This window comes from Xenopus laevis, chromosome 1L (genome assembly GCF_017654675.1).
Source record: "Xenopus laevis strain J_2021 chromosome 1L, Xenopus_laevis_v10.1, whole genome shotgun sequence".
Taxonomy (NCBI): domain Eukaryota; kingdom Metazoa; phylum Chordata; class Amphibia; order Anura; family Pipidae; genus Xenopus; species Xenopus laevis.
In genome coordinates, this window is record NC_054371.1 from 140,436,184 (window position 1) to 140,508,272 (window position 72,089).

The 72,089-nt window shown below is 37.6% G+C and overlaps 1 protein-coding gene across 2 annotated transcripts; it reads left to right on the top strand.

Moving 5' to 3' along the window:
* The first annotated feature begins 1,291 nt into the window (after positions 1-1,291).
* Positions 1,292-50,652, top strand: mamdc2.L (MAM domain containing 2 L homeolog). 2 transcript variants are annotated; one of them, NM_001085598.1, is given in 16 exon segments: positions 1,386-1,455; positions 6,370-6,483; positions 28,480-28,748; positions 32,106-32,190; positions 33,093-33,230; positions 34,099-34,355; positions 35,294-35,387; positions 38,061-38,207; positions 38,726-38,991; positions 40,148-40,241; positions 41,846-41,900; positions 41,903-41,953; positions 41,955-41,998; positions 43,117-43,379; positions 48,539-48,623; positions 50,201-50,652. In NM_001085598.1, coding segments are annotated over 16 exon segments (2,064 nt in total). In that variant the 5' UTR covers positions 1,386-1,415; the 3' UTR covers positions 50,263-50,652.
* Positions 50,653-72,089: the final 21,437 nt, after the last annotated feature.

Here is a 72,089-nt window from a genome sequence, read left to right on the forward strand (position 1 = left end):
CATCCCTTTAACACAAAGTAATAGGCAAAATTAAGAGAGAAGCACTGAATTTTACAATGTAATGTTAGTTATCCTATTGCAAAATATTCAAGTGTGTACATTTGTAATAAAGTAACTTACATAATAAAAATTACAAAAATTACAAACATTGCATAGAGGCTCAACAAAAAAGGTACCATCTTATTTACAGAGGCCAATCAGACCCTAAAAATTTAGCATTTTCTCAAAATTATTACATAACCGCAAACACGATTCAAAAGTAAAACGTTTTTTTTTCCTTCTGGCATTCCCATTTATGTTTACAATAAAAAGCTGTGTACGTATTAGGGGCCCCATCGTGCAACAGACTGGAAACATAACATGCTCCTTCAGCAGAGGAATTTGCTTTACAGACAGGTAGCTTCAGGGGGAGAAAACAACACGTTAGCCGTGTCCTGACAATGTCGATCAGGTCAGGAGGAATGAAAAAAAAGCTTGATCTAGAGTAGATTATCTTAAAGGGGAGGTCCAGCCCCAAAAACTATTTTGTTGCATGGATTTCAAAGCCACTAAATTTAACATTATTTTTCATGTTATTATTTTACCTCTTTATATTCTTTGCACTACCTTGGAGCAGGCTTGACTTCTGCTACAGTGAAACCTCAATTTTACATCCCCTGATTTTAAGTTTTCCCTCATTTTACATTGTTTTGTGGTCCCACCTATATATTATGCATAATACCTTTCCCTGATTTTACATTTTCCTGGATTTTACATCATTTTTTTCTGGTCCCCTGGAAAACGTAAAATGGGGGTTCTACTGTTCAAGAGCTGGAACCGGACCCCAGAAAGGCATAAACAAATACCCCTTGTCAGTTAGAACTTCCTGGACAAACAACTTCAAAACATTAAAAGACAATATTTAATCAATGCGTATTGGAAAGTTGTTTCTCTGACAGTGCAAAACAATTTAAAGGGTAAATTCCCTTGGAAAAAAAACTTGGCAAATGTTTGCAAACAAATCTAGAAGGCAGATAGTAAAGTAGATAAATATTTACATTGCATTTATTACACCACTAAATATCAAGCACTAATAAGGGGAAATCTTTGAGAACCTGTGAGAAAGTGAAAGAGGCAGTTGTCAGGTTTGGGGCACAGCAGTGGGTATGTCTCATATGTGACATCTTTACAGATGAGAGTGCCAGGTTCCTGTATCCCTCTTACTTGCCTGGAAACAGAGGCAGCTGAGAACTCTCGTCTCTCCTCCCCTTGTGATCTGTCTGTGACCTGCAGCCATCCCTCTCTCTCCCCCCCGTCCGCCCCCACGACGGGGGACAGCTGTGCTCCATCCCCTATCCATCCAGGAGCACAGCCCGAAGGTTTTCAGTGCTGCCTGCCCGGTACTCCCAGTGGCAGCTCCTCACAGCAGCGCGGCCATGATGCTCTCTCACTGGGTCCTGTTGTTGTCTCTGGGAGGTAGGTACTACACGGCTTGGGTGGGGGTGTAGTTGGTAAAGTTGGCAATAGGTGGGCACCTCTCCAAGCCAACTTCAGGTGAGCCGTTTTCACGTAAAGTACAGAGTTTCACGGTGGACTGAACCAACTGACCGCTTATATGGGGGGGGGGGGGGCAGAAAAGTGCTGTTACCTTAACCAGAAAAGTTTTACCTCAGAAATACAATAGAAAATGAAGCAGAGTCAGTGGTGTTGCTGCACTGGGCAGCAGGCAGGGAAACCGTGCCCTTTTTAATCATAGTCTCTCTTGCAGTGTCGTTTTCATCAGTTAAAAGAAATCAGATTGTATCTAAAAGGAAGGAGTTTTAATTAACACATCTGCTGCCAGAATGCTGCAAAGATACATGAAATAATGTGTATAATTACAGTCCCCGCTATACACGCAGCCATTCATTTGATTCATCTTCTTTTGCAGAACTCCAACTATAGTCTCTCAGGCAGTGAAGTTTTCATCAGTTAAAAGAGATCAGATTGTACCTAAAAGGAAGGAGTTTTTATTAACACATCTGCTGCCAGAATGCTGCAAAGATACATGAAATAATGTGTATAATGACACTATCCCCACTATACACGCAGCCATTCATTTGATTCATCTTCTTTTGCAGAACTCCAAGTATTACATCTTCTGTTTTATTTTGGAAGGTGTTCATAGGTAACAGACAATAAAAAAGCCATTGAACACATGCCTATTGTTCTGGGATAAAGGAAGGACTGGCCAGAAAGGTTTCCCTTCTTAGTTCATGAGTTTGGAATTTCTGGAAATTGTGCATCAGACCGATATATGTATAAATCCTTCCCTCCGCTAAGGAGAGGTTAATCCTGCACTGCAGCAACAGCCTATTACTGGAGACAATTAAATGCTCTATGCTTTCTTTCCAATTGCATTTTATGTGGAAATAACTCTTGGGTTTTTATTCCTCTTTATTAGTCATTTGAGTAGAAATCCTGTTTTGGAAATATGGAACTGATTTTAAAAATTAAAAAAAAACAGGAATTCTGTATCAGATAAATGAGAGAGTGAGAGAAAATACATGGTATTCATATCATTTTTTAAATGTATTAAAATAAGGAAAGTGCCAGAGAGGTGTCCTGTCTATGATGTACCTGTGCTTTGCCCATGTAACAAGGGGGCAGTTTTGGTACAGTTCTGCAAGGCAAACAAGAACATCAAACCATAGACTCCCCATTCCAACTTGGCCCTGAGATATATCACTTTTATCTTATCCAACATCCAAGATTAGTGTGAGAAACAAGTCCAAGGTTTTCTGAGAGAAGAGCTTTATGTGGCATCTTCTGTGGTTTCTCTGGCAGCTTTGGTGGAAGCAACTGTATGTATCTTCCATTCTCCCTTAGACAGTAAGGTATAAATGCATCTCAGTGTGCACAGAGCATCCCATTTCTGAACATTTGTATTTTTGCATGCATGTGAATAGGAGAAGCTATCCTATTTCTTGCATGGCTGTGAGTAAGAGCAACATAATTACTTGGTTGGCTGACTTAAACCTGATATTGTTCATATGATGATATCAAATTATATTATTTTTGTGTTTCTATGTTTTCTAGGCTCATTGCAGCTGAGCAAAGCACTATGGCATCCCCACAGTGCAAAAGTAGTGAAGGAATGCTCTGTGCATTCAAATAACGTTGCCTTCATACTTGAAATACATGGCAGTTTTTGTGAGCCAACACATTTCAGTTTAGATTATAATCTATATCAGGGCTACCAGCAGCGCTTATGGTGTTGGTGAACTATAACTCCTACTGGCAACTTTCTACTGTTGGTGGGATCTGGAAGGCCCTGGAATGCAATGTGCAATTGGTTTTCATTTTTTATTATTTGTGGTTTTTGAGTTATTTAGCTTTTTATGCAGTGGCTCTCCGGTTTGCAATTTTAGAAATCTACTTGCTAGAGTTCAAATGACCCTAGCAACGATGCATTGATTTGAATCAGAGACTGGCATATGAATAGGAGAGGGCCTAGATAGAAGCATAAGTAATAAAAAGTAGCAAAAACAATACATGTAGCCTTACAGAGCATTTGTTTTTTAAATAGGGTCAGTGACCCCCATTTTAAACGTTGGAAAGAGTCAGAAGAAGAAGGCAAATTATTAAGAAACTATAAACAAAAATTAGTGAAGATTAATTGAAAATTTGCTGAGAACTGACCATTCTATAACATTTCAAAAGTTAACTTAAAGGTGAACCACCCCTTGAAGGCAAATTGGTCTCAAACATGGACCCCCGTGTTTTAGAGCAATTATCCCAAGATTTGGCCATATAACTTTGGCTATAATGGGAAAATATGATCACTGCTTATTCGAGTGTTTTTCCTATATTTTATCCCTGATCAAAAATGTCACCAATAAAATGTGTATGCCATTGCCATTGCCACCAGTAAATTGAAGTGTGAGTTTGTGTTTATGTGTACTATTTGACAAGGTATCTAAATGGTTAAATATTGCTTCTTTTCAGGGTTATTTATTTTTCAGTATTTTCTGTGCTTCATTTGCCAGTGGTTGTGCCTAAGCTGCCTATCAATGAATACGTTATAATGTGAGACTGAGAATAGACATACATTCTTGATCACTAAGAAATTACCAGGTTTTCAGCTGTGGAAACAGATGTGCAACCACCAGTAGTCAAAGGGGTCCTATGTTTATTAAATATACATAGTAGGGCTTATATATATATATATATATATATATATATATATATATATATATACACACACCTCTTGGTAAATTTGCCCTAGTGCAAACAGTTAGCAGAGATCAGTCTATTATAGGTCAACTCTTGAAAGTGAATCTCAGATTAGATACAATGGGTTACTTTATTGGTAAGAGTTGCCAACTACTCCTAATGAACATACATAGTTTGTATTAGTTTGTATTAGTTTCTTGTCATAGAAATATTGTATATCCAAGGCTAGCAAGTACCAGTTGACAGGCATAATAAATATTCTTTATACAAAGCCATGTCTGGTAAAACTTCCCAGTTGACTGACTGATGACTCAAGGTTCTGTACAACACCAAACTTCCACCTAGTCATATGATCTATGCAGTTTGGTAATCCATTTGTGACCATATTGCATTAACATCTTCCAATCTGCTTTATCTAGCTTGGCTTACTGCTATTTTAGCTGTGAAAAGCCAGAGTGGTGTGTTAGTTTGAAGGAGAGAATACTTTAGTCTTACTTTCCCTCACAGTGGCTAGACACCAAGCTCCCCTGACAGATGTGGGGTTTATATAGTGAATAAAGTACCCCCTCTTGTAAATTATAAGGATATTATAAGTTACCGAGGAGTTTCATGACCATATAAAAACACTGTTTTAAACACCGAAAAACTTCAAATTTTGAATTATTTTTTTGGGTACTTCGACCATCGAATAGGCTACTACGACCTTCGACTTCGATTCGAACGATTCAAACTAAAAATCTTTCGACTATTCGACCATTTGAAAGTCGAAATATTGTCTCTTTAAAAAAAACTTCAACTACATACTTCGCTAGTTTAAACCTACCGAGGTACAATGTTAGCCTATTGGGACCTTTCCCATTACTTTTCTAAGGTTTTTTTGATTGAAGGATTATCCTTCGATCGATGGATTAAAATCTTTCGAATCGTTCGATTCGAAGGATTTCATCATTCGATTGTAGGATTTGCGGTAAATCCTTCGACTTCGATATTCGAAGTCGAAGGATTTTACTTCGAGGGTCGAATTCGAGGGTTTATTAACCCTCGATATTTGACCCTTAGTAAATGTGCCCCTGAGTGTTTTTATACAGGTCATGGAAGTCCAAGGTAACTTCTAATATCCTCATATTTTGCAACTAGGGGTACTTTATTTATTATAATACACAAATTTCAGTGAGTCATGTGACAGAAATGACATCAGAACTCACAGTTTATAACTGATGACATCAGAACTCACCGTTTATAAGGATATAATTTACAAGATATTCATGGCGTTTGTGTATTATATAGTGAATAAAGTACCCCCTCTTGTTCCATGACCATATACATTTCATGGAACTACGAGGTGACTTGTAATATAATACACAAGTTTCAGCGAGTCATATGACATTACTAAGCTCTGATTATAACCAATGACATCACTAAGCACCATTTATGAGGATATAATTTACAGGATATTCATGGCTCTTGTGTATTATATAGTGAATAAAGTAGCCCCTTTTGTAAAATATAGGGATATTATAAGTTACCGAGGAGTTTCATGACCATATAAAAACACGAGGCCGAAGGCAGAGTGTTTTTATATAGGTCATGGAACTCCGAGGTAACTTATAATATCCTCATATTTTACAACTGGGGGTACTTTATTTATTATAATACACAAATTTCAATGAGTCATGTGACAGAAATGACATCAGAACTCACCGTTTATAACTGATGAGATCAGAACTCACCGTTTATAAGGATATAATTTACAGGATATTCATGGCTTTTGTGTATTATATACATTTATGTATATCTTCCTCTCTAAGGAAGAGCAGGATGTGATTCTGTACTGTAGTGTAATAAATCACTCCGCTGCGAATATAACCAACTCTCAGTAGAGCCTTTATATGTTAGTAGTACAATTTGTGTTACAGTGGATGGAACTGCTTTATGATCCTAATAGTTTAAAAATGCACATTACATGGCGGAATTGGAAATCTAAACATTGAGCTTAATAACTATGCGGTTCTGTTCTGGTATTAGAGGCCCACTGTGACAAACAGTGGGGGTAAGTAAACTTTTATAAGTTTTTTGGCATCCCTTTAGTTCACTTTACTTATTTTCCTTCATGCAAACTAAAATTTCCATTTAGGTTAGCAGCTGTAAGCATCTAAACTTTCTTTTTGTCGGCAGCTGTGTGGTTGGCTGAAGGGGGTGAGATTTCGCCTGGATCCTGCACCTTTGAGAACAGCACATGTGCCTACACCTCAGCCTTCCCGTTTCTCCAGTGGACAGTAAACATTGAAGGTGAGAGCTCGATGTCTGTTCTGCTTTACACTTGCCCTTGCAACAAAGTATAAACTTCATTATACAAGAGCCCTTAACAACAACAATGTTCCTGTTTAGAATCTTTCCTGTTTAGAATCGTTCAGTTAAACCAGACAATGTCTGCAGGGGGTTGCTGGTATTTGTGTTTCAATTATATTTGGAGGGCCATAGGTAACCAAGCTAAACAGTTGCTATTTGACATGGATAACTTGCTCTTTATTTCAGTGGCAACCTCTATGAATGTGACCTGTAACCTTGTATAGCAGTGTTTACCCTACAGGCTGTAAGTTTCACCTGAAGAATCAATTGAAAGTCTATACTACTTACATTGATACATTTTTGGATTTAACATTCTGTCCGTCTGATGTATGAGTTTTTGAAAGCCATCCTCAGATTACACTGATTCAAATTTCAGCAATGTCTTTTTTTATGTTTAATTAATTAAAGGAGGCTATAAACCCCAAAATCACATTTTGCCGAAAAATAATATTTAGCTTCCCAATATCTGTTATTTACACATTTTCAATTGCTTTAAAGTTACAGTATTTGTACATGTAACTACAGATGAAAGCACCATTTGTCAGTCTCTCCTTACTCTGGGTTCTGGCTCTTGAACAATGCTGTGCTTTCTCATGTACAAACTGGGTTCTTAAACATATGAGGGCTCACTCAGACATACAATTTAGATTGCACCAGCAGGTGCAATGTACAAAGGAGCCTTGCATTACGTATGCCAGTGCTGTGTTGTGCACCATACAGTGGATTTTAAATCTGGTGCAAGGTACACAGTGCAGCAAAGTGCCTGAATGAGCATTAAAGGGAATGCCAACCCCCCCAAAATTGTTTTCCCTAATAAAAGAAAACATAATGCTAAGCAACTTTGCAATAGACATTCATTACAATGTTTCTAGGAATTTTAAGTTATTTGTATATGTATTACTAGTGAAAGCAGTGTTTGTCTGTCCCTGTCTATTCTCTGTCCTGGTGGCTCAGACTGTTGATACAATGTAAGAAAAGGCAGCTGATTAACAGACCTGTCTTTGCTGGAGAACGAAGACTTATTTTTTTTAGCATTGTTTAAAATGTAACAAGCAGGAGTCAAGCAAATGTTGCTTTTAATATTAAAAAGCACTGACAATTTTGATTGCATGTATATTGGAAGTTGTTTAAAATTATGTTTTCTTTTATATTTTGGGGTTGACTTGCCCTTTAAGGGCCATGATTTCGCACCCCATAGTGTTCTTGCTCTCATGCCTGCAGCATAAATAAACGAGGCCCCTGTTTCTGATAATATACTGTACATTTATATCTTGCTATTTATTTATGAGGATACCAAGAACATTTTAGAATGATGCTGAGGATACAGCACTTAAAATCATATCAATCTACACTGCTCTGACTTCTACTAAATATGATTTTAAATGATTACTGCGAGTAATTCTATTTTTTTGAGATACTATCAACCAAAATGAATGGGATTAGAATGTACTGCCCACAATAAACTGAGACTTCTTTGCATGGTTAGTACATTTTCAAAGACCTGCTTAGAAGTTACAACAATCTGGCAGTCTCACAAGCGTTGGCTGTTGCAATGTGTATATTGAATGCTACTCTGTCTCAGTGTCTGCATTTTCTTGCAGGCAGCTGTTATTAGCCAATAACAACTGTAGTATAGACCTGCACTGATCATCTCTTTTTTATTTATCTTACCTGCTGCCTGTAAATGGCTGTCACTTGAAGGGGAAAATTATATATACCTGCTCTTTAATCGGTGATCCTATTCACAATGGATAAAAGCACACATTCACAGGTCTCATGCAGGTTACAAAACATTGAAATGAGGGTTGCTCTTGAATTATGCAGAGGTTAAAGCTCTTTAGCTCTGGTATGTACACTTTAAGGCCAAAAAGATCCCGATACCTACCTGTCCGACATTTCATTCTAAAACCAGCTGTATTCGTAGGAGATGGGTCCTCCCTTTGCTGTTATAACCTTTAACTACTTCTCTACAAACTGACTCTGTAAAGTCCTTGAATTATGCATAGGGTACTATCATGGTGTTGCCACAAAGTAGGACAGAATTGAATGCTTTCGTCCTCTGCAACTTTTAAAGGGGTTGTTCAACTTCCACTTTTTCAGTTGAGTCGTTTTCAGATTATTCTCCAGAAATAAAGACTTTTTTCAATTGCTTTCCATTTTTTATTTTTTCCCGTTTCTGCTGTTTTAGACTTGCAGCTCAGTAATTCAGGTTACAATTTTACAACATTAGTTGATTAATTTCTCAGAAGCATCTCTGCAGTATTAGCAACTATTGTATCAAAAGATGCCTTTAATGAAACTCTGGGATTCTGCTCAGCAGAGACAAAGATAACAAATGTATCAACTAAATGTATCAATTTAGAACAGTTTAGAGAGTCGGCGACCCCACCCCGGAGCTGCTTTAGAAAGGTGAAAAATTAGATTTATGCTTCAATATTAGAAGAACTGAAACCAACTGAATGGAAAAAAACGGAAGGAGAACAACCCTTTTAAGAATTGCTTTTCATAAACCAAGGGTCCTTGCCAAAACCAGTGTAACATCATCCCAGACCATTGCTCTTCTATTCAACTGTAAAATCAGCCGTATCCATTCAGGCAGATGACATTCTCCTGGCTTCTACCAAACCCAGGCTCATGTAGCAGATGTGAGCAAAATGACCACAAACCCAACATCTATTGTATGTATGTACTGTATGTATATATAAAAACAGGAAGTAGAATGGGACTTTTGTTTAGAGAAAGGAATAACAAAAACATGCATATTTAAAAAATGGTGAAAGGTGAAATTGGGGACATACTGCCCCTTTAATTAGTTAGGGTAGGTTGCTGTTCATTACACTTTTATAATCCCGCTGTTTCTGATCACAGGTTACAATTCATCACACATGAAAGGAGAAGCAAGGCGGTCATCATAAAACAGTAAACTATACTGTATAATATAACCCATAAATAATAGGAAAAAGTATCTTCAGCACAATACCTAAACCCTAATTGAACCGGTGTTGGGAGTATATTGCCCCTTTAAATAATCAAGTTATTCTTTAGTATCTCTCTCTCCACAACCTTTCACTCTTTATGTTGAGGGCTGGGTCAGATTTTGATTGACAGGTAGGTCTAATACATCTTTTGGGGCGGGCTCACTTTCTTAGCAGAATAACGCAAATAACCATATCTTAACCCGATATGCCCACTAACGGTTGGGCGATATCGGGTGAATCAGACTGTTCGGGCCTGCAGAACGCAGATTACAATGGATAACGGTTACTATTCCTGTACCGGTTATACCTTTATATCCCAATGTCATTACTTGGGTGGGACCACAACATTACGTAGGTGTAGCAGTGGTGTTTTGCTTACATTGGGGGCAGTCTTATGCTGTATATTTGTATTCAGCGTGTCTGCAAAAGTGATTGGAGCTTGCAGCATAGTAACTCGTCTGGGTTTTAGAGCAGCAAACCTGGGCAGGTGGTGTTGAACTGGACTGCTTAAGGGAAAACTGGTCAGGTGGCAACCTTAGTTCCCAAACAGGCCAATTAACGTTAAAATATAAGCAATTTCTAACATTTAGTTTTATTAAAAAAAAAAAAAGATTATGTGGAAGGAGGGGATGGCAAAAGAATAAATGTTAATTTGGGTAGCATAACCATTTTATGCCCATTAGGCCCAGGGAGAGTCCCAAGCTTGTATTTATTATTTGTAATGGTAATTAGGAGTGCTCTACCTTCATTAAACCTGTGTAGGTTTCACTGAACTGGAAGACCCTCGCCTGCTTTTTGGGTCAACTTAGCATCCAAAGTAAAAAATCTAGCAGCACACATGTGATTACTTTCACCAAACAGTTATATACAATACTATATGATGACTACAACCCCCATGATATTGTATATAACTGTTTGGTGAAAGTAATTACATTAGGCTTGATAAAGGGTCCAGTATAGCCCGAAACGTTGCTCCTTTTTTTGTTCATATATGGGCTAATAAAACACTACAGATTTTTGCCTCAATCAGAGTGTGCTGCTGGATTTCTTACTTTGTATTTATTTTTTGATGATTAAAAAAAAAAACAGTTTAGGGGTTCTTACCACTACCCCTAAATGGGTGACGTCGGAACACCCTAGATCTATTAGCACTATGCCCATCTATGATCCATCCCCCTCAACCCCTATGTGCTTGAAAGTGCCAAAGACTTGCCAGGAACTCCAAAGAAGCTACTGTAAAGCTCAGCAAAAAGCCAATGGAACCATAAACAGAAAAGCATAAGGTCACATTACTACGAAAATGCAAAAGCCCAAATTTTTCCATGAAACAGGAACTAAGTGTAATGATCACTAAATAGCTCCCAAAACAATTATTAATTGGTACTATGCAGCATTTTCTGTGTTAGTCTAACACAGACCAACTAGATTCTCTTTTATTATCTTTGTTTATTCTAAAACCAAAAAATATAGTGACGGTTTCTTTGTTTCTTTTTTGTAGCCATAAAATTGTCATGTGTTGCACTCACACTAACTGGCTGAATGCACTTTTAAGTCTTGTGTCTCTGCAGCAGCTTCTTGGATTTCATGTTATTCCATCAAGAGCACTGTCTTTGGAAAATATTTTCAAGAATTGCTTTATGGCATTAAAATGAAATAAAATTGACATATAGTAAAGCTTTGAGCATTCCCAAATACTGTAACATGCACAATGATAGTGAATTCTGTCATGGGCACCAGATCTTGCAAATCCTTAATCGGGCCAGTGGTCCCTGACAGATGGGCAATTTTTATATTTGTTTTAGAAACAGGTAATCTTCCTGGAATTTGGGGCCATAAAAAGATTGTATGATGGGGCCGAGTTATTTTTGGTCATTCTTTTGTTTACAAGCTGAATATTAAATATGAAATGTATTAATATACATAATAAATAGGTAGAGAATAAGCACAATACACAAATACATTTCGAACTGTTACCAACTTATACAGCAGATTTATCCTGTAAGGATGGTAAGGAACCGGTCTTTACTAAAAAAACATGCTCTTCGTGAGGTGATTTTTGTTTGTGTGAAGCATTGTTTGGGAATAGGTTTCCTGTGCTTTTGTTAATGCTCCTATCCTTGCTGCTGTCTATTCTGCTGCTGCCTTTGGGTTAAAGAAAGTACTTGTACATTACTGGGGATGCTGGCTGAAGCCAACCTGTGTTATTCTCCAGCACTTGCCTACAGGCCCGGACTGGCAATCTCTGGGTTCTGTATATATTACATATTTGGCTAACTAACTATATTAGAAACATTTTTTATTTTGCACAGCCTATCTATTCACACAATTTTTATTTTCACACTGAACAGTTCCTTTAAATCCCAGTCTGGACCTGCATGCTTATGATACTCGATAGGGCGCTGCAGTACTGGGAGGAAGTCAGACTGGCTGTTTAAAGGAAAACTATACCCCCAAAATGAATACTTAAGCAACAGATAGTTTATATCAAATTGAATGACATATTAAAGAATCTTACCAAAATGGAATATATATTTACATAAATATTGCCCTTTTACATCTCTTGCCTTGAACCACCATTTCGTGACTCTATCTGTGCTGCCTCAGAGATCACCTGACCAGAAATACTACAACACTAAGGGGCCGATTCACTAAGGGTCGAATTTCGAAGTAAAAAATACTTCGAAATTCGACCCTCGAATTGAAATCCTTCGACTTCGAATATCGAAGGCGAAGGATTTAGCGCTAAACGTTCGTTCGATCGATCGAAGGATTTTTCGTTCGATCGAACGATTAAATCCTTCGAATCGAACGATTCGAAGGATTTTAATCCAACGATCGAAGGAAAATCCTTCGATCAAAAAAAGTTTAGCAAGCCTATGGGGACCTTCCCCATAGGCTAACATTGACTTCGGTAGGTTTTATCTGCCGAAGTAGGGGGTCGAAGTTTTTTTTAAAGGGAAAGTACTTCGACTATCGAATGGTCGAATAGTCGAACGATTTTTACTTCGAATCATTCGATTTCGTTCGAATTCGAACAAATTTAACCAATTCGATGGTCGAAGTACCCAAAAAATACTTCGAAATTCGAATTTTTTTCATTCGAATCCTTCACTCGAAGTTAGTGAATCTGCCCCTAACTGTAACAGGAAGAAGTGAGGAAGCAAAAGGCAGAACTCTGTCTGTTAATTGGCTCATGTGACCTTACATGTGGTTTGTATGTGTGCACAGTGAATCGTACGATCTCAGGGGGCGGCCCTTATTTTTTAAAATGGCAATTTTCTATTTATGATTACCCAATGGCACATACTACTAAAAAAGTATATTATTATGATAATGGTTCATTTACATGAAGCAGGGTTTTACACATGAGCTGTTTTACTCAGTATCTTTTAATAGAGACCTACATTGTTTGGGGGGTATAGTTTTCCTTTAATGTAAATGGAATCTCTTAACATTTTTGTAAGTTATTTAGTTGACAAAGTCATGTGTTTTGTCTGACAAATTATCATTTCAGTTTAAGAGATCAAAATGTGATTAAATCTGATCACTAAATAAGATGTGGTCAGTCAAATGCCCTCTTTAGATGTTATAGTGGTCTTAAAGGAGAACTATAGCCTAAAAATGCCATATTTTATATATTGAACTTATTGCACCAGCCTAAAATTTCAGCTTCTCAATAGCAACAATAATCCAGGACTTCAAACTTGTCACTGAGGGTCGCTATTTTGGAAAGTGTCTGAGACACTCACATACTCAGTGGACTCTGAGCAGCTGTTGAGAAGCTAATCTTAGGGGTTGTCACAAATTATCCAGCAGAAAATGAGGTTGGTCTGTAATATAAGATGATGCTTCAGGGCTGATTATTACATTCTGATGCTAATTGCACTGGTTTCTGTGCTGCCATGTATTAATTATCTGTATTAATTATTAATCAACCTTGTATTGTGACATTTATATGATATATATATATATATATATATATATATATATATATATACTGTATAATGTGCAGCTGAACAATAATATGCAATTTGGCCTTTCATGTGAAAGTCATTTATGTTTTGGTGTGAATTTTGAGAGAATGTCCGGAGCAAATGCATCACCTTCTTATGAGAAATATCATGATTCTGTTTCAGTATATATATTCTAATGTAGTGACCACAATACCAAAGGCAAATTTGAAGATATACTGGCTCATTAATTGCTTTTGTACAGTATGCACAATTACTTAAAGTGGACCTGTCACCAAGACACAAAAATCTGTATAATAAAAGTCCTTTTCAAATTAAACATGAAATCCAATTTCTATTTTTTTATTAAAGCATTCATAGCTGCTGTAAGCTCATTTAAAAATCTCCGCTGTCAATCAAATATTGTCTGCCCCTCCTCTATGCCAATGGCATAGAGGCGGGGCAGACAATTACTTTCACTTTTCCATTTCCATTTCCATTTCCATTTAATTGTGTATCCAGGGCATGGAAATGGACATTGGGTCCCCCATTCTGGTGCACAAACAAGATTCTGAGATGATACAAGGCTTGCCTTAATAACAATGTGCACAAAATGGCTGCTGCCTGCTTGCTATAATTTTGAAATCCCAGACTGAAGGAAATAAGATTCAAATAATTTATATAGTGTAATTAAAGTTCATTTTGCTTGACTAATGTGATAAAATAGGATTTTGAATAATTTCTTTGGGTGACGGGTCCCCTTTAATACCTGTGTTACCAAGATCTCAAAGACAGCCTCTTTAAATATACTCACACTATTTCTATCTTGCATCTCCATATTGCTGAAACTTATCTTGGGATACAAAGAATCATGTTGCTCTGCTGAGCTGTTGGCCTAGGAGGGTAAATTTACTGGAGTAAAGAACCCACCATGGATACATAATATTACAGCAGTAATGGATTTTTTTATGAGCACAAGCCATTAATTTTACTGCTGTCCTGAGTACAGTAAAGACTTTTGAATGCATGGTAACATGCTAGCTCTTATTTTTTCCAGTAAATGCTGTTAATACTTACTGAAAATAGACTTGTGAGGTTACATAAGGTTACAAAATTAGCAAGTTTCCTTTGTAAAGCCAAATTGCAGAATAGAAGCATGGCTAAAGTTATGTTTAGCCATGCATATTTTGTAATCAGACAATAAGCCTTGAATAATAAGATGTTTAAACAATAACATGTAAAGAGGCAAACTATATATATATATATATACCTGTATTTCTTACCTTGGAATATCTCACCATATTGGGGGTTATTTATTAAGGATCGAGTTGTGTTTTTACAAAAATTCGCATTTTAAAGTTTATTGTTTTGGTCCTATTTTATGGTCAAAATTCACATTTTCATTTTAAAAACTATATTATTATACCCCAACCCTGGAAATAGCTTGAATTTGAAAATACACCATCTAAAACCTGTCGAGGTCATTTGAAGATGTTAATAGCCTTCATGACGTTCAAGTTTTTTTCGGAGGGTCTTGTTTTAGTTTTTTCCTGCCGAAAACTCAATCAATTCAAGTATTTGGGTTATTTACCCCAAACTCGCTGATTTAAGTTTTTGTCCATTCCAGTTTTTTTTAAATTAGAAACCATTCAAGTTGTGAGTTCATTCAAGGTATACAAAACTCTAAAATTTGACCTTTGATAAATAACCCCATACTGTACAGGTTAATGGATACCTTACCTGTAGTTAGTACTTTTAGAAAATGTGCTTTATAAACCCCCTTAGCTCTCTAGTTATTGATCAGTTTATAGAAGCTTTTCTGACCATTCACCTGGCCAGGAAACCTTAATTATGTAAGAGATGCAGCTCTCAATTAGAGACCAGACAATGTAGTGGCAAAAATGATTGTTATATACTGACAGTAGAAATTCACCTGCCTGAATGTCTGGGACTGTGGGTGAAAGCACAAGAGAAAGAAATCAGTGAAACAGGGCAAATGATGAACCTGCAGGAGAACACAGAAGGCTTCTGTCTTTTATGAAAACTTTCCAGTTCGTCAGAGAAGCAAATGTTTTGCTAGATGTTTTGCTCAGACTCAGAGACAAAATGGTAAATGCGCTGCTGAAAAAAGGCAGAGAAGCAGAACAAGGATCTAGTTTCATCTAGGTGCTCACCTTGTATTTTACATATACTTCAGCCTCTGCAGTATACTAGTATACAAGTCAGAAGTCATTTACAGTAGTACAACACATAAAAATTATAGTACATTTTTTTAATTTCATTGCATGAAATAAGAAATTCACCTTAAAAAAACTTTTGATGCAATGCATTTTACTTATTGGTGTAGGTTAAAATTTAAACTGCTATGTGGCAGTTCACTGACTTGTAACCACACAGTGGTGTAAAGACAGAGTGAAAGATGGATAGAGATTGAATAGAAGGTAAAAAAAAATAGTAGTCATTGTAAACTATGTAGCTTCAAGATTAGTATGCTTTCTGATTGCTAGTCATTGGAGCCTGCATCCAGACAGCAGTTTAAATTCTAGGCTGCATAGAGACAAAACATCATTTAAAAACCACAAAAATGCCATTTTTAAAAGTTAATCCTGCCGTTATGACTGAAACCACAAGCTATACAGAAAGATAGGCAGCTTTACTTGTAGAGAATGTGTTTTCTTTTTGCTTCAGGAGATCGTTGGACTAAATAAAAACTCATTATCAATTAACAATAAGAGTTTTAAGGCATGGAGGAAAGATGTATAACCATGCTACATTTAAATGTATTTAATTTGGGTTAGAAAAGGCAGCATCCCATTATTTAACCCATAAGTGTATATTGCAGCAGTACTGTGCAAAGTTTGGGTGGGGGGAACCCCTTACTACATTTTTGAACCTATGTAAAGATGGTAGCCAATCTTAGCTTCTGCTTTACACATTCTAAACTGTTAAGTTATTTACTAAAATCCGATTTTATCTAATTTTTTTTTATTTATCATTAAAATAAATTTGTAGTATTTTTTTGGACTTTACTTCCAAATTGCTTGATTTTTTCAGAGGACCACCCGAAAACCCTGAATTTTTCGGATTATCGGGCTAAATCCAGCGCAGACTGTGATATCTTCAAATTGCCATTGACTTTACCTGACCTCGATAGGTTTGAGATGCAGGCTTTTTGCAGCATCAGGGTATAATAAATATATATTTAATAGATATAATCTTGGAAAATTCAAGTTTTTTTTCCACAAAAACTTTACGTTTCTGCCCAAAAACCCTGAGCAGAAAAAAATGAACTTTAATAAATAACCCCCCTAAAGTAATTCCAGCATAAGCAAGTATTTTTATTTTAACAAATGGCGACAGTGGAGATTTGTTTTGACCTTCTTATGAATTGCACCGCATTGGCACACAGTAGGCTAGCAGTGTACCTGTGCATCTGTATGGGTGTTACTACATTTTCTGAGATTGCTTATATAAAGAACAGTATAATCAGATTGCAGATAGTAGGTTGCTAGGGCTAAACCAAGTGCTGTACTCTAAAAAAGCATGGATCAAATAGACCAGTAGAGGTGAAAGCCATTGAAATTTTGTCTGGTTACATGCTGCAGTCTAAAAATATGCCCATCAATGTAAAAGCTTTTATCTGTTATTTATTACAGAGTTGGAGTTTGTTCATGTGGTACATGTGGTTACCAAATGTACCCCAGATGATTTAATATACTCATCTTGTTTTCATTAATCAGGACTACAGTACACAGCTTTGGAAACAGAGATAGCAATACTGTATTGTGTGTCAGACTGTGACACACGACACTGAGAGAAAACATACGCAAACATGAATACACATTGTATTACTGTATATGTTTTTAGAAAAAGAAACTGTTAGCATCGTACCAGTATATATCATTGTGGAAATCATATACAAATAGCATTTACTGTATATGCACTTGATCATCTTAACAGCAGAGAGTCTGGACATAATGAGCATTGATCAGGTTTGTCACATGGAAAGTCAATAAAGGTGGGTTTTTAAAGACATTTGTAATAAAAGACACAAGGATTGCCTAGGTGGAATAACCCACATTGACCAAAAAGATTTATGCTTTCAGACAGGTGACCAAGAAATGCTTCCTGCTAACTGATTGCTGTAGCAAACTTTTGTATTTTATATTACATAATCTGGTGCAATTCCTGGTTTAATGAAAATGGCATGATTTTATGTTCCTGTGCACACATGGGCTTTTGGAACTGATGTATCCTTTCATGTGCATGTTGTGGGCAACAGTGTATTTATGAGAACTTTTTTCCTCCTAATAATTTGTTTCAGTTCAGGATACATAAAGTTCTTGAGACCAGGCATTCAGTGGTTATAAATCACAGTCACTGCTTGCCCTGCTGAGAAGCACTTCTGGCCAGTAAAATAGAGGAGAAATACAACCATCTTCTTCCTGCCAACATGTATTATATTACATGATTACTTTTAGAACTGAACAGGAAAAATCATATTTTAATTTGCTAAAAATACAGCATACTAAATGGCACCTTTAGTTTCTTTCACTGGCATACTGTTAAATGAAAAGAACGAGGAAGGGATTACAACATAAAACATAGGGCATAAAACAAAGGGCTTCATCATAAATGAGCTTGAGATAAAATCTTGTTACTGAAGTTTCAATTTGAACACTATAGGCAGGAATTCTGCAACATTTGAACTCCTTTGTCATTTATATGAATGTATGTAAACTGGATACAAAGTTATGATTTGACTAAGGCTACAAGGCCTAATGCTGGAGAGATAATGGAAGCTTTTCCCCAACATTGAAGGGATTGTTCACCTTTCAGTTAACTTTTATTATGATGTAGAGACTCATATTCTGAAACAATTTGCATTTGGTTTTTGTTTTTAATGTTTTTTGAGTTGTTTAGCTTTTTATTTAGCAGCTCTCCAGTTTCCAGTCTCTTATTTAAATCAGTGCATGGTTGCTAGGGCCATTTGATTTAAATGGGAGATTGGAATATGAATATGAGAGGGCTTGGATAGAAAGAAGAGTAATAAAAAGCAACAGTAACAATAAATATTTAGTCTTATAGAGCATTCGTTTTTTAGAAGTTGAAAGTCGGAAAAAGGTAGAAGATGGAGGCAAATAATTAAACAACTATAAAAAATAAATAATGGAGACTAATTGAAAATAGGTCTATATATATAAATGTATAGTGTTTTATCACATTACTACATGGGGTGGATATACTTCCTAGGAGGCAGTGATTATTAGAATGTAACTGCTAGGGATGCACCGAATCCAGGATTCGGTTCGGGATTCGGCCTTTTTCAGTAGGATTCGGATTCGGCCGAATCCTTCTGCTCTGCCGAACTGAATCTGCATATGTAAATTAGTGGCGGGGAGGGAAATTGCGTGACTTTTTGTCACAAAACAAGGAAGTAAAAGATGTTTCCCTTTCCCATCCCTAATTTGCATATGCAAATTAGGATTCAGAATCGGTTCGGTATTCGGCCAAATCTTTCGTGAAGGATTTGGGGGTTCGGCTGAATACAAAATAGTGGATTCAGTGCATCCCAAGTAATTCCAGATATCCTTTTGGAATTAAAATAATAGGCCACTCTGTCCTATGCATTTTGATAAATAGGCACTGGCTTATGGTCAGGCAGGCAGACTAAACTGCTTGTGTTTTTCTTGCAACAGATGATTGTTGACTGGAAAAATAACAGCCATACTGAAGGCGTAATCTTGGCAGAAGATGCCCATACAAAAGCAGTAATTAGCTAAACCGAAATGCCTGTGAATTAAATCAAATCTACTTTGCCCAGTTATGTTGGCTGAAGTGCCCAGATGGCAGAATACTGTATATGGTATGTGGCCTACAGCATTGAACTGACCCCTCCATGATCTTATTGGTGACCAAAGAGCCAAATGTTCATGTGGAATGTCACGTGTAGGTGAATGACAAAAGAAACTGACTTTTACGTTACTTGCATGAGCATAGTGCAAAGTATTCATGCGAATATGTCAAAACCATCAATTATTTAAGCTATTGCTTATTTCATGTATATTTCTTTGTTACTCGCTTCCTGGAAGAAGACAAATAAAGCTATGCAGGCCAAGTGCTTTTTAATGGTTCATGTAGCTATAAGGCATGTTTCAGTGTTTCAAAAACTGATTTCTGATAACTTTTGGGCATGTTTGTAAATAGTTTCAGACCATATTTACATTCATCAGGTGAGTTGTAAACATGCTTTAACTAGCAGCTATATTAGGACATGTAATAAACTGCCCATAAGGTTTCCAAACAAACAGGTAGATCAGGTCATCTGTACCCAGCTTTTAAGCATTGGGCTTAGGCAATCACTGTTTATTTCCATGGTAGCTAAAGCAAAATTTGACCCTACAACACTAAACAAGATACTTGAAATGTGCAAAGATTGAGAGTTTCTTGCATATGCAGCCCATTTTAATTCACCCATAGCATTTTGGCATTGGCTCTTTATTTCTTCTTTACAAGCCATTCGGTTGTGAATGTTTTTTTGCTGCATAATAAAATCTGAATTCAGTTTCAAGTCAGATAATCTCACTTTGCGCTGAATTATTCTCAAGTACTTTATATTGTAGAATTTGCCTTAGAGTCATTGAGAGCAAGATGAGCAGTCCAGATATTGATCCATATGTTTTAGGCCTTTTTCGCACTTGCATTTTTCATACAGCTCTTTGGGACTTTGCTTGGATCACAAAACTAGAACATGCATTCATTTATTAATGAGCTGTGCAACTGTATTCATTCTAACCTGAAAACTTTTAGTTTTCAGTTCTATAGGTTTACAGTTAGTAAGGAGTTTCTAACAGATGGCTAGAAACTTTACTTTTAGCTCTTCTGTCCAGAGCACAACCTTTCTAAACGTGATAAGCATTACCAAACTTTGGTTATACAATTATGAGAGCAGAGTCCTATTCCTTCCTAACTTTCCATGTAGGTCATGTTTGCTCAGTCACTTTCTGAAGAGCTGGGGGCACAATAATTCTGATGCCTGTAGATATTTTGATGTAATCCTGAGCTTTCTAGATATGTCTTTGAGAATATCTGTCAACGATTAAGTACTGCCTTCATTTTTATGCAATCTACTGTACTATACTATGTTAAACGATTGCTTCAAAAAATTTTCAACACTTTAGCTACCCATACATGTAAAGATCTGCTACTTGTTGAGTGCATTAGAGCAGAGGTTGTTCAATTTTTTCAGTTCAAGCCCTTCTTCTAGGTTCAAATTTTGATCAGGGTCATAACTAAGTTAGAGATACCAAACTACTGTATATTGGTGTCATACTATTCAGCCGTAGTTTCAGTTGTGTCTAAGGCACAAATAAGCTTCACCTCCTTCCATAACCTGACATTTAAGATTAGCTTTCATGTGTTTTTAGGAGTTGAAATATGAATTCTCCCTTATCTCACCTTAATGGGCTAAACTCCCCAGCCAAGGAAGGACTTCCCCTCAGTTTGGGTGCCTTAGTATTTGAGGTTCTGGCCTCATACATTTATGTATGTATCTATTTGTGAAATGGCTCAGTTAAGCTTTCTAATATCTTCTACATTTTACATTTTGTGAAATGCCAGCTATCTCAAAAAATATCAGCTGTAAATGTAAATAAGCCTTTCAAATATAGGGTGATTGCTCTCTCAAAACAAAAACAAACTTATCCTGTGTGTAGCTAGATCTATACTATGAAGGTGAAGACAGACAGGAGATTAGTCCCTCCGCAATTAATCTCCTCTAGGCGGGGCAACTAATCTTCCCAGAAAGTAATGGCGCTGTGAATGCTTCCCCTACAGCAATTTGCATGTTAGCCACTGGGGAAACATATGCACCCCATCTAGAGGAGATTAATCATAGTTGACCAATCTCCTAGTCTATTCTCACCCTAAACAAAATTGCTCTTTTCACAGAAAAGAATATTTACACATTTGACAATATTAAATATTAATAATATTTAATAAAAACCTAACTAAACAAATGTTGCCTACAATATACCATTAAGTTTATATTTAATCACGGGCATTATACATAATTTTATAGACACAATACATATCTTCAGTTATCCTTTAAAATATACTTTAATACATTTTGTATGGTAAGGGTTGAATTTAAATGTATAAATGTCTATAATTTATTTTATTATTATTATTATTATCTTTTATTTAGACAGCTCCTATGTGTGATGCATCACTATACAGAGATTGTCATTCACACTATGTAAAATATTTATGTATGTAAACTAATATAGAAAGATATAGGGATATATTTAGTTCAGGAGCATATGCTACCAAATCTATTTACATTGGGCTGAGGAATTTGTCTTTTTTTCTTGCAGACATTTGCTAGGGATTACAACTCAAAGCTCTTCATATAAATATGTATAAAATAAAAATATTACACTTGGCACAACATCTATCTTGACATAACATTTCCCTTACTCTTATGTTCATCTTTTTTTGAGCTATAAGATTAAGATACGTAATAAAACATTGATATTATGTCAATTCAGAATATTCAAGAAACATAACATGTGAGGGAGAAGTAAAATCAACTCCTGGAAAATCTTTATCAGGAGCTCTAGCTGGTGTGACCCACTCTTCTCAAAGCACAGTTTCCTTAGTTAGCCGATTGCAAGATTATGAAAAGGCATTTTCAGTGAATGCCTATACAATTTCAACGCTATTTTTAATATTTTTCTTTAAATTCTACTTTTATAGCATATATTATCTACCACTGTGTAATGCATATCAACATGGTTTCAGCTGAATAAATACTTAAAATCGTAAAATAATGGCATTTACTATCTTGAAGAATATGAAACACAAAGAAACTTATTTGGAAGTTAATAAATGATTTGATTATACATACAAATATACACCGTGGCATGTTAAATTCTTCTCTTTAGAGCTAGATTTACTAATAGAGCTATAATATAATATGGCAGCCACCTTATTCAGCAGCATCAGATCCAGTTTCTTGCTTCTGGACATTGATCACAGCCAGTAGAAGAAACATTAAAAGCAACTGGCCTTGTCTGCGAAGGTTTCATTTATCCAGGTAATGGTATATCTATAGTATTGTCAAACCAACTCGACTTGCTGAATTTTTTTTCTCTTGAAGATGTTTTGCTAGTCATCTGACTGGCTTTTTCAAATCAGTGATCCCTGTCAAGGAGCCAGAAACCTGATCTAGCATTGTCAAATACAACCACACTACAGAACTTTACAGTTACTGCACCAGTACAGGGGGCCTAGGGACTACTGATGGCAGGCACAGATACCATTTGTGTAGGGCACGGATGCCTAGCCTTTTGAACTTGCGAGCAACATTCAGAAGTAAAAGGAGTTAGGGAGCAACACTAGCATGAAAAATGTTCTTGGGGTGCCAAATAAGTGTTGTGATTGGCCATTTTGTAGCCCCTATGTGGATTGTCAACATTGAGGCTCTGTTTGGCAGTACACCTAGTTTTTATGCAGCCAAAACTTTCTTCTGAGCCTGGAAAAATAAGCTCCTGCTTTGAGGCCACTGGGAGCAACATCCAAGGGGTTGGAGAGCAACATGTTGCTCAAGAGCTACTGGTTGGGGACCACTGGTGTAGGGGCACCTTTAGTTTGAGATCAGTTGCAAATTAAGGGTGGGAGTTTGATGACCTTTGTGATGAACACTTCATTAAAACCTGTAGTGTGTGTGTCTGTATATGGATGGAGTAACATTGCTCCTTTTTTAAAGCAGAGATATTCTCTATTTGTAGTAATGGCACTATTAACTTTTGATTGAACATTCACTATTCATTTAATAGACTTTCTAATGCTAGTTTTACTTTTCAGTTGAACCATTCTGTGAACCTTTTTTACAGTCCTGTGTCATGGGTCTTGCCCTCATTGTCACAAGAGTGGACTTTGAGCTTGGATGAACTTGGATGCAGGTAGAGTCCCAAAAGACATTTTAACCTCCGGAGAATGTAACCCTCCACCAGGCCTGGACTGGGCGTCAAAATAGGACCTGCCATTCCAAGTACACAGAGGCCCAAACAGCCCCCTACCAGCCCAAAACAGCCTCCTACAAGCCCACTATATGGTAACTTTCTATGGAACTATACAGCAGCCCCTCTGGCATTTGCCAGAACCTACAGATTGCCAGTCCGGGCCTGCCCTCCACCCAGTTCAACGTCACCTCTTGAAATAGCGAGGATAGGATATACACACACACGTAGAAGTTATTATTTCTTTCAAATAGTAGCAGTTTTCTTTTAGAAAAGTAGATATATACACAGTATAAAGAATAACTGCCTATTGAAAATGCTCCAGTTGAAGCAATATATATGCCAGCTTCCCCCCATTGCTTTCTAATATGGAGTTACTGGTTCAGTTTGCAATTTTAGACTGGCCTAAGATGACAGTGTTCTTGGTTAAATCCTTTCTTATTACCTCCCATAAATCTCCTATTGCATTATAATCCACTGGAAAGAAATTTTGGTCAGGTGGTGCCCTAGACACTGGACCTCTGAACGTACCCCCTTTGATCAGCACATGTGTAGTGCACTTTGCAAATCCTCAATTGCAGAAGATATGGGTATCCCCTCTCCGACTCAGCTCTGCTTCTGGATTTAGCTTCAAGTGTCTGGCAGTGGCCTGGGGGAGTTTTTTTAAGTTTTTTCCCCCTTGTATTAACTTTAATGTTCAGCTAGACAACATCATCTATTACAGATCTTTGGCTTATCAAACACCAAGAGATGTGCGAATTTTCACCACCAGTTTGGCATTATACATTTTACAATGATATTTGTCTTATTTGACCCTGGGATTATCTGAAACAATATACTTTACATACTGCCCTAAAATAGTGACGAATGCTTGTCTTGTAAGGTTACCAGCCGAGAATGCTAGATGTACATAGACACCTTCAACAACTGCTTATATTACTGCAAATGGCAACAGTAGCTGCTTGGATCTGATATCACATGAATAACTCTTTCCATAAAATAATTTGAACCACATGGATTCTAACTTGCAATTTTACTTATCCGTATAATTTGTGGTAGCTGCCTTTCTGGTGATCCCTTTTGGATAACTACTATTGCAGTATCAGTATAGGAAACAGCTGCAACAGACTGAAAGCCCGCATGGGGAGGGACACATATCTATTTCTGGTATGTTACTTGAAAATTGGTATGTTACATCAAAATTGCTTTTCTGCTGACCAGAGGGGCAATACACAGTTGCCCAAAGTACTTAGACATACATTAGCCTATTACTGTAATGTACTTCTACAGAATAAAGAAAGTAAATTGTCACAGAGAGTGGAGATAAAGATAAGAGAATGTACAAGTAGCTTGCTGTGTGAAGTATTATGGACTTGCTCTGTAACTGTAGGAGTTGTTCGTAGTTTAGTGAGGATTAGATTGGGCTACCTTAAACTCCATTTCCAAAAACATTGATTGTCCTGGAGATACAGTAAATTATTTCTCAATTTAGATCAAATTTAAATTTTTAAATTTAAAGTCAAATTTAGAAAAAAGACTCCCATAAAGTAACTAATCTTTGCATATGAACTATATATACTGTATATAAAATACTAATTTACAGAGATAAATGACTGTTCTGTACTGAACCACTTTGCACCAACCATAGGAATGTATGTGGCAGATTTTGTTGCCACTTCTTGAACGATCTTATCGGGTAACCAATCAGTTTACCAAATGATCCATCCACAGTGATCAATATGCGAGGTGACTTTTGTTGTATCTTTGCCATGTTGGCAGCAACATCTAACTAACTAAAATGTTTAAACCCAGAAACGTAACTAAAGGGGGGCGGGCCCTAGCGCAGGACGCGCGCAAACTGCGGGGGGCCCTGAGGAGGTGCGGGCCCTGGCCCGCTCGCACCCCCTGCTCCCACGGTAGTTCCGCCACTGTTTAAACCTGTCTGAAAGACTGTTGGCAAGTTTGCAAGTTCTAGGGATGCACCGAACCTCTATTTGGGATTCGTCCGAATCCCCAAATCCTGCATATGCAAATTAGGGACGGAAAGGAAAAAGTGGGAAAAAAAAGTTTTACTTCCTTGTTTTCTGATGAAAACTCAACTGATTTCCCTTACCACCCCTAATTTACATATGCAAATTAGGATTTGTTTCAGCCAGGCACAAGGATTCAACCAAATTCAAATCCTACTAAAAAAAATCTTGGCCAAATCCTGAACTGAATCCTGGATTCTGTGCATCCATATTTGCAACCCATCAGTGTAGTGTTAAATAGATGATTTCATTGAATTGTCCTAAAATTGTTTGTTTCACACTACGAAATCTCATGTATGGCCACCTTTATACAGAGCAAATCAATCTTTCCCCAAAGCCTAAAGTATGTTACTTAATGATAAAACTGATAATATGTTGATGACATATAAATAGTATTATGGTTTTTCTCTTTTTTATGTTTGTTACATTTAATTTGATACCTTCAGAAGCACAGTCATTTTTCCTTATGGAACAAGCAAAACCACTTCAAGAACATTCTCTTCTCATTTTACCTTAACAGCTGAATGTAACTGTAATTGTGGGTAGGTGTTTGCCATGAATAGATATTTAAGCCATTTCTATTTCTGGATTTATGCCTGCCATTATGCCATTAATTAAAGGATAAGAATTCAAAATATATTTTAAGAGATATGAAACATGTCTTTAAGTATATTTTTTTACAGTACTGTGGTCTACAGCCATTTAAAGACTGCATAAAGTTTAAACAAGCTGTGTAATTGTATAGTTATTTATCCAAGCATCTATAATATTGTGGATGTTTAAATAAAGAACTATAAAATTACACACAATTTTATACATTTACACATATATTTACATGTACATTAACATTGTGAACTCTAAGTTTGAACGTAACATTTCCATGCCAATTTCAGACAAGTGAAATCAGACCAACAGTCTCATACCATTACATTTTTGAATTGCTTTTGTATTTTGTGCCTGGCTCCCAAAGGGATTCTCAGCAGTATTGCACGAATTGTTTGGACTGTGTCAGGGGAGGGTTAATAATGGATAATACATTGTACATAATAATACAATAATTTAGTATTAAAAGCAACAATCTATCTGACTTATATAAGACAAAAGGACAATGTAGTAACTGTTACAGTTACGGTGCAAGCAATGTAGTGCAAGCCAGTCAAGGTGTTCCACCCCTTCTTAGCAAATCTATTCTGTTAGGACCTTGCTTAGTGTATGGGAGCATAATTGTGCTGAAACAGGAAAGAGTTTTTAGATTTTTAAATAGCAGAGTTCGCCAACGCGCATTTCGCAAGTAACGAAACGCGCTTTGGCGAACTCTGGTATTTAAATATCTTTTTAAACAATTTTTTTAATATTGGCTTAAAGCTTTCTTTATTTAACTATTAGAATTGGTCAAGGGGGGAGGTTGTTTGGTGGAATTCGGCACTCAAACCCCACTCTGTTCTCTTCTCTTCCTATTGTATCCCGCACTGGGATTCTCAAGAGGGCCAGGATTTGGGGTTTTATGAGGTCTAGACAGTTCTCTCAACAGATAGGGCAAGTTTAAAAATCGAGACCACAGTCCTGGTTTTCCTGCCTTTCTTTGCTTTGTGTTGTCCCAGGGATAGTAATTGCAACAGGTAGAAAGTTTTGGGACAACTCCACCTTCTCGAATATAAATTTTCCTACTTTTATATCGGGTTTGAGTTGCTGGGCAATTGATTTATCCTCAATTACTGTAATTTGGTTCATGTATTAATTCCTCTTATTTTCTTCTAAGTCCTAAGTTGGACTAATGCACTTGCACTTTAGGTATTATAATTAATTTATTCTTAACACTTATGCACTTTAATTAGTGGATCAATTGCAATTAATTAATTGTTAATGAATGGTGGGTCTATAATAGATTTAAATTGATTCAGTTTGCCTTTTTTTTAAAAAATCAATGAATTAGCAATTTTAATTTAAAAGTCATAAACTCTGTAAGCAAATAATGAAATTTCAATGAATTGATATATCCACTATTATATTTATATTTCTTAAATCACGTAATCATATAGCTAAGGTGTATTTACGTTTAATTATTTTTATTAAGCAAGGGCAATTGATGAATTTGATTATTAGAAATGGACCATAGGATTATCGGATAGAAGAGGGGTTCTTTTCTTTTCTTCTCTGTTATTATTAAGCTGTACTGATTCAATCAGACCTCTCTGTCTACCGAAGTGATAAATCAGCATTAAGGGCATCTTCTCTTTCAATTAGGTTTGTGGCCTCTTGTCACCCATAAAACCCCATGCTCCCAATGACTTCATGAAATACAGTTGTGACTGTGTTCCATCTGAGTATGTCATGTCAAATGGAGTGTCTGGATAGTTTTACAAAATCTGTCCAGACATATTAGAACTTGTTTATTACCACAGTTAAAGTCCCACAAAAAGGGACTTAGCACACACTGATGGCATCTGAAAGCTGGCAGTAAGTCCCACAGTGGTCTGCATCAATAGGATTAACAGATTGCACCTAAAGAATCACTAGCATCTTTCATTTTCATGACAAGTGCTGGAAATTACACAATCCTAATTTTCAGTGCCTCTCCTGGCCTACATTGGCAATGTCAGAAAATGCTGCATTCCATGTAAAAGAAAAATAACAATTTGCATCCAAAATTGCACTACACACAAATGACCATTGTAGTCTATGCACATACTGCTTTATTGCTGCTCAGGTGTTTCACTGGAGTTAGAATATTATCATTGTTGCTTTGGTTCAATGCAGAGAGCTAAGCAAAGCTTTGTCTTTTTGTAAACCTCATAAAAATGGTACAGGGTTGCTGAATAATAAAGCTATAAAAATGTAATAATGTCTTTGGGCCTATCTGACAATAAAGGTGGCAGCATTGATGAATAATATATTCTCTAATATCTGAATTGTTTTCTAACAGTGATCTAGTCTAATGACGTGCATGTGATTTCAGGTCATTACGTTTCTGTGGACTCATCCAATGGATTACGGGGACAGAAAGCTGTGCTGATTAGTCCAGATCTTCATCTTGCTGAATGGAGTTGCCTCAGACTGGTATACCAAATTGCAGGCTCAGAATCCTCTCCAAGTCCCAGCAGCCTGAATGTATTTGTCAGGCCTGAGGGAGAGAGCTTTGATTACCTGTTATGGTCAGCAGAGGAACATTCAGACAGCTGGCTAATATCAAGCATAGATTTAAAGAACACAACAAAAAGGTTCAAGGTAGGCATGCAGAGCCAGTTCTTTAATGTTTGTGTTATTGACACTTGTTTTACATAAAATATCTATGTCTCTATGTATGTAGTTACTATGTATGCATCTGTATACCCTTTCTCAGTTAATAACAGATTTTCGTCCTTAGATTTCCATAGGTCTTGTGCAACTATATTATGACAATTAAAGTGGATCACTATGCCTAAAAAAAACTAAAGACTTTTTTCAACTTTTGTTCATTAGTGATTCTAATCACTTAAAAATTGCAATCAGCCATTGCGAGCATAATGTGTCAACATTTTGCTGGTTTAAATACGTTGTGTAATTAAGCCAGTGTATTTTCCCCATACAATTGTAATTAAGCCAGTGTATTTTCCCCATATAATTGTAAAGGGGAAAATAAGCTAGTGAATAAAAATCAAGAAGCAATAACATATATGGCATATTAGCATGGAATATAAGACATAAATAAGAGTGTTTGCTTTATCTTTAGTCACCAGCTTGGACCTGGGGAAATTACTTTTGCTGAAAAAATGCATTTGTACCCTTGTTAAACTGTATATTGGGCCAGATTCAATTTAGTGAGAAAAAGTTTTCTCATGGTTTATCACATGAAAGCTCATGAACGAGATTCAATTCCAAGAGATAAAACTTTTTTTTCTCCAGTTTTTTCCCATAGACTTCAACAAAATGTTCACATGATAAACCATATAATGCAGTGTTGCCCTGCACTAGTAAAACTGCTGTGTTTGCTACAAAAACACTACTACTGTTTATATAAATAAGCTGCTGTGTAGCAATGGGGCAGCTATTCAAAGGAGAAAAGGCTCAAGTTACACAGCAGATACAAGATAAACTCTGTAGAACATAATGTTATCTGTTACCCACTATTTAACCTGTGCTATAAAGACTTTTTTCAATTTCCGCCATTGCTACTCAGCAGCTTGTTTATATGAACTATAGTAGTGTTTCTGAAGCAAACAGATCCGTTTTACCAGTGCAGGGCAACAGTACATGACATTTGCATTATTTTAAAACACAGATTTTTGAATCTTGTCCATGTGTTTTCACATGAATTAAATCTGGCCCATGAGTAAAGTTTTATCTCATGGTTTATCACTAGAAAACTCATGGACAGGATTCAATTCAAGGAGAAAAAAACTTTTCTCCAGAATCAGTTCCATTTTTTTCCCATAGACGTCAATGGAATTTTCATGTGATAAACCTTTTTCTCACTGAATTAAATCTGGTCCATTGTATGAAAAACAAGAATGTGCCAGTGCATTATACTCTTAAATATAGAAGGGAAATTGTGAAAAAGTAGTGGTTTGGGTAGATTTATTGATATTTTCTTCAAAAAGCATAATAGTCCCACACATCTGTTTCATTTCCTGCTAACTCATTTCCCAGGCTGTGCAGGGGAGCCAGCAGCACTCAGCACACTGCACTGTACAATAAGAACCAATCAGAAGTTAGGATGACCTGATAGGGAATGGAAGCCTGTTTTGCTTGTGTGGCTTGAGGGCTGTGATTGGCTATCCCCCTCTTATATACTGTATCTATATAAATATTTATTTTAAGCCCAAAGTAAAACAAACACCTTTATAATACATTATTGCCTACAATATTGGGGGGGGGGGCACTTCATATACGTCTCCTTTAAATATTTTCAGTAGCATAATTATGCTTGTAAAAAGATTTTCACTTTTGACAAAAAATTGACATTTCACCATTTAGTGAAGGAGCTCATTGGTATAAATGTGGTTCCCAATTTTGTGTTATTTAAAACATTATTGATCAATGCCTCTGTACGCTTCCTCCTAGATATTATCCATTCATGGCCCATGGTCTGTCTTACTCACTTCCCTATGTACTGTCAATAAGTGGTTTAACATATTCTCTGACATTTGCAAATATCTCTTTAAATATTCTTCTGCCATAGACCCACTCAGTCTAGTATATTGTTATGGAAATTTTGTAGCACACGGCCCTATGTGGTAGTTTGTAATTAAATACGTTTTCCACTTGAAGCTGAAAAGACTCCACATTCATTTTATATCCAAAATTAGACTGTTGTGATATGCAATTACAAAATGTTTACATGACATCATTTGCTCAGATAAACTGCATGGGTGGCACTGGCAGGCATACAATAACCGTAACACAAAGAGTTATCCAGTCATTCTGAAATTTCCAGCCACCCACCAATAGTCAGCAGTAATCTGCAAAAATCCACTTCATATATCATTTTGGATATGCTTCTGTTATTGTTTTTTAAGTATGTGAAAAGGGAGTTATAACTGGGAATTCATGGGATGGTGGGAGTGTTATGGTCATCTCCCTTTAGTGTTAATTATAAAATGTCTTAGAATAAATAACAGATAATCAGTCATTGTAACTGAAGGCTTGGAATTAGTTTACAGTTAGTAGAGGGCTGATTTATAAACAGTGGAGATAAATTATTCAAGTGCAGTAAAAGCAACCAGTAAGCAATTTGCTTTGAAACAAGTTAGAAAATGAAAGAAAAGACCAGACTGGTTGCTATGTGCAACTGCAATTGTGCAAAGTAGCACTTATTAACAATGTTAGTAGATGTCGGTTCTTGTCATCAGTGTACCTTTTAATGTGCTCCTTACTTCTCTCCCTAGAATCTATTTATATAAAAACAATATAAGCTGACCCAGGACCCAAATTGGCTTTCAGTGCAGCTATTTCTTTACAGGCTTCTTGTTTGATACTAGCTTATAGGTTTTTCAGAACAGTACAGATTAGTATACACCATATGTGGTAGTGGTGGTAGGCACACTTCAGGAAACTTTGCAAAGCATATGTTTCCCCAGTGAGTATAAGGGTCAGGATACACAGGCAGATTCGGGGAGATTAGTCCCCCGGTGACAAATCTCCTCTTCTTCAGGGCCACTAATCTCCCCTAACTGCCTCCCCGCCTTCCCGCTGGCTAAAATGTAAATCTTCTGCGGGATAGCACTCGGAGCGATTCGTTTTCCGAAGTGAGGCAACTTCAGGTGACTTCGGAAAATGAATCGATCCGAGTGCCATCCTGCCAACGATTTACATTTTACCCGGTGGGAAAGCAGGGGAGGCAGTTCGGGCAGATTAGTCTCCCCGAAGAAGAGGAGATTTGTCGCTGGGCGACTAATCTCCCAGAATAAGCCTGTATGCCCTGACCCTTAGCATGTTAACTACTGGGAAACCAGAAACTGGTCAGTAATCATCAAGATATCTGTTGGGCAGGTGTGTAATTACTATTAAATAAGAACAATATAAGAAAGTGGGCCCAGAAGTTGTAAAATAGTTTTTACACTCCTATAAATGAATACATTTTTAACTGTTTCTATTTATTTGTAGATCATTCTGGAAGGTGTATTAGGAGAGAATACAATGAGCAGCATTGCTATCTTTGAAGTGAAAATGACTACTGGTTATTGCATTGGTATGTACTGTCTTAATTTGACAGTAACTTTTGACTGTTCATCAAGTTCAGCCCGTTACCATGTTACACGGGCCACAGCTGGTCAGAGGAAGACAGTCGGGGGGTTATTTATCAAAGGTCGGATTTTAGAGCTATGTAAGCTTTTTTAGACCTCGAATGGTTTCTAATTTAAGAAAAAACTTGAATGGAAAAAACTCAAATCAGCGAGTTCAGGGTTAACAACCCAAAAACTCGAATTGATCGAGTTTTCAGCGGAAAAAAACTTGAATCACTTGAATTGAACGAGTTTTTGATCGAAACTCACCGAAAAAACTCAAACATCATAAAGGCTATTAACATCTTGAAATTCAAGAGACCTCTGCCATTGACTTCTACATGACCTTGACAGGTTTTAGATGGTGTATTTTCGGATTCAAGCTATTTCCAGGGTCGGAGTATTAAAATATCTTGAAAAAATTTGCGTTAACCTGAAAACTAGAATATTTTTTGTGGAAAAAAAAACCCCTAGGTGTCAGAGAAAGACAGTAGGTGTCATACTCATGTAAAACTACACGTGTATCTAAATAAATTGCTTCCCATTTTTTTATGTTGTCGCTACTGCACCTACCTTTCTTCCTAGATTTTCCGACATCCATATCAGGATGTACATTTCTCAGTGTTTGAACCATCAAGTGAGACAACATTTTGTTTTCACTATCTAGAGTGTCCTTATATGAACTTGGTTTACCTCTAGCTCTGGATAAACTTAAAATAAAATGGAATACACAGACCCCAATGTGGTGTCTGCTCAGAAATCAGACATTTCTCCATAATCTGTACCAAATTTGAAAGATGGTGACGATAATCATTGCTGAATTCTTATTTATCTTGTTGAATGAAATTAACTCTTGAACTCTTTCTAGAGTGTGACTTTGAAGAAAACCATCTTTGTGGGTACATGAACAGTTGGAACCCAAATGTAAACTGGTTTGTTGGAGGAGGCAATGTCAAGAATTCTCATTCCATTTTGCCAAGAGACCACACATTAAACAATGAATTAGGTAGGTTGGCATACACAATGGGAGGCAAGGTGCAAAGTGCAAAAAACCTAGTCATGTTATTTGACTATAATGCATCTGAGTTTCACCTGGTGCTCAAATAGTATGTGCAACTCTTCAAAAAGTTATTCTTGCCTGTGTATGCACCTGCTGGTGCTGCATATAAGAGGGACAGCTCTGCAACGACGTGCATTGGGAATTTTGCACTCATTATTACACATAGCTCTTGTGACTGCCATTAGTAAATAAGCCCCATATGCTCAGATTAAGCTGGCCACAGACGCAAAGATCCGATCGTACTAATAAACGTACAATCGTACTTCCCTATCTCCCAACCTGCCACTATCCATTCCCATCAAATAAAGTAAAAAAGAATAGATCAGCCAATGTTCTGTCCCTTACAGCAATCGTACGAAAGTTATGTCCAACCAAAGCTAGTGACAGTCTCCCTCTAAAAATCGTACGATCGGCAATACATACAGAGATATTACCCTCAGCCGACAGAAATCTTTTTCCCTGTCCGATCGACCAAACGACCGGTCTCCGCCGGACGAAAAATGTCGGGACTCTCCACACACGGTCAGAAAATCGTACGAAACGAGGATTCGAGGATGGCCAGCTTTATTTATAAAAATAAACAGCACGATTCAGGACTTTTCAGTTCTGATAGCAAAATGCAATTGCAGTACGCAATTTTATAGATTTCCAAATTGTACCTTTTGTAATGCATAAAGTGGTAAAAGTAAAGTAAATCAAGTTTAATGGTTTTAAAAGTAAATTCTAAAACCCTTTCAGACTATACTGCTTTACAGCCACTGCTCAAACTTTTATAAATGTTTGTTTATCTTGTGTGTTTAACTTTTTTTTGTAGGGCACTACATGTATGTTGATTCTGTTTATGTCAAACATTTTCAAGAAGTAGCCCAGCTGGTCTCTCCGCTAATTATAACACCAATATCAGGCTGCCTTTCTTTTTATTATCAACTTCAGCGTGAGACTAGTAATATATTTCTGGTACATACCAGAGATCTGCATGGCTCATATGATGAAATCTGGAAAATGGGTGCCGTGAGACAAGGAGAATGGAATCTAGCAGAAGTTGATCTAAATGCACACGTCCCATTAGAGGTAAGGATGAGTCGATCATCTAAAAGTGGTGGTTCACCTTCAAGTTAACTTATGTTATAGAATGGGCAATTCTAAGGGGTATATTTATCAAAGAGTGAAGTAAATAGTGAAGTTCTGCCACTAGAGTGAAATTCCGCCACTCTCCATTTCTATGGGATTTTTAAAGGCGTATTTATCAAAGGGTGAACTTTCACCCATTGATAAATTGAGAGCTGCGGAATTTCACTCTAGTGACGGAACTTCACTCTTTGATAAATTTAGCCCTTAGTCAGACCGGCTTCCCTGTTAGATATCTGGTCGAAAGTCGGGCAGATCTCGATTACACAGGTTAAAAAATCCCGTCGGGATGTGCATTTATGTGGTCCCGCGATCTGACCACCCGTACCGGATGCATTATGATTGGATCATTGGGCCCTAGGGCCCACGATCGGATCAGCCTGATATTGCCCATGGCGATAGACGTAGAGCAGATCTCTATGTCTATGGCCACCTTAACTTTTGAAAAAACATTCCTTGGGCTTAAGGATTTCCTTATTTTCTAAACAACAAATGTCACACATTAGTACCGTCCAGCTTTCTCAACATAGTCAGCCACAAAATCAATATACAGGCATGGGACCTAAGGCTAAGAATGCTTAGCCTAAAGTGAACCCAGTACCATATATTATTCATCATTGCCTACAATATTAGGCGGGTCCACTTATCCTATATGTCTCCTTTAAATGAAAAGGTAAGCATGAGATATGGGGGGGCAGCACTGGGTATACCACCCCAGGAGACAGGGACAACAGAAGTACCCCTGAATCCTTGTGGCTTAGTGGACGAAAGAAATAAGGCCTATACTAATCTAATCTGTAATTGTATTGAGATTTTCAATCACAGAATTCAATGTAATATACATGTCCTGCCATCAGATAATTGTCCTAATTTATTTTTAGGTTATTTTTGAAGTTGCCTTTAATGGTATTCAAGCAGGATATGTCGCCTTGGATGATATATTATTTTCCCCAGTATCCTGCAGTGGACAGGAAGGTATTTAACAGTTCCTCTTTAATGTCTATAATCCATATATACAAAAATCAGATATTGTAGAGTAAAAACAGAAGATACAGTATATATATAAAACAATAGAAAAAAACACCAATGAAAATATATGTTTAAAAGACCTACAGTATGCACAAGATGTTATAATCATAAATATGGATGCAAACAGGATTCTATTATTTATTCTTTTTCAATCAATATTTTGCAATTAAATAGTTGTACATAATTGTACAGTCCTTATCTCTTAGTATATTTTTGGGCATAAATGTAGATTTTATTAATGATAATATTAATAATTACATTTGCCACAATTATTTTTAGTTGCTTAATATTTCACTGTGATGTCTACTACAATAAACGGCCAGTATATTTTAATTTTTTTTATTTTATTTGTTATAAAAAAAAATGAATGTATTATTTTCCTCTTCTTTTCTAGGTTATATAAAGGTGTTGCTAACTCTGCTTGCACTTTTAGAATTGCCCAAAACACCCTTGTTCACAGGTTGGCAGGAACACAGCTATTCTTATGACAGGCCTTAGCTCTCAACACACATTTTTTCCATACACACATATTCTACAATGTTTTTCTATCCGATAATATTTTTAGCTCAGTGGTAAATTAATTGTTACTTTTAATCCAAGCTATCAGGAAGTTGTAGACAATGCTACATTTTATGTCTTCAAGAGTGTCTGTGATTATTAATATACTTGGTTACCTTATGTTTTATTAATAGTAGTAGTTTGACTTTGGCTTTGTTTCTAGTGTATTCTGTTTTATGCCAACTTTATTCTGGCAAGTAAATATTCATTTGGCAGACCAGGCAAGTGATCTCATTGTTTGGGACTAGTCTCAACAGAGTCCATAAATGTATCTACAACGAGTTGTAATTGAGTCTTGGAAACACCACCACTCTGACTAGATGTAAATATTAAAGATTGATTTACAAGCTTAATTCACATTATTAATTGCATTTTGTAAAGTAGTGTAATTTGTGCCTCGTGCCCTGGGTCAAAATTTTCCGTGACCCCTCTTGCACTGCACCATGTTACTCTTACAGTGGGCCTCCTTGCAACACTGCAGCTCAGTCGAAGGCATCCTAGCAGGCCCGTGCAATGGACCTGGTGCAGTCACAACCCTGCCCATGGTAGTTATGCCAAACCTGTTATCCACAAAGCTCAGAATTTGTCTATTTAATAAAAAACAGTAGTTTGTACTTGATCCAGACTAAGTTATAATTAATCCTTATTGGAGGCTGTAATGTGAGCACACAAACCAGCATTTCCAAGCTCGTAACCCGCATGGTTGAACTTCCAGGCATTGGACTATCCTTCCTCAGCCTTGGCAGGCCTATCGAACTCCACTTTAGCCTACATTTTGCCAGTTTAGATTCACTTTCTCCTCAGTGAAATAACAGTCAGCAGTAAGACCAAATCTTGATACTTGATGATACTGCATGTATAAGCACATGGCTCTCCTTTTATAGTGGTGCAGCAGCAACACCTTGTGGCATTCTCCAGTATCTGCCATGCTGCACCAGCACAAGGGCTCTGGCCCCTTGTCCAACCCCTGGGAAACCATGTAGCTAAATCTAAACAGGGGTTTCCAAACCATGTGGATCAGAACTGAGGGGTATTAACCCTACAGGTCCCTACACATGTTAACAATTAACGCCAAAGAAGATAGTGGTTTTGGTTATTATAAACAGTTATTACCCAGAGAAAGTCAAATGAGTGCCAGAGTGGTTGTTTAGTAGTAGAGGGGCACTCCTGTGAGGATGCATTTAGCAGGATCGTCCACTGCGCTGTGATGTCCTGTTTACTGATTATGTTAATGTGTGTAGACATGAAGAACTAAAGGCCACCAAAGAGAAAATACATATCTCATGAACAGGGCCATTATGCCAACAAGGAGATACATCTCTTTGACATAGAAGGTATATCCCTCTGAAGGTGTTCTCCTTACATTTGCTTTGCTTCTTCAATTAACAGCAGCAGTGCATCATTAGTAATCAGGAAATGGGCTTACAAAATTAGATGAATATCAAGTTAGACGTCAACTTTGGACGGACATATTTAAACAGTCTTTGGGCTGCCGTATCCCTGGACTAGTTCAAAACGGTATGCATCACGTACCCACTGTCATTTCCAGATTGTAAAGTAAAAATTTTTAGTTCGGATTGGGTTGAAAGAAGTGGTCTATGTAGGAACAGCAAAAGATGCTCAACAGAATAATATAATCCAAATTTAAATATGCGGCAGCCAGTTACAGCGTAGTCATGACACCACAATAAAACAATGATGAATCATAAAAGCACTGCTATTTAGGATAGTGTGTCTGTTATAATGACTGCAAGATTGTTGGAATTATATCCTGATGGAAGTCCAATTGCTTTTCTTTGATGTTTGTACTTAGTTGTTTTATAGCCATTTTTTTCTCCTAGGTTATGCAAGTAATAAGGGCCATATGCAAGTCTAGGCATAAGAAATTTTGTCAAGACTTTTTGTCATGCCCATGTGAAAACTCCTGAATTGTATCCAGTAATGAATTTATCTGTCACAAACTCACATACACTCACACACATTTGGAAAGCACCTGGTACTTTCTGCCTGTGTTAGTCTTAGATTTATATGATAAATATATAAGCATTTATCTTTTTGTAGGGATGTTCTTTGATGCAAGAGAAGCTGGATGTGATTTTGAGGAAGGCATGTGCCAGTTTCATCAGGATGATAATAATGGTTCTGGATGGAGCAGAGTCAAAGTAAAACCCAATGCATACCAAATGGGCGATCACACAACTGGACTTGGTGGGTATCTTATTAAAATCAAAATGGGTATTAATGCATGACAGAGCCAGTTTTGTACAGTTACAAGTTCAAATTCACATAATAGTCCATGTGGGCAACATTATATTCAGGACATCTCTGTACCTAATTCAATAGTTATTGGTTCCAGTTTGCAGTCTGCAAGAACAATGCCGTGCTGTGTCTACCAGACTGACCCTTCTTACTAACTTCAACTTCACTTTCAAATGAAAGTGTCTTATTTTGTCAATTGCTTATTTTCTTTGCACTACTAGTTCTGATTCCTGAACCAGAAAACAGAAATCTATTTTTCAAAAAGTTGGAAGTTGCTTAAAATTGCGTTTTCTTTTATTATGCAAAAATATTCCTTTTAATAAAACAGGAAATATGCGCATTTATAGAATATGATTTAGGACAAATACTAGTTTTCCCATGGATAGTGCTTGGTATAATAAAGAAAAACATTGTCATCGTCATTGCAGGAATGTTATGTATGTAAACTGATTTTTTCTGTTTCACAGGATATTTCATGATAGCTAATACAAGGTTTACAGGGCAACCTGGCTACTTTGGACGCCTCTATGGTCCTTCTTTGCCTGGAAACATTCAGTATTGTATTCGGTTTTTCTATTCCTTATATGGCTTTTACAAAACCATTGACTCCCTGGCTGTTTACATCTTTGAAGAGAATCATGTAGTGCAGGAGAAAATCTGGTCTGCCCATGAAACACCCAAAGGTGTCTGGCTGCAAGCTGAAATAAGCATACATAAACCAATGCCTTTCAAGGTACTGTACAAGGAATATTTCTTCTAGTTAATGTACAGCAGGGCTTTGTGCCAAACAATACAGCAAAAATAAACACACCTACACAGATGAGAGTGCTATTGTCAAGGCTAGAAACTAGTTATTAGGTGAACTAGAGACAGCTTTTGTGTGACACCATCAGAAAGAGTTGACAATTTGGGTGCCATGCATTGTCCACACACACATTAACAGTAACCATTCACTCTGATCTAGATTATTCACAGGAGTTGCATACAAAGAAGGTACATCCCATGCTGCTACTACTGAAGAATACATTCCTTGGGCATTCCTTGGATATTAGTGAGAATCAGAGATAGTGTCAAGAAGTATGACTACCATCATATACTTCTTGACACTATCACTGATTCTCACTAATGTCCGTCACCCAATGAATGAAATGTATTCTTCAGTAGTAGCAAGAAGTATATGACTACCATCATAGGAATATAACAGTATTATTTGTTACCTACTGAGTTATAATAGTGCAATAATTATACTGACCACAAGTTCACATTCATATAACTATTACCCATTCCATATTGCACTTGAAATTGATTAAGTGGTTTTAAGTGTTACCCACTTTATGTGATTTCAAGATTAAATTGTAAAAGATGTTAATTTCACAATTATTAATAAGAAGTATTTATATTTCGGCAGAATTCATAAGGTATGTATAATTGTTTATACTGCTAGCTGTTAACCTGAGGCCTTCACATTAATATTTTATTAATATACACACATGGGAAATGTTTATCGTCATTGCTGTTTGAGCTCCATAGAGCCCCAATGGGCATACCAGATTCTATATTTTTGGCATGGCTCAGAATGACTAATTGGGGATCCCACACATGCTGAGATGTTCTCATAATTCATCTGAAAAAAAAACCCCTGAATATCTATAAACACACACACACACACACACACACACACACACACACACACACACACACACACACTGCAGTATTCTCTAGTATCTTCATCAACTGATTGCAAAAAAATCTAGTTCAAGTTGAACAGCAAATGAATGTGTTACTTTTGTAGCCACATTATCAGTGTTCATAAAGGATGACCAGACAATTGTATGTGAGCATCCCCGCATGTTTAAAATGACATATATTTGTTTTTCTTTTGTACAAAGGTAGTTTTTGTGAGCTGGTGCAAGAGTTTTTGGGACTGTGGCATTGCAGCACTTGATGACATATCAGTAAGCATTGGAAGTTGCCAAATATCTGGTGAGATATAACGATATATATATATATGCAAAGTTTCCATACAGATCTTTATAATTGCTTAAAGGTGCATAGCTAGTATCATAATTCATATGCTATAAACCAAGATAAGGTAGCTACTCTACCTGGATATTTTGGTTACGTGAAACTACAGGCACACTCTATTTCAGAATGTTTGGTAACATTTAGAAAAGTATTATTAAACAGGTCTGTTTAGCCCCTGGGCTGGATGTAGCCAACCAGTGTTAAAGTGTATTTTGTAGGGAGTTCAACCTTGTATTAAGTATGCTATTTAAAGCCCAGTTAGGCTGACCATGCCCCTTGACTGGCAGTCCCTTTCTAGGTTCTAAATTCTTTATATGGGATTATAGGCACAATAGATGTCCACAGGGTTCTTGTCATGCTACCAGTCTTATGTCACTGAAAATGAGGTCCGGAGGTCCTGATGATTATCCTATACCAAGATGTTAGTCCTCCTGCATAGGGGAATAACAAGATGCAGGAGCCAGGCTGGAATTTCTGATGGCGGCCCTGGTTCTACAGGCATAACTGCTTGCTTTATTTAAATCAATGAGGGGAATTTTTTGGCACAGTGGACTTGGAAGGTTACCTTCCTTGTGGCTATATGTTTAACGCAAAGGACATTTTTTGTACATGGTGTTCTCTACACCCCATGATGGTTTTTGTAAAGGTAAACTGTATGAAATAGTTCAAATCATTCAAAAGGTATTATCCTCTTTCTGAAGGACAACATATTGCACTCATTAGATTGCTGAGAATTTACCTCCAATGCACAGGACATTTTACACTGTACATGGCCTGGATTATCTTGGGCTCTGTTTAGATTCTGTAAAGTAGTTGTATCAGGTAGCTACCTTTAAAACCCTATACAAAATCCTATCTTATTGACTTGTGGGCCTTTCACGATCCCAAAATCAATCAGTAGGAACAGTGGATACTAGATATTACTGGACCCCACAGCAAATTATTGTCCAGGCCCCCAGAGATTGACATGCTTTACCAATATTTATTGAAACTGTATATGAATTAGGACCTTCTGGGGCCCCTATACCTCCTGGGTCCCCTCTGTAGTTACGCCCCTGAGTAGGAAGGTGCTGCCCGCATGTCATCCGTACAAAATACAGGAGAAAATAATTTTGTATTTACTGTTAAATGCTTTTTGTCGACTTCTTTAGGGGGACACAGCCATCATAGTAGTAAGGGTTGATCATGGTATAGCTCCAGGTGTCTGCTGTACTTACCCAGGTTCTTCTTCCTTGTTTTGAATACTGAACTGAATTGGATAGAATAGTCCTGGGCTTATTTTAGGTGCAGCAAATGTATTAAAGATAATATATATAAGTTTACAGAATTCCCTTTTTTGCCATGCTAATTCAAGCTGTCCAACTGCCAAGGTACAGATGAGAAAGCAAGGGAGTGCAGTAAACCATTTAATAACCTGAACCTACTAGAAAATAATAAACCTTGTAAAATGGGTATATTAAGCTAACACTACATTTTTTAGGTATTTAAAGTTCTTGTTTAAGCAAAATGTGTAGTGTGAGATGCAACTGATAATGGGCTTTAAAGTTTTCTTTGATTTTTAGACAGAATACCACCATTGCCTGGAAAATGCACCTTTGAAAAAAATGATTGTGGATTTGAGCAGGAATGGCAAAGGAGGGGTATTTGGCACAGAATACAAGGGAGGACCCCAACATTCTACACAGGACCAAATGGAGACCACACCTCTGGGGTAGGTGAGTGCAGGAATCACTGAAATATTGTAGAAGCACATAGAAATGTATATAGGTTATATATACATGTAACACATGGTTCACAGTAATCTTTCTAGGTCTGTATGTTAAAAGAGTGTTAAAAACTATTAGTTATAGAAACATACATTGTTGGACTCTCCCATTGCCTCTTTGCCCTCATTGTCATATTCCCATAAGCATGGAGTTGTAGGTTATGTTTGGATCAAGTACATGGTACTGTTTTATTATCACAGAGGATAAAATTGTTTTGATCAATTGGATAAAACACAGTCTATGGCAGACGGTATTTCCATAATTTGGAGATTTCTGGATAACGGGTTTCCAGATAACGGATCCCATACCTGTAGTTGTGTGATCATTCTACTCAGGTGATTGGATCACATGTGTGTGAAGGGATTTTCCCAACCAGCTTGATCATTATCTGTTTAAGCCCTGACCAGATATCAGTCCATGAGACCATCATAGGCCAATAAGCTATAGACCCAGACAAGATTTGGCATGCATTATTGGCCCTTGTTGGCTAGCCTTGAGTTTCATAACGAGATTTCTAAGTCAAAATGACATGTTGCTTTAAATTCTACCTCCTGTAACCTTTCCCTGCAAGGATTTTTTAATGCCGTCATTTATTTTACATACCTTAAATGTTTTATATAACTTCACCAACACTAATCCAGGGAAAATTATTTGTTCATCAAAAACAAGATCCCATATATATTTAGCTCCCATTCCAAAGTACAGGTGATATTGAAACTATTTGAGATCCCCAAGAATAAATAAATAAAGAAGAAAACTGTTTTTTCTCCATTCCGAAATTTCAGAATTTTTTTTGCCATATTATTAATCATGAAGATTGCCCAATAGAGATGGGGTTTATGTGTTACTGGGAGAGTTGTTTTTACTATAATTATGTGCTGTCTGTCCTGTATTAATCCTTTTAATGAGTAATCAGCAAACCTCTTATAAACTATAATGTTAATATTAACCTCAACTAATTACAAAACAACAGATTAAACTAGATGTGGTTTACTTTTTTGAAAGAAAATATTTGAACTTGAGTTTTAAATATAACAAATGCATCTGACTTTATCTTTTTGGTTAAGGGTACTACATGTACATTGAGGCCACAAATATGGTGTTTGGACAGAAAGCCAAACTAATCTCAAGACCACTTCGGGCTGTTGCTGGGAAGCAGTGTTTGACTTTCTATTACCATATGTATGGGGCTGGCACTGGATTGCTGAATGTATATTTGACTAAGGAAGGTGATATAAATAAAGATACTCTTCTCTGGACAAGAAAAGGTGAACAGAGCATCACATGGCTGAAAGCTCAAATGGAATATGAGAGTGAACAGCAACATAAGGTAAGATGCAGTAAAAAGCAACAATACTAAATTCTACCACTTGTTACACTGGTTAAACTGTAAGCATTAAAAGGGGGCTATTGTATCAAATAATTATATTTATTATTACTTTGTATATATGTTAAACTGTACATATATTGCAAGTATATTGCATTGCTATTGAAAGCATTACCTGTCTGTTCTTTTTTCTGTTCGATCATGACTACATGTTCTGTTCAAACAGTGTTGCATTAGTCGTCTCCTTATTGCTACTACTTACTTATTGCTACTACTTATTGCTTCAACTGCAACAAATACATTGCTTTTGACTTAATTTGACTTAATAAGGGACAAAGTAGACTGCACCAACCATGCCTACTTATGACTGGACACTCCCTTTACCCCCAAAACCCCACCCACTTCCCAATAAAGCCCTGCCCTTTTTTCCAGGACAGTCCTGACCCATGATGCAGGTCTGCCCTGTTAAAATTAGGACCATTGAGAGGTATGCAAATGTGACAAGCAGTGGACAAGGTGCAAATACTGTTTTAGATCAGTAGCAATTACATTTACACTTTTTCATGCATATAACTAGGACACAAGAATTAGGAGGTAATGTTGGTATCTAGGAAGGAACTCATTTCACTCCTTTCAGGAAATACCCTGTAGGCTAAATTTGACCCACTGGGCTCTAAACCACAACCAGGGCAGGTTTTGATCAGATCCCAGCTGCAGACCAGTTTTGTCCTTCTCAAACAGAAGATATATAAAGGGCCACTTTTACAAAACAAAACAAATTCAATTAGTCTGACTGAAAGTATTTTTAATTAAAAAACAAAACAAAACATTAATGCACAACTTAAGTATAAATAAAGACTGTAGAAGTGTGTTAAAACAGCACCACCTAGTGGTTTTTCAGAAGTCTAGAACTTTTAGAGAATACCATGTTTTTGGGCAAGTCTAGACATCACATTAAAAGGAATTGGTTATTGAGAGTTGTGCCTTTTTAAGTTTAGTAAATGTACAGCTTATCCTTTTAACACTAGTTTCGAAAGGAATATTTACTTATCCATTTATGTGGAGTATATGTTTAATTAGTTAAAGCAATGTTGGTTATCTGCTTAATTTTTATGTGGAGTATATGTTTAAATAGTTGAAGCAATGTTGGTTATCTGCTTCAAAATGAAAAATGTAAGTTGTTTTATGTAACTACATGGATATTACACAGTATGATAAAAGGAACTGAATTGTGATGTCATAAGTTCCATTATGTCTCAAGAACAAACAAAATGAATTTAAAAACTTTGCAGCAAATATGTTGCATAGGCAGACACTGAATAAGACAGAAGCTCTAGACTAAGGGAAGTATATAAATACCGCTTGTCTTTCAACATCCATGGAAGACCTTTGCAGATGACCAGTGCACTGCAAACTATATAGTAAACTATTTTTTAACTGTGTGTGTCTGATAAGAAAAAAAGGTCAGCATCTTGGAAGGTACTAACAAGGCACCTTGGCTCCTTTGTTTTGCACTGTCTGGTGCAACTCAAGATGCAATAGTATGAGCGCATGCTGGACCAAAGGTCATCCGGAGCCATGTACATAAAAGAAGCTCAATGCAGGAAATAATTACAGGGCAGCCTTGCATCAGCACTGTGAGGCATTGTAGCACAAGATACAGATCACCCCATCTCTCTCCCCTAATGACCGCGCCCAGGGTCGGATACTAGCCAAAATCATTGTGACTAGACTTCAACAGGTGGTCCCAGACCTCATCCATCCAGACCAATCCGGGTTTATGCTGGGCAGATCTCCTGATATAAACCTCAGACGACTCTACACTTACCTTCAATTAGACCATGTTAAAAGGGGTACCTGAGTAGTGACCTCACTCGACTCTGCCAAAGATACAGATCACATTCTGTACTTGCTGTGGGTAGGGGTGCAAATGCAGAATGTGCTGCTTGTTGTAAATGAACCCTAGTGAGTGCAACACACAACTGCAGAAAGTGGCATTTTTGCCCAACCACTAATATTCTTCTAGGTACAGTCCCATTCCACAGTAGTAAGTCCCCAACAGCTCTACGTTCATTGCAGTGGCACATCAATTATTCTGCACTGAAAAAATGTCCTTGTTACATATTCAAACCTAGACTTCTTGCAATCACTTTTACATAATATGTTTCTTAAACATAGGTCCAACAGCCACAAGCCTTAAATTGAGCCTTATATTTAGGACCTTAACAGACCATTTAGATGAAAAAGAAGACAGTTAGCTTTGGTGGTAGGTTCATTCTAACGAATACTTTGCAGTGTTACATCTCTTTCATCTAATAGAAGATGTGACAATCTGATTCTGATCCGTAGTTTCAACCCATAAATCAAATAATGTCCTACTGCAGGTACAGAATGGTACTTGTGTAAACTCGCTTAGGCAGAGATGTATATACTGACTCACTAGAGAGAAGGCTCCAGTTCAAGGTCATTACATTTTTTATTTGTGACTGAAAAAACAAAACCTGTTGACATACCGTTATATTTTTACACATGCAGACTTTCAAAATAGATTATACCCCTGCTACATTATACAGTACATAAAGTGTCACTTTAAGAATGGAAAAATTACTGAAATTGGCAGAAAACAGTGAAAATAATAGATTTTACTTTCAATGTCATTACATGACATACCTTTCCAGCTAGTTATTGGAGAGCACAGTTTGGATAGTTGAAAAACAAGAACTTCTGTGGCAAGTATGATATAAGGTTGACAGTGACAGATGCAGTGACTTTCAGAGGGTGAAAGGACTTGGGGATTTACTGTTGGTGACAAAAGATAGGAAATTACCATTTCCCTGGATAGAGCAAATAGGCCAAAGAGCAGAGGGGCATGGAGGGACCTGCATCCTGAATCTGAACATGAGCCATGGGAAATCTTTTCAAAGATAACTAATGTGTTGGTGACTTCATGACAAGGAATGTTTGTACACCACAGGTCAGGATGATAACATTTCAGCTTCAAATCTGAGAGCTACATTCAGCTTCTTGGACAAAAAATTGTATACTGTAGATACTCTGTATTTGTTATGCATTGACTGCTCCTGTTAGTTAATATTTTCAACATATATGCTTCTTGTACCATTAATTGTAAGTAGTCCACAGTTACTACTGTGGATGCCAACTACACATCTCTTTTAGAGTGGCATGAGCAATGTAAGTATGTTAAACAGACAAAAGCAGGCATGGTTTTAGAGGAACTCGTGCACTGTGTCTTAAAAGAGAAGTAAACCCTTGCTACTAAAATCCCCTACCCTACATAGACCCCCCCTCCCTGCTCCCCCCCAGCCTAGATGGTACCTAAATGTCCCTAACTCTTTACTTACCCCTCGTGCAGATTAAGGGCATTGGAGTTCAGGGCAGCCATCTTCTTCTCTTTGGTAATCTTCTGGAAGTAAGTGCCGTATCGGCACATGCGCAGTTGGAGCAATTTTCTATTTCGCAACAACTGTGCATGCGCCAAAATTAGTGGAAATTGCCGAAGTGCTGGAAAAAGACCCAAAGATTACCGAAGTGGCTGAAGATGGCACCCGTGAACTCCTCTGGACAGAATCTGCACTGAGGGGTAAGTAAAGAGCTAGGGGCATTTAGCAAAGGTACCACCTAGGTTGGGGGGAGCAGAGAAGGGGTCTATGTAGGGTAGGGGATTTTAGTAGCAAGGGTTTGTTTCTCCTTTCAGCTGGTCATACACAGGCACATTCAGACCACTGCTTATCTGCCCATGTATGAGCCCTAGCTGACAGCCTCCCTGACATATATCTGGCCATATATCTATAGGGCAGATTTTGAATATCCCATTGGACGAGGATTGCAATGGTGCATTGATGCCTTTTTCTCCCGATGGGCCTACATAGGCGATATGATCTGAGTACTGGACCGGTGGCCAAATGATCAGATTATGCCAATTATGCCCAGCATGTAGGTGGCCAAATCAGGCAAAGATCCACTACTTGGATGACTTAGCCAAACAACCATGTGCCACATGCAAGTTCTATTTGGCAGGATACTTGAGTGCAACATCCATGGGGTTGGTGAGCAACATGTTGCTTGCAAGTCACTGGTTGGGGCCTAGGTACATATATACATATATCTTGGATTCACTGGTTAATACCTCCAACTTGGTTCTATCTGCTGCTATCATTACCCATGCCCCTATGCAGCCACAACACAGTCGGGCCCCAATCCCCATCCTGGATGAACTCTCCGATGTGCTTTTATGCGTTCGTGTACGCGAACGGCAAAGTGCATGCGGAGGAAATCCTGTACAAAAGTGGACTTCCTCCACTATAAATTTCTTCCTTGAAAATGGGCTGCCTTGGTACTGCCCTATCCCAAGTCTACTGCAATACACATATAAATAATAATAATTCCCACCCACAACACTTGTTTTCCATATTCAACTCACTATTCCATCACTCTACAAATGAAACGTTAACATCTGAACATACCCCCCAGGATTTTGCTGACTTCTTTAAAAGTAAAGTTGATTCTATCCACAAACAATTTTCCCACCCTTCAGATATCAAGATATACAAGCGTTATAGAGAGCTTGTCGTCTACAATAGCCCTACAGTATCTACCATGTAATAAATAGCTTGTATTATACTTTCCTCCAAAACAAGATTTGCTGATATAGTTCTTTCATAGTTCTTCCATATCTGGGGGATGTTTCTTTTGAAAGTTTTTGCAGATGCAGTGGCTGATGACAGGCCCCATATCTGTGGCACTGTACAAGTGTGCAAATCTGTATCTGTATCCATAAATAACTCTATTAGTGGACACATTCAAGCCTTCATGGGTAAACAGTCCATCCTATCAGTGCAAACAAAGAGGACTAGTTCTTTAATATATTTAATATTCATTGGTATAGCTACAGCAAATCAGGACTCTTTGGAAGTATGATTATATGAATATTTCATATGTATGTTTGTCAATCATTAAGGTCTAGTAGAGTATAAAATTCTCCATAAACGCCAACAAAAAGAACATAAATCTTTACTAGACCTCCGTGGCATATAGACTTTCACTATATATAAAGCACAATGTAAAGCACAATAACCACCTTTACTACTTCCTTTTAGGTACTTCTGTATGTGACTAATAATCTTTTTTTTTTTAAATCTTAGATTGTCTTTGAAGCTGTACGTGGCATTTCTATAAGAAGTGACATTGCAATCGATGATATTTTGTTTCAGAATGGACCTTGTAACGGTAAATACTGTAAAATGTATATGACATTAATAAATGTATTTTTTTTTTTCAACAAAGACATTTATTGAGCTTTGTCATGGCAAATACTACAGAGAATTGTATTGGAGAAGTACATAGAAATCTGTTGTACAGTGAATTGTAATGGAGATATACATAGAAATCTGTTGTACTATTACACACACAGTAAAACATTTTTTTTAAACATTTGTTTTCAATAACAAATTGACTCATGAGGACGGTCACTCTCATCCGTTTATTAATTACATACAGTAATTTGAATAAATACTGTATATTTATTAGGTAATCCTGAATCCTGAACTCTGGTTGGGGGAAAAAACCTCCTTCTTGTCCCTTGTATCCTTTCAGAACCAAGTAGTATTTGGTGCCATTTACTTATTATCTTCTCCTCGCCCTCTCTCTGCTCTCACCCACCTACCCCTGCTCTCACTCTGTCTCTGCTCACAAACCCACATCACTTACTACTCACGACCCATACTGCCTGTTAGTTCACTCTCTGCATCAGAAATGTGCCTTTCAATTCTTGCACCCTAGGTAGCTGCCTACTCCTAATTCTAGCCCTACATCCTGTGGATCTACTAATGAACAAAGCATTAAAGTGTTTATTGAATGATCATTTAGGGCTCTTACTCACAAGCGTTTTTACCTGCGCTCCCCTGCGTTCCGTTTTTCGGCGTTCAGCCGCAGGGGAGCGCAGGAATAGACGCATTTCATTTTTTCAAATGGGGCTGTACTCACACAGGCGCATGTAGGCGCCGAACGCAGGAAAAATGCAGCATGTTGCGTCTCAACCTGCGTTCGGCGCCTACATGGGCCTGTGTGAGTACAGCCCCATTTGAAAAAATGAAATGCGTCTATTCCTGCGCTCCCCTGCGGCTGAACGCCATAAAACGGAACGCAGGGGAGTGCAGGTAAAAACGCTTGTGAGTAAGAGCCCTTAATATATTTATACACAGGCATATTATACCCTCAAGGTTGTTTTCCTCTGGAATGTGCTGGACAATGGCATCCATTTTTGGTAATTGCTTCTAAGAGCAGTAATCAGGGAAATAAAAAACAGCCCAGGGGTAATAGGCTGGGTTGGTAGATGGAGCCTTCTACTCTCTGCCATCTTCATTGGGGTTACTGCTATAAAAATAAATTCTTGTAGGTGTACTAATGCTGCACTCTCAAAGCAAGGCAAATGTTGCTTAACCCTCACATGCTAGCAGTTTGAAAGATTTAAAGTGAGATGTGAACTCCACTAAGTGAAATGGAAGCAGTCCCCTGAGCCTTTTTTTGTCAGATTTATGGATCTTCGTATGCAGAAAAACCACTTAGAGGAAGACCAGTTATCCCTTTATATTTTTAGCATTTTTGCAATCAAATGACTTTGTGCCAGGGTGTGATAATCTCTGAGATGTTGCTAAGTACTATGTGATTGAGTGTTATGAAGCATGTTTGTCAGGTTAGTACTCCTTGTTAATTTGCCTTTTTTATTGGTAAAGTTTTTTCTTTCTAGGGCTGTTTGCCAGTGCTAGCAAGTAATATATTAACATTCTTTGTCATTGTTTCCTCAGATTCTAGTGATCCTCTACAGTCATCTGGCTATTCGGACAACTTCAATAACATTGAATTCTAGAACAAATCGTTTTCAGAAGCCAGTCAGCAGAACAGACAGAATTACAGTGTTTCAATGCTCACAGCTTTTCAGTTGTTTAAAACTATAGCTGCCAGCATCCCCATGTTGAGAGTTGTAGTTCACAACAGTGGTTTTAATAACTGCAGTCGACACTTAAGGTACTGCACATAAACGTTCATATAGAACTCTGACAAGTAACAATGACACAGTTTACTGATACATACCACAAACTCAGAACACTCAAGTTCGTCGACAGAGAATTCTACTCAGGGCTTTTCAAATGTATTTCTGCATGAACTGTCAGTAATTATATGTGTGCAGCATTACAGTTGGTCACAAACTCCACTGTATAGATGACAATGTATTTTTTTTATCCTCATTTGTTTTTTTAAAGCACAGATAACAACCCACAAAATGCAAAGACTGTAATAAATGTTTGGAAAAATATGTAAATTAACAAACTGAATTTGTTTAATAGCTACATGTGCTGCTAAATGAATTGCGTATTATCCCTCATAAATAGGTGCATGGCCAGTGCTGTGGAAAGGGGGTTGCTGGGATGGAGCCAGGGTACAGCCAAGGGAATAATTAATCTGCCCCCCAGTATATATATATATAATAACATAATCATTATAACATTATCTAGTGAGCTAGCTGCAAAAGAAAGTTAAATGTGCAATAGTTACCTGATATGTAGGGCTCTTACTGACGAGCGGTTGAAGCTGCGCTCCCCTGCGTTCCGTTTTTCTGCGTTCAGCCGCAGGGGAGCACAGGAATAGATGCATTTAGCTTTTTTCAATGGGGCTGTACTCACACAGACGCGTGTAGGCGCCGAACGCAGGTTGAGATGCAACATGCTTCAATTTTCCTGCGTTCGGCGCTTACACGCGCCTGTGTGAGTAAAGATAATGATTGTCAGGACTTACTTGTCAAGAAGTAAATGGAAGCCAATGTGAAAACAAGATAGGAGGTTGATTAAAAGCAGGAACAAATTTGTTTTGCGTGATTTAATAAGAAATAGAAAAAATATGCAGGCAAACATGATGCCATTTTTACTCATCTGTTGTTTATTTATTTTTTTATTTGAATTTTGTATTAAATCATTCATTTATGCATAGCAACTTATATAGCTGGCCATATAGCTGACAGTGGTCAGGGTAAGATGGCAGGTTGGAAAAAAGCCCTTAGTTAGGGCAGTGATAGGGGCAAGTAGCAAGCAAACTGTAAACCCATGAGACAGGCCAGAAGTCAGGGCAGGCAGCTGGCAACAACTAGGTGAAACTGGCATCAGAACTTTGAGCGATAGATATAGAATACTGGGAGAAAACTCACTCAAACACAGCAGAACATTATACAGATATAGGATGCTGAGTTTAAAGAAGTAGATATATAATGTCACAATATAAGACTGGGTAGTAATTAATACAGATAATTACTACACGGCAGCACAGAAACCAGTGCAACTAGCATCAGAATTTAATAATCAGTCCTGTAGCATCATCTTATATTACAGGCCAATCTCATTTTCTGCTTGATAATTTGCAACAACCCCTAATCTTATCTGCTGCTCAGAGCCCACTGAGCGTGTAAATGTCGCAGATACTTTCCAAGATGGTGACTCCCTGTGATAAGTTTGAATTCCTGGATCATTGCTGCTATTGACAAGCTGAAACTTTAGGCTGGTGCAATAAGTTCAGTATATTCATTTTTTAGAGTTAAGTTCTCCTTTAAGAGCACAGAGACTCAGGAACAAGGAGACTCTTAAAATACAGGGATGCACTGGAAGGATGAAGGAACTGTCTTAAAGGGGTGGTTCACCTTTAAGTTAACGTTTAGTATGTTATAGAATGGCCAATTCTAAGCAACTTTTCAGTTGGTCTTCACTACATTTTTTATTGTTTTTTTTTAATAATTTGCCTTCTTTTTCTGACCCTTCCAGCTTTTAAATGAGGTACACTGACCCCATCTGAAAAACGAATGTTCTCTAAGGCTACAAATATAGTTATTGCTTTTTATTATTCATCTTTCTATTCAGGCCCTCTCCTATTCATATTTTAGTCTCTTATTCAAATCAATGCATGGTTGCTAGGGTAATTTGGACCCTAGCAACTGGATAATTGGATGGCTGAGATTGCAAACCGGAGAGCTGCTGAATAAAAAGCTAAATAACTCAAAAACTACAAATAATAAAAAATGAAAACCACTTGCAATTGTCTCAGAATATCCCTCTCTACATCATACTAAAAGTAAACTCAAAGGTGAACAACCCCTTTAAATAGTCCCTTAATTGGAGGATTCCCTGCAGCTGGACTTAATCATTTTTCAGGTGACAGACAAGAAAGGCAGAAGAGAAAAGATTTATTACAAGACCGCCAATAGAGTGGACAGGTGCTGACAAATTGTGATTGAGTATGATGTTTATTAGGCATCTGGTTTCAGGGGATGAAGAACAAATGCTTTAGGCATTACTTTGCTTTCCATCCTTAAGGAGGTCATATATATAAAAAGATATGAAGAAGAACCAATTGCCAAAACATACCGTTGTATGGGTCATTGGGGCTAGCTGCCAAATCATTATGGGATTCTTTTGTACCTCATTTGCTCTGTTAAGAGTCAGACACACAAGCTGCAGATGTTTCCCATGCACCCATCAACTGAAGAGAAGGCCCCTAATTCCCAGTAGCGTGGCTCATTCAGCCCACTTCACAAAAGAAAAGAGACACAATTTTAAGCAGTATTTCACTCTGCATCATAAACAGTTTCTGCTTCCAAAGAAGAAAAGAATCGGTAGAAGAAGAGCTGTCTCCTTTATACCTATAAACCCTCTGCTCCCACTTGAACAGCCCAGATTGTGGCCACACTACAGGTAGGGATAAAGAGCAGCTTTTTGGATATTATCATTAAGAAGCAAATCACCTCTAGGATTCACTGGGCATTGAAATAAAAGGGTCCTGGCTGAAGAACTGACTGCATGGCAGAAATCCAACTGCAAAATCTTCTTAGAGAAACACTAATGAAAAGTCAGACTCTCTTCAGTAGTCCTGAATGATTTAACTTTTAATTAGCAAAAAAAAAAGGATTCAAATATTATAGAAAACAGATGTTTCACTTAACCTGTACAGCATATGTATTTTATTTGGTGCACTGGGGGGAATGTACAGCACACAAAATGGTAAATAAAGTAATTTCTGGTAATTTTAACTATAGACCTTCAGAATGACTATTCAACCTGATTTACTAAGCTGCTACCTGTGTGAAACAATCCAAGATTCTGTATGCAAATCAATGTGGTGCCCTATCTGGAAACTCTGGTGCATCCAAAAGTTTCAACAATCCATGAGTTATAATAGAAATCAGATAGCACACACTCTAGCAAATGTGCTAATAATTCCTGTGGTTTATTTGAGCTCTCCACACAACTTCCCGGAGGTACAACCTCCTTTCTCAAGTGCTCTCACATGTGTAACTCAGCTCACAGGTTTATTAAGATAAAGAGGTGGATCACTCCTCCCCTCTAATTAAGTGACATCACAATGTGCATATATATATATTCATAAAGCATGGTAGTATATAAATGTGACATATTTATATGACTAGCTATGGAGAGGTAATGATGCTTCATACCTGTATATAAGACCAGCTTAAAAGCACTGTGCTATTATGCCATCATTATCGGCAGAGCAATGCCACATACAATTATTAGGGATACACCAAATCCAGTATTCAGTTTGTGATTCGGCCAGGATTTGACCTTTTTCAGCAGTATTCGGATTCGGCAGAATCCTTGTGCCTGGCCAAACCGAATCTGAATTTGCATATGTAAATTAGGGGTTAGTAGGGAAATCATGTGACTTTTCTCTACAAAAGACACATTTTTTCCACTTTTCCCTTTCCTGACCCTCATTTGCATATGCAAATTAGGATTTGGTTCGGTATTCGGCCTAATCTTTCACCAAGTATTCGGGGATTCGCCCGCATCCCAAATAGTGGATTCGGTGCATCCCTAACAATTATAAATGCAACTTTACAAATAGCCCACAATACATAATTATACCAGATACAAATAAAGTCCAAGTGCAGCTTTACTTTCCACCTGTGTTGCACCTTCTTTTCACTGCTTTCTCCTCTGGCTGGGGTATGACGTGACTGAAGTGACTGGCAGCACCTGCACGAAAGCAGAGCTTGCCCTCTATCTTAAGAACAGTTTGCTTCAGTGATTATCATTTATGCAAATATTAATAACCAAGTTTTTAATAATCTATTACCTGTTATAGAGGTGATGCAAGCTGTATGGTGTATACCGCTCCAGACTTTGGTATGCAAACTGGGAAGAACATATTCAAGAAAAGTCTAGTCACAGTGAATTCTTGTAGAGAGAATATGCTTTGGTGAAATGTAGTTAGTAGGTATGGTGGCAAATATATTTTTTTGAAACAGATGCTGATTTACTGTGGTCTGTTTGCGCCACCTTCTGGCAGTTTCAGATATCTGCCAGTATGTCTTGAACTTGTTTACTCAAAGTTTTGAGAGTAACTAATATTAAATAATATTATAAAATATTCTCAAATAGAAATGAAATCAGTATTTCAATTTTGCAAGGTTTTCTTTAGTGGATACATCTATAACAGAAGTAGATTAATCATTTTAGTGCCTTGCTATGTAAATGCTGAAGTGGAAGAAGCTGAATGGAAATCTATAGTGCTTGCATGATGGTTCTTTTGGGGGGAGCCTTCGATTCTATAGTGTATGGCATTAAAAAAGATTAAAGACTATGGCATTTGGGATGTTTTGATTCCTGCTGTTACATTTCCTGATAACATTAGAGATACAAAATGTCTGGAATTGCTAAAGTTCATTTCCCACTGGAGCTTCCCAAATGTGGCTGGGCCATACATATCCTTCCCAAAGTTTTTAAGCAGTTGAGCAAAAACACATTAATATGAGAGGTCAATTAAAAAGAGAAATTAGTTTGTGACTGCAGGTCTTGTCACCTATAGCAACCAACCAGCATGTTGCATTTACTGGTCACCTGTTTAAAAGGAAACACGGGAGGGTTGGGCCAGTGCAACTCTTTTTTTAGTGAGTCATAGTTGGGCTGAACTCTGTCCATGGCTCCACCCCTTTAGTGATATGCAGATCAGGAAAAGCTCAGCCTGCTACTTAAGAGCCTTAACCCACACCCAACCCTAACCCACAAAATGTTGCCACTCTACGACCTACATCCAACCTACCTGTGTCTGCCTGCTCCGTACACTACTTCTAAGTGCTCCTCTGGTTCCAAGGCATGGAATCTTTGGGAGCAGAGGAGGAGTGTACTTTCCCAGTCTGACTTGCAATGCTTGGCCAAATATTAAACCAAAGGAGACACACTCGGCAATTGAAAATAGTGTCTCAGTCCTTCGTCACTGCTTCTCCTGTTGTAGTGCTTCCTGATTGGCCAATTTGTACAGCGCAGTCTTCTGTCTCGAAGGACCTGCAAGCTGACTGCCTAAATGCCTGCCGATCCAGGGATTTCACGAGGGCCTTTTTTCTACACGGGGACAGACAACGGGGACAATTTGCACCTGGACAGCAGCTCTGAAACGGGGTACATCCGACATTCAATGAATGAAAAGTTGGTCTATGGGCAGTTGGGCACGCAGCTCCACACTCACTTCCCCCGCCCAATAACATTGCCGCCCGACCTCTGATTGGTAGAACCCTATCGGCTGTTACGTTTTCTGGGTTAAAAAGTTCTATTTGCATTTAATAGAAATAGCACAATGCATTTTTTTGAAATGACGATTGAATTACGATAAAGTCAAAATCCGTATTAAAATTATTCTCACACGAAATAAAGCATTGCATTGCTGGGAAATGTTCTGCCCTCATTAAATAAGGCCAGCACTGGCTGACATGTTGGAAACATTTCTTTGAAATTACCACTAGTTGGAAAGGATGGAGGCTGCACGGGTGAAAAGGAAAGCAGACTAAATGGTAGAATTTAGCTATGGCGAGAAAGCAAATCTCAGTATCATCACTTTCCTGGACACTCCATGTCATACTTACCGGGATAGCCCCGCCCCAGTGCTCCCATCAGAAGGACCCTCCCCAAAGCTTTAAAAGCCCAACCCCACCCCCCAGTCCGGCGTCTTTTTTTCCTTCTGCTTCAGTTTTTTTTTTGCTCCTGTTAGAAGCAAGTTTTCTTTTTAACCTTGGGGAAGCAGTAGGGCTGCTGTTAGCGTCCTAGGGACTCGGGTTGGTCCTGGTGATCTTTTACCCCTAAGCACATTACCTTCATCTTCATAATAATCTTCAGTGTTTAAACATCTGGATCAGGTAGGCACAGTTTTTACTGTGGCTAATATCATTGCTTTCCTTGATCCATGTGCCCTCCAGCCTGATTACATCCAGGTCTGTGGCAAGTGCTATGTCCCCCCATCCGTATGCCTACCTGGGCATGTCTAAAAAGCGTCCAGCGGCATTGGGTTATATGGCTCATACACCCTTTATGATTTTTACGGATGGGAGAGGGAGGTGGCAGTTAGGTACGTTATTCTGATAACAAATATTTAGTTAGCGGCCTGAACCTTATGGCCTCCTTCTCTTTTTTCCCCCACATGGGGGTATTATTTTTTTCTTCTGGAGGAATTTAGGTGTCAGAGCCAGCTGCCTCCCTCAAAAGACTTTCCCAAGGTTGAGGTAATTGGCAGCTTCCAGGGTTAAATAAAAGAAAACCCTGAGGTCTTAAATCTACTGGCAGTTAAAGCTAAATTTAAGCTGAGAATGCCACCTTGTTCCAGAGTCTCCTAACTCTTAAAAAAAGTATGAGCCATGTTGGCCATTGGAAGAACTGTGCAGCTGCAAGGCTGATATATACGTTATATGAGCAATGATAATGCAATGCAGTGATAATGCAATACTGTTTCTACGTGCTGAGAGCAGTTCTATGCAATGATGATCTGCAGGGTCTGAAAGCAGCATTAAGGCAAGACTTGTCTATATGTTATGTGAATGTTGCAAATACAATGTTAGCCTTCTTATTTCAGCACTGAGAATACTATGTTGATCTGCAGGTTCGGTTTACAGCAGCTGCAGGTAATTGGGTAATTAGTCTGGAGGTCAGTATTCAGGTTCAGTTAATGAACAGGTAGATCCCCTCCCAGCCCCTCCCTTAGCAGCTCAGATTGATTATCTGAAACATCAGGTAAGGTTCTGTGTTACAACTCTTCCTTTATAGTATAGGTTTGTGAACTAAATTAACATGTACTTCTTCTACTCTGCTTCTGATTTAGCTAGCTTAGAAGCTTAGACATTGCTGTATGGAAGGAAGTAAACTGTTTAGCCAGTATATATATATGTGTTTATATATGTATGTATATGCGTGTGTATATGTGTGTGCATGTGGATACTGGCTAGCTGGGATGGGCAGCCAGAGAAAGGGGCCTCTTTACTCTTGGGCAGAGTGCTCTGTCTGCATGATGTAGGAATTCCTAGTCCTGGCACTACTGAATATTGCAACCAAACTGACTGTATATGTGGAAACATTTCAGTGATTCTAGAGCTGGCTTTAATAACCAAATACAAATGCATATGTTATACATTTATGGGCCTGTCGCTGCATAATGCAGTAACCAAACTGTCTGTATATGTGGAAACAAAATGTGTATGTTATACATTTATGGGCCTATCACTGCATAAGGCAGTAACCAAACTGACTGTATATGTGGAAACATTTCAGTGATTCTAGAGCTGGCTTGAATAATCAAATACAAAGGCATATGTTCTACATTTATGGGTCTATCACTGCATTTTCTAGTAATCAAACTGACTGTATATGTGGAAACATTTCAGTGATTTTAGAACTGACTTTAATAACCAAATACAAATGCATATGTTATACATTTATGGGCCGGTCACTGCATAAGGCAGTAACCAAACTGACTGTATATGTGGAAACATTTCAGTGATTCTAGAGCTGGCTTGAATAACCAAATATAAATGCATATATTATACATTTCTGTGTCTGTCACTGCATAAGGCAGTAACCAATCTGACTGTATATGTGAAACATTTCAGTGATTCTAGAGCTAGCTTGAATAACCAAATACAAATGCATATGTTATACATTTCTGGGCCTGTTGCTGCATTATGTGGTAACCAAACTGACTGTATATGTGGAAACTTTTAAGTGGTTCCAGAGCTGGTTTTAATAACCAAATATGAATGTACATGTTAGACATTTTGGTATAGGCACTTTTTAATATTACACCAAACTGAATGTAGATGGGGTAACATCAGTGGTTCGGAGCTGGCTATAATAACCACATACTAATGCACATGTCATACATTAATTGGGCCAGCCACTGGTCACTACTATAACCTTACTGTATGTATATGCTTAAACATTTCAGTGGCTTTGGTGCTTACTAAGGTTATAACTAAAGTAAATGAACATGCTATACATCTCTCTGGTTTGGACACCAATCAATAGAACAACCAAACTGAAGGTAAATGTTAAACTGATGAGTAATGGGTGTGGTAAGGTTCTAGGCATTTCCGGAGGGTGCCTATATAACCTTCAGGTTTGTATGTAAGCATAGTAACACAAGTTAAGGCTCCAGTATCCCTGGGTCATGTCTGTTTCAAGTAACTTTGATTTAGGTTATAAGCATGGATTACTCTTGCAAATAAGCCAATAGGGTAACGTATGCTTGCTGATAACAGCAGCCAAGACTGACTTAAAGGCACTAGCCAAGTCAGATATAGGTATTATGAACTTAATTAAGTACGTCAGCTGTGTTGCAGATAAGTATTATACCCTTATTTACAGCAGTCCATAATGGCTAAGGGGACTGTGTCCCGGTAAGTATGCCACAATCGGTATATGGGTTACAGATACAGTAAAGGTGGTAACTGATGTAGACATGTATCTTGTCTAAATGGATTGGCTAAGGCCAATTCTGATTCATATAAATGCTATGTAATATATAGGATTATGCACCGTTACAAAGATGGTGTGAGAGTAGTGGCCAATTCTGGTTTAAAGGTATACGACTATATTGCATATGGGTGTTATGCAATAGTCAAACAGCAGGTAGGTATTATACAATGGCTGTATTATAACATGAACTTGTAGACCACAACTTTTGAAGTCGACGTGGTCCATATATTTGCTTCCATTCAACTATAGGCTGTTGGAATAGTTATCAGTCTTAAGGATCTCACTAATTAGAATCTAGGTTCTACGACTGGACTTATTCCTGCTGATTAAGAAAATAAGATAAATACGTATCCTGCTTCTGCGATAGGATTGGCCTGGGGCTAAATGGACGTAGACATGTATACAGTCATATATACATTTAACAAGGATTCTAATATCGCCACAGCTGGATATCAGGCAAGATAAGTGTTCTGTATATTCCAATGATAAATCAAGGTCTATTTATAAAACTGGTATGATATTCATCAGGATCTCTTTCTTGGTTACAGGGGTGCAACTTATCTGGTCTCAGTCTGGAAGACAGTGGGTGCATCAGTCAGTGCAAATGTTTGGTTAAATCACATACTGTATACTGTATTCACTACTGCCACAGGGTTTTAGAGCTTTGCAATGAGGTATTTTATAGTACAGACCTATTTAGTTTGTCTCCAATACAATAGGGGTCAGCTCTCGGACTATATATTCATGGGACATATTATATTAATGGGTACCATATAAAGCTGGCTGTAAAATTAGGTATTCTCCATCAATTCAGTTATAGCTAAAAGTTTTGATCCACAGGTTCGTTATAACAGGCTATTCTGTAATGTTAATCCATATGGTGGACAGGAAGCATGCAATCTTGGCATGCTGGGTTTTCTAAAGGTCTATGTTACTCTGGGTTTAGCCTTTTACACCACCATAGACTGGCCTGGCTAGTTGAGGTAAGTATCATAGGGCTTAACATCAAGCTATAAAAAGGGTCTTATACACTTTATCCTTTTAGACCAAGGCTGCAGTATCAGCCTTAGGCAAGGTCCTGGTTATTGCATCTCTTGCCAACAGGCTTGGACATGCTAGTATGGTTAGTAGGGGAGTTCCATTGCAGAATAATAGGTAAATAATTATATCTCCATACCTAGATTAATTTTAATCTTGAACACTTAAGGATGGTACTGTCCATGTCCAGGGATTTGAGAATAACCAATCTCTAGCAGTATTGTTGGTTGTAATACTTCCTTGAGTCATTCAAATTTCTTCCTACATGGTAAACTCATGGGAGCAGGCCATACAGATTGTTTATAGGCCCAATCTATGGGGTACAATAACTCCAGCTATGTACAGGTCACATCTGTGAAGGCTCGAGGACTGTATCATAGCAAGCTTATGCATATCTGCAGGCATTTCTTTTACCTGGTCTACTCCAGGGCACGCTGATCTTTAATACTATCCAGTCTTGTTTGGTGTTGGATCATGAGCTAAAGATAAAAAAAAATTTCAATCTGTACAGACTGCAGAATGCTTCTAGATACCTCACAGGGCAGGTAAGGTATTCCCACATTGGCAGCACTCCTTCTCCATAAGTCATTCTACGGACCTCTCATTGAGAGGTGTATTGGTTATGGTCTAGAATAAATACAGGTTCCTTAGTATTAAAGAGACGGGGAACTACACTAGGTGATGCCATGTACCGGTAGTGTCATACAGAGTGGGGTCATGTAGAATACTAGTGATGGTATTTTTCCTTCCCCCTACTAAATCCTCTTTTGCAGGTACCATGCTTTTGAGCCATTTCCAAGAGTCCTCTTGTGGATGTTATGCGGTTGGAATAAACGTGCTGGTATGTAGTAGGAGTAAGACTATGTAGAAGTGTTACTCTGGGTTCCTATCCGCTTCTATTTAATTAAGAGAGAGTTCTCTCTTTTTAAATGTAATTGTCATGCTGGTTTCACACTCGGTATCATTACTTTGGTGTGGGTTCCTTTAAGGAGTACTATTAACTTTATTCTCTTCCAGTCCATTTCCTCTGAAAATAGAGTTCACATATTTCCACAAGGTGATTTTGGTCCACCTTTGGGGGTTTCATTCTTCTGAGTTTTATCTGGTATAGATTATACTCGGCCACTTCCTTATGTGTAACAAATTCCCTCCCATTGGGATATTAGCTTGCTAAGTCCCGGTAAGTATGACATGGAGTGTCCAGGAAAAGGGAAGATTGTATCATACTTACCGTGATCTTCCTTTCCTGGACACTCCATGTCAGGTTTCCCATCCCTTTTTCGGTAGTTTCTAGAAGCTTATTACGAGACACCGGACTGGGGGGTGGGGTTGGGCTTTTAAAGCTTTGGGGAGGGTCCTTCTGATGGGAGCACTGGGGCGGGGCTATCCCGGTAAGTATGACATGGAGTGTCCAGGAAAGGAAGATCACGGTAAGTATGATACAATCTTCCCTTTTCTCTCACGTTCTAGTTAAAGGGACAGTAGCTGTAGTCTGGTGATTCTTGAGTTGACAAATTGTCCATCCACGACTGATCATAACCCAAACCCAATGTGACCTGCATCTGAGTTACTGGTGGGCTACCACCAATACTCATCTCTGGGTTTTGCAGACATTGGCTCTCTATGTTCTGATTTGTGCTTAAAGGAAATCTAAATGTGAACTAAGCATGCTTCTCTGAGTACTTTCTGAATTTCCATTGATAACTCTTGGTGATCTGGCTTAATCACAGCAAATTGCCTCCCTTTGCATTTTTTCATAGTTAAGTCAGATCACAGCAAGTAATAGGTTTTACTTGCTTGGCGGATTACATATCCTTTAAATGTGGGTGACAAATCTCCCCTTGTGCCATCACTCTTAAACACTATGGAGTAAATTTATCAAAGAGTGAAGTTAGAGATCGCCACAGTCCTCTAGAGTGAAATTCCGCCACTCTCCATTCATTTCTATGGGATTCTTAGTATTTATTAATGGGTGAAAGTTCATCCTTTCATAAATACGCCTTTCAAAATCTTATAGAAATGAATGGAGAGTGGTGGAATTTCACTCTAAAGGACTGTAAACTTCACTTTTTGATAAATATACCCCTATGTGTGCCATAGTAGCATATATAACCCAATGTATAGTTTGTTTTTTAAACTGGTTGACAAAAGCCATAACACCGTATCTTTCTCTTTTAGGACATATGACCAGTGTGAAGTTTTTCCAGGGCCATACTTAAATATGATTGTTGGAGCTAATAGAACAGAAAAGTCTAGATAAGGTAAATTTTTGCATGTTAACAATTTAGACACATTATTTTTCATTCAAATATTTTGTTTTTGTTTTATCATGTCCCGGTTGAGGCTTTTTCTACATAGTTTTTGGCTAATACCTGAGGGTTTTTCTACATAGTTTTTGGCTAATACCTGATAACTCTTAACCCTCTAGTATCCGGGCTGTACTTGAATACAAAGCCCATACAGCGCTCCTTCCTAATTGTAATTTTAACTTTTAGGGGCACATTTACTATGGGTCGAATATTGAGGGTTAATTAACCCTCGATATTCGACCATCAAAGTAAAATCCTTCGACTTTGATTTACCGCATTTTGTTTGATCGAACGATCGATGGAAAAATCGTTCAATCGAAAGATTTTCCTTCGATCAGAAATTACTTAGCCTATGGAGAAGGTCCCCAAGGCTAACATTGGTGCTCAGTAGGTTTTAGGTGGCGAAGTAGGTAGTCAAAGTTTTTTTTTAAAGAGACAGTACTTCGACCATCGAATGGTCGAATAGTCGAACGATTTTCAGTTCGAATCGTTTGATTCGAAGTGAAGGTCGAAGTAGCCAATTCGATGGTCGAAGTAGCCAAAAAAAAACTTCGAAATTCGAAGTATTTTTCATTCTAATCCTTCACTTGAGCTAAGTAAATGTGCCCCTTAGTGTTACTCTGGATAATTATTTTATAATTTGTTATTAAAAGTTTTATTTTGGGTTCATTGGAATCAGTGAATAACAAATGGGGTGGTGCAATCTCAGAGGTCATTCTTTCTTCTAAGGGTTATATTCAATAGTATCTTACTCGACCCTGAACACCATTTGTTGTTTTTCCATGTGGTGGAAAGTGCTCCCAACTCCATAAACTTGCAGAATTGTTCATGCTAACATAAAGGAGCATTTTATGGATATTCTGAAAACGGTTAAATATATTGTAAATATCTGACTTCGAGAGAATCTTTAGACAGTATAGGGACTAGTAATAAAAGTTTGCTTTGGGGTTTGAGTGTGCGCCAGGGCTTTGTTGCTGGCAGCTTATAAATAACATGACGGAATCTTCTATGTTCTGTTTTTTTGCTGTCCACTTCAGAAATTCACTTCAGAAATATATATATATATATATATATATATATATATATATATATATATATACACATACATATATATATCGTTTTCACATAGAGCCGCACTTCATTTTTTGTAGTGAATCAAATAATATTTATTTGCATAAGTCTGTGTTCCAATGTTTCGGCCCTCCTTAGGGCCTTTTTCAAGGATACATACATGCAGTGTTAACAGTGTGTATATATATATATATATATATACAATGTTAAAAATGGACCAGCACTCCAATATTCTTAAAAAAAAATGTGTTTATTTAGTCATCACTCGTGAAACCAACAAGCAGCACTCCGCCTTTGGAACATGCCTTGGGTGCATGGTAAGAAAGTATACTAGCAAAAAGAAGACCAGCAACACCGAGATAACTTGAAGAATGCTCAAAGTTTTATTGTGTGTATTGCTTGCATGTAATTTCACAATACATATATATATATTTCACAATATAATATATATATACATATACATATACATATATATATATATATATATAATACACAAAAGCCATGAATATCTTGTAAATTATATCCTTATAAACGGTGAGTTCTGATGTCATCAGTTATAAACTGTGAGTTCTGATGTCATTTCAGTCACATGACTCACTGAAACTTGTGTATTATAATAAATAAAGTACCCCCAGTTGTAAAATATGAGGATATTATAAGTTACCTCGGAGTTCCATGACCTTTATAAAAACACTCGGCCTTCGGCCTCGTGTTTTATATAGTCATGAAACTCCTCGGTAACTTATAATATCCTTATATTTTACAAGAGGGGGTACTTTATTCACTATATATGTGTGTGTGTGTGTGTGTGTGTGTGTGTGTGTGTGTGTGTGTGTGTGTGTGTGTGTGTGTGTATGTATGTGTATGTATATGTATGTATGTGTGTGTGTGTGTGTGTATATATGTGTGTATATGTGTGTATATGTGTGTATATGTGTGTATATATGTGTATATATGTGTATATATATATAGTCGTGTTCCAAGAAATGACGCACTCCAGGACTTCATAATGAGACCAAGCAAAGTACAGTTTATTTGTATATTGGCTGGATAAAAAAGCTCTTTTTATTTACAGGTGATGTTAATGTTATGTATCAGCTGAATCTGGAAACTTAGTGAGCAACTTGGACTTATGTGAACTATATTCACTTTATTATGGTGACACCTAGTGGTGTATTTATTTAACACATTTTTATTCAAGATACTTTTTATATGTAGGTTTTAATTACCTTAATTGATTGCACAATTCTCATGATAATGACGTCATTTTAGAGACGCCTTTTTGGAGGTTTGATGGGTATTTAAATGTTTGATGTAACACTAAGCACTTTATCCTTGATTAGTCGTAGACAGCAGATTTCCCATTGATGTGATTGGAAAGTTTCTACAGGCTGAGTAGGAAATTTTTTACCTTGCCATTTTCCACAAGAGCCCCACAACAGTTAAAATTCTCCATGTGCCTTTGCCTTGGGCTAAATATAATATAATGCAACAGATTAACTAAACAAAAGAATTCCAGAAAAAATAGCACTGCAGAGATAGTCAAAGGCTCTTTTCCAACTTCCGGTCTGTTATTTGCATGATTTGAATGATATTATTTGTGGACTAGAAATATAAAATATAAAGCATGATTATTATATTATATATATTTTTCAGAGTGCTTGCAATAGTAAAGCAGAGTTTTTGGAAAAATTGAACCAATGGAATTAACGGTACAAACAAGAGAGGTACTACCAGCAAAAGCGCCACCAAGATAAAATTGACATGTTGGAAAGAAAGCGACCCTGGGTGGTAACCTTTGTTGTCCTGGTTTAGGTTATTTCTACTGAGGGGTATGAATCATGTACACTAGGACATAATATATACAGGGGAATGTAATAAAAGTTGCAAAGAGCAAAACAATTCGCACCAATAAGACTAAAAATCCACATCTGGCAATGTAATATTGTTCCTTAAACTGTTTTTGCATTGCGAATTTTAATTGCGCATTGCGAATTTTAATTGCGTACTCATAAGAAGTGCTTGAAGGTGTCGTAATCTTTTGGAGCAAACATAACGACTTTTTCAGTAAGAAGTTTTATTACATTGACTGCGCATTGGCGCAAAGTATAAAATTCGCAAACGGTCTTTCACTGTCGGAAGTGGTCGCTAAACAGTTTCCGGGCTCGCAAAAGCTATATTAAATTCGCACAAAGCAAAATTTGTTTGCGCAAAGGCATAACTTTTCGCATTGCGAATAGTTTTTCCGTTAGCGATTTTTATTACATTCCCCCAATAAAGTTCAAGTTGTTTTTTTTTCTTTTTGTCATAATGTATGTTTTGCCTGTTACTGTGATCAAGGAACAACTTAAACGTGTTAGTGTTTTCCACCAGCTTATATTAATTATTATATTAATTAGTCAGTCTCTGGATACAGTGTTAGAGCCACTATGGGTCTTGGCGGATATAATGTCTAGCGGTTCTTCCCATTTTAAATTTTTTGTGCTTTGAAGGAATATGAAAATATGTGTCAGCAGTATGAGGTAGTAAAAAAAGATGCATTCATTTCTTGTTGATCATGGGGTATTTTTCTGCATTTTTTTTAAAAATCTGCATTTCTGCATGTTTTTGTGTAACAAAACATGACATCCGTTTTTTAACATATCCACAAACCCAACTGACTGGGCTTTATAGGTGCATGGACCCAGTTGGACAACAGTAACTGACCTCCCTCCCAAACATGGATTCCAGAGGCAATCCCTGAAATCCAGTTGTCTTCCAACCTGCAGGGCCATTCCATATCTCTCCATAGTATTTTATACTGAATGTACTGAATTAGGGATTTTTAGTGAGAGTATGGACTTGACTGCTGCTTCTTCTACTAGCCAATCACGTCTATTACAGCCTCCTTCTGATGCACTATTCTTTGTTTGAATATGTTGATTGGTTACTTTTTTATGTGAAAGCACATAAGACTTGGTCTGCCTTCAAAACACAACCAAGAGTATTTTTGTTAGGAATTAAATGTGGCTATTACTTTAGAGCCATATGTGTAATCTGTATAATTTCAATAATAGCCATTTTATGACTTTATTTTAAATGTAACTGTACACATTATATAACATTTGTAAAACTTCACACACCATTTTCCTCTCAACAGTAGCATAGTTCTGCGGTCAAAATATTGAGCTTTTCAAATATCTGTTTTATTTTTTGAATAGGAAATGGAAAGAAAATGTTCCAGTGTAGAAGCTGCAATGGGGCAGCTGACTGAGAGACAAAGGTATTTAGACCGAAGAGATGATGAATTGAGATGAAGGAAGAAAGAGATTTTGGAAATGAAAACAAAAAAAAAAGACAACCAGAACATAAAATGTCTACAAAACTGTTAAAATGATTACTTTTTAGCTAAACACTTGCTTCAGTTTAGAAGCCCACATAGCTGTAAATTCATGGCAGTAAAATATTGTTAATAATGGGGCTTGTTACTAAAGTCAGCTGTAGAATTGAAGAAGCTGCCAAAGGAGTGAATATTTGGCCGATTTGGCTTCATACATACCGAGCAAAGAGGTTCTGAAACGATTGGTGCCCATTAAAATGGGGGTTTAACCTATACTAAGCCAGCTGCAAGTAAAACATTAAAAGCAAATATTTGAATTGCTGCCTCTCAGGTAGAAAGAGGCAGGGCTGCCCCATCCTCCCTTATGTTTTCAATAGCCATTGAAACATTTGCCACACTGGTGAGGCATTCCCATGATATACAAGGATGTTTCTTGCGTTACAGAGTAGACATAATTCAGCTGTACACTGCGGCCCAGCTATGCCTGACAACCACATTTGGTCAGGTCTAAAAATAAGCCCATTCAAGCCTGTCCTGCTACTGGTGGATCCCCAAGGAGCAAGTGCCCATTATCTATCTCCCTGAAAATTACTTATACAAAATTACCATGAATCCAATATTATCCCTATCTTTTTTCGGGGGGGGGGGCTGCTAAAAGACTGCTAAAAGCCTGAATCCGAAAATACTCCAGCTAAAAACCTGTCAAGGTCATTTAGAAGTCAGTGGCAGAGGACCCTTTAACCATTTGAAGATGGTTTTTTACCTTCATGATTCTCAGGTGTTTTATGGTGGTTTGTTCTCGAAAACTTGATAAATTCAAGGTATTCAAGGTTTTTAGCTTATAAATTCGAGGGATTTGAGTTTTTTCCCCGATTGCATTCAATCAAGTTTTTTACATTTGTTTTTTTCCATAAATAAGCAAACAATGTGAATTTAATCGAGGTAGAAAAAAACTCACAAACTTGACCTTTGATAAATAACCACCTAGTGTAAGTTGTACACATGTATCTGCGAGTATATAAATAAGAAAGGTACATTCAAGTGCGGGGAAGCCTGGGAAGCAGAGGTGGAGGATCTCACAGAATCACAATGAAAAGAGATCCTACATACTCCCACACAAGTCTAAGTCAATTGTAGACCTAACATACAGCTGTGTCTTATATATATATAGAGAGAGAGAGAGAGAGAGAGAGAGAGAGAGAGAGAGATTTGTCTGCAAGTAATAAAAACTCTTTCTAACATATGCATCACTAATGGCTATTCAAGGGATTTTATCATGATTTGTATTGTTTACTTTTTATTTCTAAATTACACTGTTTGCAAATATTTCACTCTACTATTAAAAACTTTATTCTTGAACCAAGAAATGTATTTTTTTAGCTGTAATATTGGTGTGGAGGCATCGTGCCTGATCCTGAGCTTTGAGAAGGAGCCAGCATTTCAGGATGGAACTGCTTTGAGACAGCAATTGTTACTCCCCTTCTCATTGTATTTCAGTACAACCCAAGTTGTGCTCCCTAGACTCACCCAGTGGTAGACAAGAAAATAGCACCAAAGCAGGAAAAAGCAGGGGTTTCCCTGTTTGGGTGCTATTTTCTTGTTTACCACTAGTGAGCACTTTTAGCAATGCAAACAAATCCTTCAGCAGAGGTGTCCGGTAGCTGCTAACTGGGTAGCTGCCCATTGCTCTGTTAATAGGCTGATTGGCTGATGGGCTGCTGGGGGTGGGATGGGAGGGGGTGATATCATTCCAAATTGCAGTGTAGTAGAAAGAGTGACTTAAGCAGTGGCGTAACTACCAGGGGAGCAGGGGTGCGATGGGCCTAGGTCCTGCACCCAGAAACGGAACTAGAGGGGGGCGGGCCCTGGCGCAGGACGCGCAGCCGTGCCCCCTGCCCCCCTCCGTAAACCCGGAACTGCCCGGGATATGCGCGGCGTGCGGACTGCCGGGGGGCCCTGAGGGGGTGCGGGCCCTGGCCCACTTGCAGCCCCCCTGCTCCCCCGGTAGTTCCACCCCTGCCCACACCCCCTCAGGCCGCCCCGGCAGCTCGCGTGCCACTGACTCTGGCGGAATTCTGGGAGTACGGAGGGGGTGGGGGGCCCGGCTGCACGGCCCACCCCCCTCTAGTTACGTTACTGCACTGAAGTTTTTCAGAGCACAAGTCACATTGTGGGAAATGGACATCATGTCTAGCCCCATGCCAAATTTCAACATAAAATTAATTTTTTTTTTTAATGCAATGGGTTTCAGTGCAGAATTATGTGGGAGCAGCACTATTAACTGATGTGCTTTGAAAAAAAAACCCCTCATACTAACCAACTATATCACTGCAGTTACCTGTCAGTCATTATACATTAATCATATGTGAACTGATGGTGTGGGTGGGGAATATAGTGCTGCTTACCTCTTTGATCAGAGTCTCAGATTGCCTTATCCAGTGCTTCTAGCTGTCAATCTGGGATAGAATTGCTTTTCCACCAAGCACATTTTTAGCACATTTTAGTATTGTTTTCATAATGGTTAAATGTGTTATTGGCTGTAAAGTAATGTTTTTAGTGTCTTGTATACGTACTTAGTTAATTTTTAGTATAATCATTTCCCCCAATTTTTGGGGCTTATGAATTGTGACAAAAAGAGGTGGGTGTACAGAAATAAAATTAGTATACTGTAACATTTATTACTATATACTAATAGTTTGTAAGCACCTGGATTACAGTAGCATGAGAGAACCACTTGTTCTGATGATTAAATGCTTAATTCTGGTTTTAAGCCTTTAAAATTGATTTATATTTCTCCTATGGTGATTAATACCCTATCATTTATAGCCAAAGAAATCAAATTTTTCCCCAAAGTAATTTTTCTTAAAGGCAAGTTTTATAATAAGTCTTATATCATAATGCTCTTGGACAACCCCCATATACTGTTAGGATTCCTCCTACTTCAGAAATGAGCACTTTTCTACCCTACATTCCAGGGTGGCTAAGTGTATTCTCTGTTTCAGGTTGAGTACAACTATTATTGTACCAGCAGTATACAGTTTCACAAAATATGGAACAAAGATATTAAGATTTTTCCATGTCCTGCCTTGTCTGAAAAAAATAATGGAGCTTATACATTTGATTCAAATATCTTAATTTCAGTAAAACTCACTTCCATTTGCTGAAATAAATGCTAGTATAAAAGGCAGATATGGGACCTGTTATCCAGAATGCTAAACAGATCTTTATGGAATTTAGATCTTCATACTTTAAGTCTCCTAGAAAATCATGTAAAAATTAAATGAACTCAATAGTCTGATTTTGCTTCCAATAAGGATTAATTATATCTTAGTTTGGATCAAGTACAAGTTACTGTTTTATTATTACAGAGAAAAAAGAAATTACTTTTAAAGATTTGGATTATTTGGATAAAATGGAGTCTCTGGAAGATGGTCTTTTTTTCGTAATTCTGAGCTTTCTGGATAATGGGTTTATGGATAACCAATCCCATACATGTATTATATATCCTGATGGTTCATTTAATTCTCCCTTGTGTTGTACTTAATTATTAAGGGCAAGTTTTGCCAGAATTCATTATTTTACATCAGTGATATTCTTATCCCTCTTCTTGGCCAAGTATCCACCATAACTTGTTTGACTTCTTGATCATCACCCCTTGATGTTGCTGATGTGTGATTTTATTACAGAGGCATGCGATTAGTGTGGGGTGGTAATATATGAAAAAAAGGAATTCCTTAAAAAATAGAATTATTTGTTTAAGATGGCCCGTAATTTGGAGTTTTTTGGATGTGGGTTTTCTGGATAAGGGATTCCATATATCTCTGAGTCCTCAGTACTCTGCATGTCGTAAAGGCTGTTCCAAACTTTTTTCTTGTTCTCCTTTACATTGCACCGACTTTTAGTACCCCCTTACAGCTAATTAAATACCGTATATACTCGAGTATAAGCCGATCCGAGTATAAGCCGAGGTACCTAATTTTACCTACGAAAACTGGGAAAACTTATTGACTCTAGTATAAGCCTAGACACAACTACAGCCCTGTCTCCCAGCAGCGCACATTCCGCCAAAGAGACCCCCCCAACGATCAACCGGACTTCTTTGCAAAGTTGATGGTGACAGAGAATTGCCAAACGGATTACTGTGTGCATTGTTCCACTACCATGTGCAGAGGGTGCTGTGTGATATTGCCATCACTGTTAATCTTTCGTATAACCAACAGAGGGCGCTGTGTGATATTACCATCACTGTTAGTCTTTCGTATAACCAACAGATGGCGCTGTGTGATATTGCAGTCACTGTTATTCTTTGATATAACCAACAGATGGCGCTGTGTGATATTGCAGTCACTGTTATTCTTTCATATAACCAACAGAGGGCGCACTGTTATTCTTTCATATAACCAACAGAGGGCATTGTGGGATATTGCAGTCTCTCCCCAAGTGAACTGTTGGTATAGGAATGATTAAAAGTGACTGCAATCTCAGCTACTGCCCGCTGACCCGAGTATAAGCCGAGGTAGACTTTTTCAGCACATTTTGGATGCTGAAAAACTCGGCTTATACACGGGTATATACGGTACCCATAAATAGAAAAAAAAAATTCAAATGGAGTTATACAAGTAATTTCCAACACGTTATGTGGTCTCTGAATCCTAGGGGCAGATTTTCTAAACTCGAGTGAATAATTAGAATAAAAAAATATTCGAATTTCGAAGTATTTTTTTGGGTACTTCGACCATCGAATTGGTCACATTCTATTGAATTCGATCGAATCGAATGATTCGAGCGATTCAAAGTAAAAATCGTTTGATCATTCGACCATTTGATAATCGAAGTACTGTCTCTTTAAAAAAAACGTAGACTTCATACTTCGCCACTTTAAACCTACCGAAGTCCAATGTTAGCCTATGGGGACCTTCCCCAGCATTTTTCTAAGTTTTTTTTCGGTCTAATAAAAATCCTTCGATCGATCGCTTAAAATCGTTCGATTCAAAGGATTTTTATTCGATCGTTTGATCGTTCGTTTTGCGCTAAAATCCCTCGAATTCGAATTTTACTTCAAGGGTCGAATTTGAGGGTTTTTTAACTTAATTGACCAAACTTATTCATGTAGGTGACATTTATCTACCGTAACATATTTGAGAAAATAAAAATATTTTAATGGACT

Excerpts from the sequence above, each read along its gene's own strand:
- mamdc2.L (XM_018254036.2), top strand. The coding sequence starts at position 1,416 with ATGATGCTCTCTCACTGGGTCCTGTTGTTGTCTCTGGGAG. Across the intron at positions 35,388-38,060 it reads ATCCTGCAGTGGACAGGAAG|GGATGTTCTTTGATGCAAGA; the intron begins GTATTTAACAGT and ends ATCTTTTTGTAG. Across the intron at positions 38,992-40,147 it reads ATAAACCAATGCCTTTCAAG|GTAGTTTTTGTGAGCTGGTG; the intron begins GTACTGTACAAG and ends TTTTGTACAAAG.